Source organism: Tachypleus tridentatus, chromosome 2 (assembly GCF_004210375.1).
Source record: "Tachypleus tridentatus isolate NWPU-2018 chromosome 2, ASM421037v1, whole genome shotgun sequence".
Lineage (NCBI taxonomy): Eukaryota > Metazoa > Arthropoda > Merostomata > Xiphosura > Limulidae > Tachypleus > Tachypleus tridentatus.
The window spans coordinates 51,358,223-51,430,311 of record NC_134826.1 but is presented as its reverse complement, the minus strand read 5'-3'; the positions used below and the strand labels follow the sequence as shown (position 1 = coordinate 51,430,311).

General features: G+C 35.1%; 3 protein-coding genes and 1 long non-coding RNA gene across 8 annotated transcripts in view; 1 reads left to right on the top strand and 3 right to left on the bottom strand.

Moving 5' to 3' along the window:
- Nucleotides 1–944, bottom strand: part of LOC143245496 (uncharacterized) — a 10,047-nt gene extending 9,103 nt beyond the window's left edge. Inside the window, exon 1 of the mRNA XM_076491857.1 lies at nucleotides 815–944. Within this exon, the coding sequence (XP_076347972.1) occupies nucleotides 815–944 (130 nt within the window). The remainder of the gene's footprint in view (nucleotides 1–814) is intronic.
- A 13,494-nt stretch (nucleotides 945–14,438) lies between these two features.
- On the bottom strand, nucleotides 14,439–42,398 carry yl (Putative vitellogenin receptor yl). Of its 3 annotated transcripts, none has more exons than XM_076487454.1 (35): nucleotides 42,242–42,398; nucleotides 39,455–39,574; nucleotides 38,705–38,836; nucleotides 34,523–34,636; nucleotides 33,502–33,642; nucleotides 33,206–33,325; nucleotides 32,556–32,681; nucleotides 31,047–31,268; nucleotides 30,618–30,789; nucleotides 30,064–30,265; nucleotides 29,598–29,793; nucleotides 28,766–28,885; nucleotides 28,304–28,517; nucleotides 27,413–27,598; nucleotides 26,871–27,068; nucleotides 26,062–26,276; nucleotides 25,367–25,495; nucleotides 24,417–24,539; nucleotides 23,756–23,869; nucleotides 23,420–23,653; nucleotides 22,343–22,462; nucleotides 21,828–21,953; nucleotides 21,358–21,525; nucleotides 21,097–21,204; nucleotides 20,541–20,660; nucleotides 20,160–20,285; nucleotides 19,608–19,768; nucleotides 18,645–18,868; nucleotides 17,949–18,158; nucleotides 17,459–17,655; nucleotides 16,835–16,957; nucleotides 16,500–16,623; nucleotides 15,905–16,060; nucleotides 15,173–15,365; nucleotides 14,439–14,724 (listed from the first exon to the last, which is right to left on the bottom strand). In XM_076487454.1, the coding sequence occupies exons 1-35, from the start codon at nucleotides 42,336–42,338 to the stop codon at nucleotides 14,551–14,553; spliced, it is 5,505 nt and encodes a 1,834-aa protein (XP_076343569.1). In that variant the 5' UTR covers nucleotides 42,339–42,398; the 3' UTR covers nucleotides 14,439–14,550. The 3 variants fall into 3 exon arrangements, with proteins under 3 accessions (XP_076343569.1, XP_076343570.1, XP_076343571.1); XM_076487455.1 differs by having other exon boundaries at nucleotides 33,206–33,322; XM_076487456.1 differs by having other exon boundaries at nucleotides 39,467–39,574.
- LOC143243792 (uncharacterized) lies at nucleotides 16,891–17,640 on the top strand. The gene is made up of 2 exons (XR_013024761.1): nucleotides 16,891–17,029; nucleotides 17,477–17,640. It is a non-coding gene; the product is annotated as an uncharacterized LOC143243792 (long non-coding RNA).
- Nucleotides 42,399–46,122: 3,724 nt separating the features above from the next.
- On the bottom strand, nucleotides 46,123–68,789 carry LOC143243789 (uncharacterized). 3 transcript variants are annotated; one of them, XM_076487452.1, is made up of 4 exons: nucleotides 65,930–68,781; nucleotides 61,612–61,771; nucleotides 54,928–55,134; nucleotides 46,123–52,233 (listed from the first exon to the last, which is right to left on the bottom strand). In XM_076487452.1, exons 1-3 carry the CDS (start codon nucleotides 68,252–68,254, stop codon nucleotides 54,929–54,931), a joined length of 2,691 nt encoding a protein of 896 aa, XP_076343567.1. In that variant the 5' UTR covers nucleotides 68,255–68,781; the 3' UTR covers nucleotides 46,123–52,233; nucleotide 54,928. The 3 variants fall into 3 exon arrangements, with proteins under 3 accessions (XP_076343567.1, XP_076343566.1, XP_076343568.1); XM_076487451.1 differs by having other exon boundaries at nucleotides 46,123–55,134; XM_076487453.1 differs by lacking the exons at nucleotides 46,123–52,233; nucleotides 61,612–61,771 and having other exon boundaries at nucleotides 54,886–55,134; nucleotides 65,930–68,789.
- Between the last annotated feature and the right edge of the window lie 3,300 nt (nucleotides 68,790–72,089).

The window sequence follows — 72,089 nt, the reverse complement described above, 5'->3', positions numbered from 1 at the left end:
ATCATTACGTAATGTTTTACAGTAAATGGTGAAACTGAGAAATGCCAAACACGGCCTTTGATAATAATTGTTGTTGTTTTTTACTTGCTAATTAATTAATTTTTCTAATTGACTATTGAAACCAATTGATTTTCTCCACGCCACACAGATACTGAGACACGTTGGTTCTAATAGCTTTACACATGAAGAGCCAGACGTAGCCTGATAATCACATTGTCGGGCTACAGTTAGGAAGAAGATACATGGTTCTTACCGCGATATACACTGAACACTCTTCGTAAGTGCAGCTGGGGACTGTATAATGGTTACTATGTAGCTTTAAGTTTCGTTAAACGGTTACTATGTGACTGTGCGTTTTGATAAACGGTTCAAATCCGCCCAGTAGACGTCTGTTGGTGTTCACTAACTGTATTTATTCTGTTTCTAATTTGAAATGACCATGCTCGAACTCTGACCTGAATTCGTACGTATCATTTCAGTAACCACTTACATCAAACAAGCGTCCAACACTCTTATAAATATATAACTATTAACATTAGATAGCTATCCAACACCCCCATATAAACAACTCTTCAAGAATTATTAACAGAAAACAACATCCAATACTCTTGCACAGACGTACGATAAGAAACGAACCGATATTTGATAGAACACCTTACGTCGACTAAAGAGTTCACCTGACATTAAATATCTATATGAAAGGTCGGTACAAAATCTTTTTCAAATCAATGTTAGGCTGACCAAACTTTAATAAAGAATTCATAGTTTTGCTTAGTTACTTTTTTGTAACACTAGATGGCACGACAATTCTTACCTTTCAACTGGAGCAAATAAGATTCACGCAGCACCTGTAACAACGTTCGTTTGTAACTGAAAGACCAGCGGATCGTCTTTTTATAATGGGCCGTTAGGGGCGACTGACCGTTACGTACGTGAACTAACATTTACGGAAAACCACAGCACAGACAGGCTTTCATTCGTGTGGAAGCTGTCGGCGGTTAACCAATCATCAAACAGTTTCAACTTCTTAATAGAAATATTTAGAAAAGCTTCAGTTAAAACAGAAAAATATACAGCACGCAAGCGCGGTTCACGCTTTCCTCGTTTACGACCTCAAATCTTGAACTCTACGTTGCACGTGCCTGATCGCATAGTTTGGTCACAAGTAACAATAAACCTAAAGATTTAGGTTGATGATGAAACTGTATTGTTTTGATCTTATTAACAAGAAAACCGACTGTTTCATGTATGCATTTTCCACACTACAACACTATAGATGGCATATATGTTCCGTCATAATTCAGGCCCTATGTCCAGATTGCATGTTTTTTTTTCAGAATATATCCCGTTTCTCTTTTCAGTCATTTACTTGGAGGAAAATATAACACTTTTTTTTTTAATGACAGTTTTATTTGTTTGTTTTAGTGCAAAACCACACATTACGCTATCTGTATTCTGTCCACTACGGAGGATCGAACTCTGGGTTTGAGTGTTGAAATCTACCGAGTACAACATGCCGGTTGATTTTCCATATAGCTAGTGAAATGTATGGAATCGACTGATAATCCACGCTAACGCAGTAAAACTTGAATAAATGTGTTTTTTGGTTTTAAATTAATTGTATTATTTATATCACACGTAAGAGCTATTTCAACGTCAAATTATTTCCATGCGAGTTTTGAGTAAAATATTTCACGCTTGTTTCGTTTGTTTTATTAGTCTGAAGTTTAGCTGTGAGTATATGATTACTTTTTGAGTCGCGACATGAATTCGTACGGCCAACCGTAAGAGGAGTGATTTGTTGTTATATTGTTTAAAGTTAATTACAAAGCTACACAATGCTATTCTCACCAGGGTCATCAAAACCCGGTTTCTACCGTTCTAAGTGCGCAGAACATATCACTTTGTCACTAGGGGACAAGAGATTTGAAAGATCGCCTAGAAAATAATGGAAAGAGATGCTATAAATACCCTCATCAAGGTATTTAATTATAAAATAATTCAATGTAATGAATATATCGATAAGTTTGTCTATTCATATGTATATTTATATTTACGTTACGTGGTTTCTTTGTTTGCGCAAACCTACACAATGGTTTGTTTGTTTGTTTGTTTTTGAATTTCGCACAAAGCAACTCGAGGGCTAACTGTGCTAGCCGTCCCTAATTTAGCAGTGTAAGACTAGAGGGAAGGAAGGCAGCTAGTCATCACCACCCACCGCCAACTCTTGGGCTACTCTTTTACCAACGAATAGTGGGATTGACTGTCACATTATAATGCCCACACGGCTGGGATGGCGAGCATGTTTGGCGCGACGGGGATGCGAACCCGCGACCCTACACAATGGACTACCCGTGCTTTATCCACTGCGACGGATCGAACCCTGGATTTTAACGTTGTAAATCTGTACTTAGTTATTAGTTCCACACAACAGTGCGACTCTGTAAATAACACAGAGAACTAACTAAGACACCGTGAATAACACACTTTCGAAAGTGGATTCAGTTTCTCACACCAGTGGCTTAGTGGTAAGTAAGTGGGCTTATAACGCTATACGGCTTTAGATTCTTGCGGAGGAGTTAGCATAGCTAGCCCATTGCACAGCTTAGTGCTTTAAAACAAAAGAAACCAAGTCCACTTTTGGAACCAAGTTTAACATTTGTAAAAGTTCAGAGTGTTGCAGGTTGGTGGTGGTTCCAATTGACAATTCAGTTGGTTTACTTGTTGCTGATATCACCATATTCGTACGTTCTAAAGTAGTTATTGGAAAGCTATAAAAACGTTTTGGAGTTAATAAGTGAATCGATTTTAAACAGAATCGGTCTTTTTTCAGTCTCGTACAGTTTGTTGTTGTTTTTTAAACCACTGTTTCTTAGTTTTAAATACATTCATCACATATTCAGCTGCAAGAGGCGGGAAAAAATTCGGTTTCAAAAGGTTTTTTTACTGAACGAAGTAGAAATAGAGAAAATTATTATATGGAAATTTTAGAGAGGGAATACATGTATAGGTACATCCAAAATCCAAAACAAACAAATCACTCTATCATGATGACCAGAAGGCAGATAACCCATGTGTAGCATTAAGACGACATCCGAAACAGTCTTTTAAAGATCATCAAAATGTGATTAAAAAAAGACCACATCGGGCTATCTGCTCTGTCCACTGAGGGGAATCGAACCACCGATTTTAGCACTGTAAATCCGTAGACTTACCACTGTCCCAGCGGGGAAAATTTAAGGAAGGAGTTCAGCTAAATTATTACCCCTGGTGGTTAAACCTATAACTAGTTTTGGTGCATTATTATTATTAATATATAACATTATGGATAACGTCTGTTTGAAAGAAATACTTTACCGTGAACGCGAATTTCAAAAAATCATATCTGGATCTAATTTGTTTATTTGTCGTTGTTTATTTTTTCTATATTTAGAGAATGTTACAGTCGATATATTAAATTGTTAAGAAAACAAATTGATTTTAAACTGAGTAAAATCCCTTGAAAATAATTCATCCAACAAAGCAATCGAACTTGAAGAAATATAGGGTATTCACATTTGTCAAAAGCCTAGCTTTAACTTCTGTTTTGTTGTTCTTTTTGTTTTTTTTAATATAGAACGGGAACAATTTCTTCAGTAGCACATTCACTGAATGATAATGAAAAGTAGGCCAAACAGCTTTTTACAGGCCTTCAGTTAAGTTTTTTTTAACAGATTCATGAAGCGAGGACTCCAGTTTTGATGTCATGTAGATTAATATTACTCGTAAGTAATCAACGTATTTTGTAAATACGAATGGAAGTTTTCTGTTTGTTTTGTTTTTGAATTTCGCGCAAAACTGCACGAGGAGCTATCTGTACTAGCCGTCCCTAATTTAGCAGTGTAAGACTAGAGGGAAGGCAGCTAGTCATCACCACCCACCGCCAACTCTTGGGCTACTCTTTTACCAACGAATAGTGGAATTGACCGTTACATTACAACGCCCCCACGGCTGAAAGGGAGAGCATGTTTGGTGTGACGGGGATTCGAACCCGCAACCCTTGGTTTGCGAGTCGAATGCATTAACCACCTGGCCAAGCCAGGGCCTATCACATGCTGACTACAACTTTTGATTGTGTTGTTGTTGTTTTATGTCGATTCATTGTACTGTGATCTCTACTTGCAACTAAACACTTAACATTTGTTCCTGTTTATATTGTGCGTAAATCTGAATTTATTTTACTTTTATGACGTCTGGCAACCCTAGGTGTTTTAGTCTCCAACTTTTGGAAACTTCATTTGGTTATTTTACAAACAGGACAAATAGTTTCTGTATGCTTCCTCTTGCTTTTCATGGGGGTAATTTTCCTAATTTTGATGCAGACCCTCCGCTTCCTACGCCACTGATTTAATAACCCTCCGAGGGGTACTATATAACTTTCTCCGGTTCATTAAATCTCAGGTGGTTAAGGCACTCGACTCGTAATCCGAGGGTCGCGGGTTCAAATCCTTATCAGACCAAACATGCTCGTCCTTTCAGCCGTGTTGGCGTTATAATGTTACGTTCAATCCCACTATTCGTTGGTAAAAGAGTAGTCCAAGAGTTGGCGGTAGGTGGTGATGACTAGCTGCCTTCCCTCTAGTCTTTCACTGTTAAATTAGGGACGGCTAGCGCAGATAGCCCTCGTGTAGCTTTGCGCGAAATTCAAAACAAACCAAATCTTCAAGAACTTGCCCTGATTCGAGGGGGGTGGTGCTCTTCCCCCATGTTCTATCTGAGTCTGATTACACCAAAAATTACAGTACCCCGAAAAACTTAAAACTTTAGAGGTATCCAAACGATGATCTTAGAAACCAAAAATCTAAAAAAAAAAAAAAAAAAAATGTCGATATGAACGTTTAAATAAACACTGGTGTTGAAAATTCAAGTATGTATTGGATTATTTATCTAATAAACTTCACCTAATTTCTTTGCAATAATTTTTTCATGATGAAAACCACAAAAGAAGAAACATTTAAGTTCTTGTGTGAAAGACACGCTCAGTTCTTTCTATTTTGAAAAGTCGTTGAAATTCGTCGGCAAAGAGACGACGTCACCAAATAAGTATTTCAAGTTCATGGACACAAAACAGGTTTTAGTTTCGGTTCTCAAGTCTCACACGTTCTTTCTTTAATTTATTAATCTTACAAGGTTTCGCACGAGGAAAATAAATGACTTTTTTCTCTCGTGCTTTGAATGGGTTCAATTCCTAAATCTGCCAAGTTTTATTTAATTATTTTCTTGTAGTAATAACTTGTCTGTATTATGACTGTCTTTTCTTTCATTCTTATTTTGAAGATCAAAGTGTATCGCATAGATGACAAAAACCTTCTGTTCCCTTACTTTAATTATGCTTAGATATTATATATATAGAACTTGTTTGTTAGAGTTACTGACACGGTTTCACCTTGTTAAATCATCACAAACTGTGCAGCATTAATTATGGACAGGTTTCAGTTAGCTACAGATTTTCATATTTACGTATGAGTTTCCATAGGTTTTCAGTTACCAATAACATATAAATCACAAGATGATTAGGTGAAACGGAAGAGAAAGAAAAATCACAGAGGGGGTAAATGAAATGTCGCTGAAGATGTAACGAATATGTTGTTGTTTTGAATTAAGCACAAAACTACACATTGTATTTTATAAATAATGTGGTGTTTGTCAGTGTAGTTTTTACATAGTATAGACCTCAGTTTTGTGCCTGGTTTTTGAATAAATTTGGTATTAACTGGAATGTCATATATTAAATTAACTGGAATGCCACGACTTCTATATTGGAGAAACAAGTAGAAAAATGGAAACCAGATTAAAAGAACATAAAAAGTCACCTTCACACGTTTTCGAACACTGCAAGTCAAAGAAACACAACATAACCATAGAAAACACTCAAATACTAAATAAAGTTTGTTTGTTTGTTTGGGAATTTCGCACAAAGCTACTCGAGGACTATCTGTGCTAGCCGTCCCTCATTTAGCAGTGTAAGACTAGAGGGAAGGCAGCTAGTCATCACCACCCACCGCCAACTCTTGGGCTACTCTTTTACCAACGAATAGTGGGATTGACCGTCACATTATACACCCCCACGGCTGGGAGGGCGAGCATGTTTTAGCGCGACGCGGGCGCGGACCCGCGACCCTCGGATTACGAGTCGCACGCCTTACGCGCTTGGCCATGCCAGGCCACTAAATAAAGAAACAAACATAAACAAACGCAAAATTAAAGAAGCCTTACTTATACAACAACTTAAACCCAAAATAAACCAATATAAAGGAACGCCTTTATACCTATATTAATATAATAAAATAAATACAATTATATATTCAAACATCTAATACCGCCCTCTACATTCCGACACTCAGTTACACAACCCCTTTCAAACATGTGGTCAGCTTCCGGTCAGTTACCTCTTTCTTTGTGAACCTGACGATGACCGAAGAAGGTCGAAACGTTGTTCGCTCTTCTATGTAAAATATTTTCTCAACCCAAACGAGCCGTTTTTGCATATAAATATACAAAAGATAGCCTACGGCATTTCTCACTCTCATAATACATAGCTTATACTAACCACCGTTACAACCCATCCACCTGTGTACCAGAGTATAACCCACAACCCAGGGGAGAGGTGACATAGTATGAAATCTTAGATGAAAAGTTGTATTTAATTATTTATTAAATTTTCGATAATATATAAGTGCTGCTAATTCACATGTAACTTCGTTCCTCTTGTAAGCACACATCGGTAAACACCAATTCGGTTTAAACTAAACCTTAGAGACGAAAATCCGATATTCTTGGTTTGGTTTCTTTTGAATTTCGCGCAAAGCTACACGAGGGCTATTTGCGCTTGGCGTCCCTAATTTAGCGGTGTCAGACAGCTAGTCTTCACTAACCACTGTCAACTCGTGAGCTATTCTTTTACCAACGAATAGTGGATTAACCGTTACATTATAATTCTGCCACGGCTGAAAGGGCGAGTATGTTTGGTGTAACGGGGATTCGAACTCGCGAAATACGAGTCGAGTGCCTTAACCTCCTGGCCATGCCAGGCCTAATAATATTATAAGAACCCATGTCTGAAAGCAAAGAACACATTATGTGAAACACAACGTCTACTACTAAATCCAGCCCCGAAAAGACCTTTCCCCAAATATTAAGTTTCATCCGACTAGACTCGGCATGGCCAAGCGTGTTAAGGCGTGCGACTCGTAATCTGAGGGTCGCGGGTTCACATCCCCGTCGCGCCAAACATGCTCGCCCTTTCAGCCGTGAGGGCGTTATAATGTCACGGTCAATCCCACTATTCGTTGGTAAAAGAGTAGCCCAAGAGTTGGCGATGGGTGGTGATGACTAGCTACCTTCCCTCTGGTCTTACACTGCTAAATTAGGGACGGCTAGCACAGATAGCCCTCGAGTAGCTTTGTACGAAATTAAAAACAAACAAAAAACAATTCATCCGACTGGCTAAGATGTGATATACATAGTAACGGCCTATGTAACATAAGTTATGACGTGAACCAGACCAAGCAAGTTATTATATTGTCAGAATGTATTCACGTAATTCACAATCCAAATATTTCGTGTAAGAATCAACAACACAACATTTTTTTAACAACACCTACTTATTATTATTATAATCTTTTAATTAACATTACTTACGTTAAAAGACTATTGACAATCAATTTAAATGTTTGTTTCTTCATGGACAGTTTAATCGCCCCATCGGTCGAAGAAGGTCAGTGTCGGATTCCAAAATTAGTTCAGCTCGTGACCTACTTTATTTACTGCCATTGGCCCAATTTTTCCTCATACGAAAAAAATGTATAGACTTCTGTCTCTAAGATACGTTTTCTTAAATATAGACGACAAACTATAATACGTTCACATCGAGAGACAAACGTTATTTTCACATAATCTTCCTTGTGCGTGGGGGTAGGGGGATTAATGAACCTGTTCAAGGACAACGTAACATTTCCGAAAGATGACGCTTCACTAAAGTATCTTAACTACGTAAACAAATTAGTTTAAGTGCGGGTACACTGTTTTCTGATCCGATTAGCAGTTTATTTGTTTTTGTAATCTTCTGATGTGGTCACTTTGGGGAATCGAATTTTGCGTTGTAAGTCTGTGGACTTACTGCTGTCCCAAAGTGGACACTTTTTCTCTAGACTTCAAGTTTTGCTCACCGTTCCATTACTAGTATAACATTACTCGTTCTGTTTTGTACACCGTTTCGTTACTGGTATAAAATTAATCATTCTGTTTTGTACACCGTTTCGTTACTGTTATAACATTAATTGTTCTGTTTTGTACGCCGTTTCGTTACTGCTATAACATTAATTGTTCTGTTTTGTACGCCGTTTCGTTACTGGTATAACATTACTCGTTGTTTTGTTCGCTGTTTCGTTACTGTTATAACATTACTCGTTCTGTTTTGTTCGCCGTTTCGTTACTGTTATAACATTACTCGTTCTGTTTTGTTCGCCGTTTCGTTACTGTTATAACATTAATCGTTCTGTTTTGTACACCGTTGCGTTACTGCTATAACATTAATCATTCTGTTTTGTAGACTGTTTTTGTCTTACGTGTAAAACATTAAATGCGAGATATTCGTACAGCACTATGGGTTGACAAGAATTTATATTATTAGCTTGTGCAAGAATTTTTCATTTCTCATTGAACGTTCAAGAAGCATTATCAAAGTCCGGAAAAGGTTTGTCTCATTGTTTTGAATTTTTGTGCTCGCCGTTCCTAATTTAACAGTGTAAGACTAGAGGGTTTGTGTCATCACCACCAACGCTTGGGCTACTCTTTTACCAACGAATTGACCGTCATATTATAACGCCCCAACGGATGAAAGTACAAGCATGTTTAGTATGACGCAGATTCGAACCCGCGACCCTCGGATTAGGAGTCGAGTGCCTTAACCACCTGGCCACGCCGGGCCAGGAAAAGGTTTGAAAATAGGAAATCACTCATTTACACTTTTAGATAATTAAGATTGTAAGGCCGTAGATAAAAGAGGCAAAACACATTTGAGCTAAACGTTTTAGTAATGTAAGATTAATAACATATTGCAGTTTAAATCACATTATATATATGGTTGGGCTTTTTCTTTTTACAAATGTATAAATTAGAGTTAAGGTTTTTTTATTTTGTTAAAAGCAACTGTTTCTTTTTTGTTCTTTTTTATTACACTTTAGTCCCATCGATTTACGAGTCGGCCGGAACTTTTCAGCCGCGGCTGAATGGCTCATAGAGATGCTCTCATATTTTTTGTTTTCAATAACAAATTTTTTGTTATTTGTTAGATTTGAGATCTAATTACTGTTTTGGACTCACAAAACTAAACCCTTTTCATTGATTATTTGAACACGTCCAGCACCTCATAGATTAATTTACTCTAATCCGAACTGAAATAATTTCAGCTTGAGGATGAGCTGCTGACGATTCTGATGAGCAACAAAACCAAACAAGATGTACGTGCTCCCCACCCTTGGGATTGCTGGCGTACAAAAATATAGTTAATAAAAAGTTAATTTGCCCTAATCCCGCCTTAAAATAATTTCAAGTGCCGCAGTCATTGACGATTTCCTTTATATTTTATTGTAAACCAGGAATTTCTACAGCCAAATGATTAGATCGATGAGTAACCATCTAGGATGAAGATGTTCGGTATTGGAATTCGAACTCACTACCCTTAGTGTGCGAATCGAGCCTCACAAACATTGACCAATCCCAATGCGTTTATTTCTTCTTTTATTTTTCAATTGCATTAAAATATTAATAGTAAGTAGTAACCACCATGCCTACAACACCGGCTGCAGACATGAGATTAGTAGTATGTGGGGCAATCTGCAGGTCCGGTGTTAGCGAGGGGTAGACCCCACCTGAAAATGGAGCAGCTGCCCAGGGGGGTCGGCGGTGGGATATTCTATAGCTCACTAGAAATGCTTAGTGCTTAACAAGAAACAAAAATGATAAAAAAAAAACATTATGATTCTACTGACTCCGATTCCTGGGCTAGCTCTTGACGCCCCTGCTCCTGAAATGCCGTCTATTTATTTAATTTTTTTAGCCGCATCATATGTCTCATTGTCAGCAATAATAAAGTTGAGAGTTGGTACTGCTGATTTGCCTTGCAAGCAGTTGTTTAGCGTGTGTTTAGATTACGCAGCCTAACTCGCCAGTTCGTTTATCTTCTGATTGTAACAAACTATTTCTGTTGACTGTGTTCCATATTTTGAGGATAGTTTTATTACATAAACAACTGGTTTGGCTGACCTCGTTTTGTTACATTTTCAGATATCTGAGTGTTTTAAAGAATCTTGTACTCCAAGAAATATGAAAGTCAATTTTTCAGTTCGAGAACGTGCACATGCACAAAGACAAACGTTTCGACACGCAAACTATCATCTGTGTGTTGTTAAACGAAGAGTTACACCGTGGGCTGTTTATGCTATGGCCACAACAGGTATCGAAGCTTGGTTTTGTCGTTTTTTTTTTTTTTTTTTGTAAGTCGTTCAGAATGTGAATTACCCAACATGTGTCATAAAAATACGTAAACTCAGTGTTACGTACATAAATGTCCAGGCTTAACTGCATCTGTTTCAAAGTCCTTCTTGTTGAAGAAACACATTAAATCACTTGTCATTAGTTCTGTTATCTGTGGAAACTGGAACCATCTTAGAGTCAGTGATAGCTTATTGAAGTTATATCCATTTAAGCTCGTTTCATTACGCATCAATATCAAATTACTCATAATTTTCGATAATTAGTTTTATTTATCTGACAGATTCTCTTTAAGTATTTATTTTCATTACAATTTAACCTTACAATAAATGTTTAATACTATGAATATATACATATATTTAATTTAATTGAAGACTCAGACACGAGGTGGCACTGTATGTAGAGATTATTAGACGTTTGATATTTCAACAAATCACTAGAACTTTACAATACTATACATTTCTGTCCATTTTTTCTGCTGTTTTTTTATTACGTGATAACTCAAAAAAAAACAAAACAATAATGTTAAACAATTACACTGAGGTGACATGGTTTCAAACGAAGTATTTGCTTTTATAAGTAGTATTAATAACCAATAAGAATTTTTTAAAATAATAATTCTAGTGTAAACGATGTTATCGCTACCCGATGAATCTAGTTTTTCTTATAAAAATTTACTGTTCTTTCAACGAGTTTACATACAGGATGAATTGGGAATTATCAGTAGTAACAGATAAATTATTAATATTTGAGTTTAAAACTAGTTGTATTTAAAACTTGGTTATAAATACAGCCTTCCCATGTCTATTAAAACACTGCATTAATATAACAAGCAATGAAAAACTTTCTGAAAAGATAACTAAGTGTAGGGATAGTTAATATCAGTCCTTCGAAAACAATGGAAATAACATAGTAGGGATACCTAAACAATATCCAGGCAAGAATGAACACAACTATTCAATCATAGTCGAGTTTAATTTGTTTCGTTTTTATCTGTTAATATTATACTACATTGTTTATCTGTACTAATATTTAAGGATGATACGAGTGTCATCCCTGCTACCTTGTTTAAATCATTTTTGAACGATTGATATGTTATTCCTACATTTAGTAGTTCTCCCCAATTATTTGCGTAATTCCAAATTATATTACATGATGAAAACGAAAAGTTGCAATATTCGTTAAAAGATAAGAGGGCGCCCAAATATTTAATTTTTCTGACATTTCAAAAATCTATTTGAACAAAACGTAAGACTAGTTTCTCAAAATTATAATTTGTACGTCTTCTCACATATATTGACAAATTTAAAAAAAATTAAGCCAACTGCATAAAACATTACGAGGAAAAAAACCACATCATATTCGAAGCACTACGTGGCAACGATTCGAATAATGGTCTCACGTATTGGTGCAAATCCTGTCAAATTATCACCAAAAAAGTTTAACGAGATTTTGTGCAAAACGTTTCACTATCGAGTAAGTTTAATCTTTCGTTTCTAGTTCAGACATTACGCCGATACAGTGTTTCTCCGATAATAAGACCTACCCATAAAATAAGATTTAGTGTGATTTTTGGGGATAGTTTTAATATAAGCCCTACCCTTAAAATAAGCCCTAGTTAAGAGTGGCAGGAAGAGGAAAGAAATAAAAAAAATAATTTATTAATTAGTTTAATAGTTAGTTAGTTTCTTTAAGTATTAATCAGTTAGTTTAATAGCTTAATAATAGTTTATTTTAAATGGTTAGTTTAATAGTTTTACTTTGTAACTTCATTTTTTTAATATATCAAAATAAGACATCCCCCGAAAATAAGCCCTAGTGTCATATTTTGGAGTGAAAATTAATATAAGCCCTGTCTTATTTTCGGAGAAACACGGTAGATGGTAAAACAATAAGCAGCCTGTATTTTGGCGCTAAAAAGAGACATACTAAAAGAAAAAAGTTTTTATTGTAGTCATTTCTTGGTTATTTTAGGCAATGATTTTTATCCCCCCCCCCATTCAAAACAAGAGGTTGTTACTATTACAAACAATTCAATAACAATTTTCCTGGTATAATTCAGGGTTCATTACAACCACGTACAAGTGAAAAACAAAAACAATTTTCACAACCACTAAACCAACTTCAAATAATAAAAAGTGCTAGATTTTCGTCACTTAGTGGAACCTGAAAAGTTAATTGTTTAGAGAATTCTGAACACCGACGATTAATAGAACACATTACACGCTCTTCCGACGAACAAAAAATAACTAGGTGAAATAAAACATGTAATAGTTTAATCCTCTATTACCCATCGTGATGTGCAGGCAAAACAAGTCTGCCCGTTGCTCAAGAAATGCAAGATGAGTTAGGCTTATAGTTGACTGCACTTCCATGAGTTAGGCTTATAGTTGACTGCACTTCCAGATGCCCAAATGAACCTTTGAAATTTTATCGTTTCTCCAATTGAAGAGTTACGTCTAGCTAAAGCAAGCATTTATAAAAACTTGCCAGTACATATCTAAACATTTGTGCAAAATATTAAGAAAGTTGGTGTACGGAATAAAATATGTCATTTGCTGAGAGGAATTTCTGCTAAGTTTACTATACCAAAATTGTTTGGACGATTGCGGTTGAAAATTTTGTAGAAAATCTTCTGCGTTAAAGGCTTACCAAGTTTCATGTATTTACTTAGTTCCCTCAAACGATATTTCTTTCGATATAAATCAGAAATCCGAAGTTAAAAACATAATACAAAGGCGAAACCGATTATTGCGAGTAGAAACATTTTCAACAGGAAATAGAACTCTAGATAAGTAGAACGTGCAAAACTAAACAACAATGACTAAGATACTTTATTGATTCTCGGTAAAAGTCAGTTAGAAATGATACAAGTGTAACGTGTCAAATTTATAACAAATTTAATATAGGTGGCGGACTGATAAACCAAAGAGTCTGAACTTGAGGACCAAACGAATTTGCAAGAGATTGCCATAATATTGAACTGATGAAATGAGCAGTTCAAGGACACGACTTGTAGATCAGGCCCGACATTTTACCTACTAAAACCAAATTACACTCATTGCAAGGTCAACCAAGTTTTAAATACATTTAAATGAAGTTTTCTTTAAAAAATAACTAACCTAAGAAAGATTGAAATATTTCTGTAGTGTTTGTTTTTAATTTCGCACAAAGCTACTCGAGGGCTATCTGTGCTAGCCGCCCCTAATTTAGCAGTGTAAGACTAGAGGGAAGACAGCTAGGCATCACCACCCACCGCCAACTCTTGGGCTACTCTTACCAACGAATAGTGGGATTGACCGTCACCTATAACGCTCTCACGGCTAAAAGGGGTGCGACCGGGATTCGAACCCGCGATCCTCAGATTACGAGTCGAAACCCTTAACCCACTTGGCCACTGTCGGATACGAGATCCGTAGCGTCATTGTACGCCACTGTCAGATACGAGATCTTGTAAAGAAATTTGCAGCAAGTAAAATTTCAAAACCAAAGACAAAGTCAAATGTCGAGTATGAAAGAAACTTCTTGAATGAAGTTCAAACCGTGTGAAAGTTACTTCATTGCATTTTAATAGTTTAACCTTTAACAGAACTACTATAAAAACTAACTGAAACAATATCCATTTTCTAATTAATAGATATTGGAAGCCTTAGTTTGGTCAGATTTCATGATATTGACTTCACCTTTGATTTTCAAACTTGAGTAATTTAAGCTTTTTAAAAACAGACAAGCCATATTTCCAAATAAATGGCTAAATGAACCTTTAAAAAACAAAACTGAAGTCAAGGTCCAAGATATCTACCAGATAAGGTAAAACTTTAGTCAGTTTGTACTGAAAGAGTGATAGAAGGCCATTGTGTCAGTGAAAATTACATCTTCCTACATTGAGATATCCAATACACGAGTCATAGTACAAAGCCATGGATTTATTTAAACAAGTGTTATATATACATTAGATACAACAGTCTAAACAGAACAGTTACTCACAAAAATCAAAAGTAAAGATAGTTGTACATTTCACAATTTTTTGAAAAAATAAATTAGTCTGTCTCCCTTCCTTCGACTATTCAGAGATGCTTGGTCTACACAACTGCCCTCTCGTGGCTGACAGTCACTACCAAAGGCAGAATCTTGAGACTCTCTTGATGGCCATCGACGGAATTCACCATCTTGTGGTAAAAGAACGTGTTCCTTTGTTTGAAAGGAAAAGCAAGTTAAGTTTGTCACTTAAACAAAAAACAATTTGAATTTAGTTTACATTACTACTGAACACTTCATTTAAAGTTAGGGTGTTATGAATAAGATAAGTTACAGTATTTAATTTATTCAATAAAAGACTTCTAAAATGTCTGAGAGAAGGAAGAACGCATTTTCAAAACTTAACTGGTACATTTTATAGCATGCTTTAACTATTAGTGTATAGCTACTTCACCTTAAAACATTAAGGATTTTGAGTTTTTAAGTAAAGACAAATTGTAATATGGTAATTTCTTTAGTACCATGATTTAACGGGCAAGTTTAAAATAAGCTAGTTAAAGCATAAAACATTGTTTTCATTAAGCTCTAGTTGTGTAGATTTATAATTTAGTTAATTACTCAAGGCGAAAGATCGAATTCCTACAAATAGTTTAGTACTTACTACATTATGCAAATCATTGAAACCTCTGTTGCCAAAGCATGAAGTTTCTCTGTAGGCACCCTGTTTTCCCAGCATGTACTCATCAACTCCTTCATTTTCACCATCCAGTACCAACTGTCCCGAGTTTCTTAGGCCAAACATTGGATTTTTGAAGCCAACAGCAACATTATGGCCAAGTACCCGTAGATTCTTACTGCAAGTACATATAGATAAATATGGTATTAGGAGTATTAACAAACCTTGAATAATCGTGTTAATTGCACTAAGATTTGAGGACAACCATATGAAATTAAGATTTATCGAGATTGAAGTTCATAATTCGTTTAGTTCAGTTGGCTCTCTTATACAAAGAAGTTTGTTGTAATTATAAAAAAAAACCAAAAAACTCAGTTTATAATAAAGTTCTTGCTTTGCATCTGTTAAAGAATGTTGGACTTCATACCAAGACATGGACATCTGGAATTGTCCAGATTAGAAGCACAAGTCAGTTAAATAAAAAAAAAAAAAAAAATACTAGACAATCATTAAAATAAGCACTTTGATTATAACATGGAATCAAAATGCTGAAGGTAGTAGCTTCAAGCTTTCTTTAAAAAGAAAGCAAAGGTTAAGCTTAATGTTTGATCTAAAACAAAAAAGTTACCTGTTGAAAAAATTCAACAATTTATCTTAAACAGGTAGAAAGAAAATCAAGTTAATTTTACTAGAAGTGATGAGAGAAGTTAATCTTACTTGTGTTTGTAACACAGTAGAACTGAGAGGGCAAGAATGAACGCTATAAAGAAGAGCCCGAGGACAACTCCAGCCACCCAACTGTAATCTTTGTTTCCAACCCTTGAAGGTTGTTGGGAATGTTCACACCGAGAACCATGGAACGATGTTGGACATCTATTGAAAATAGTATTTGTTTAAACAATTGTGTTTTCCTCTCCCCCACAAGACATACCTAGTAGTTAACACTAGGTTATTAATCTAGTCCCTTGTAGATTAGAGTTTAGGAAGTACAATAGTATTCCAACCACAGCATGTTGATTACATCCATTAGATACTACCCATCCCACTTTTGTCCAATCTAAAACTCTTGAGTTCAGCTTTAAGTATTAGCATGGAAGCTCAACTATCTATACATAAACCATTTTAGTTGAATTAAAAAAAACAAGTTTCTCAAAACAGGTTAACTGTTGTAGTTAAGTATTTTTTTTTTTTTTTATTATAGTAACAATTTGTTTATGCTTTTTAGCAAGAAAACCTTAGTCATTGTACAAAGTATGAATTGTTTTGTAAACATAATACGAGCTCCAGTAGGTGTGGTGGTAATGATTCCTACCTGCACTTTGGTTCATTTTTTATAGGAATGCATTCTCCACCATTAAAACAATATGAAGGTTTACAAATAGTGGCACTAGGTTGCTCTGTTGGCAAAGGTTGTGTTGGTGTTTCCATCTCTGTAACTATAATGAAGAAACAAGAGTCCATAAGAAACTTAATAGTATTAGAGAAGAGTATAAAAATCAATAAAGTTTTGTATGTTTATGATGAGAACAAAATTTTAGTTTAACACAAAATCAGGAACAAATTAAAGTTTGATTTCAGTTAAAATATGCAATGAAGAGGTTTGAAATATACTACAATATATGGAGGAAAGAAGAAAGTTAAACACACATGTTGGTAAACAAGAACTTGAGTCATTTGCCAGGTTGAATCCAGACATACAGTGGCATGTATAACTACCAGGAACAAGTAAACATAGTTGCTGGCATGATGCTCCATTACATGGATTGGGACCTGAAATAAAAAGTTTAATAGAAGAGATGGGCCTTCATAATTGGAACACAAATAAAAAACATCACATGAATGGTAATTACAATATATTTAACTTTGATATTAAAGTAAAGTAATGTTAGCTACATAAAAATCTTAAAGTTCATTCATGTGTTCATTCCACAAAAGCTTTGCAGGAAGATTTTAATGACTAAGTCTGAAGTTTGACAAAGGTTTTGTTTTTTTTAAATGAAATTCAGAATATTAAAGCCAATTACTTACTATTTGTTAAGTGAATTAAGTTTAAAAATGGTGTCAAAGTATATGGTAAAATGTAGTACTAGAAATAAAACTAATTTGGTATAAAAAAAGTTTAATTGTCATGGTTTGTTTTAACCATGATAGTGGTCAGGAATAAAAAAAAAAAATTCACTAAGAGACTAAGTTTTGATGTTAAAATGGGAGTTAGTTGTAGTATTAGTACATCAATATATAGTACAAAAGGTGTATAATACATGTGTTGACCTTCTGGCTGTCTGACAGAGTGGACCACAGTCATAATTTCTGCTTTAACATCTCCTCGATGAACCAGGAACTTTGATTGTCCAGTGAACTTGTTACACCGGAGGATGGTGTCTGTACCCCAGTCTGTCCAGAAGAGATAGTCTTCAAACAAGGCAATACTGAACGGATAGTGTACACCTTCCTGGATAACAGTGTGCCTACATACAGTATTTGTAGGAAGTGTTTGAATAGTTATTGGATTGAGAAGTTCTTTCATGTCCCACTATTGTACTAATATAATTAACAGTTCAATAAAGTTCATGTACATAAAAGCAAAGTATTTCTTCAAATTTGAGAAGACACTAAAACACTAAACATTACTTATAAAAGTTGTCCAGTTAAGTCTGAAACAGTACTTTAGAACAAGTAGGTTTAGTTAAGTAATTATAAACAAATATCTACTTTTCATATTGTAGATCTGCTACAAGACTAGCAATTAAAGTTACTGAACCTGTTCTTTCCATTAAAATCTGAGGCCTCAATTGTATTCATTTTTACATCAGCCCAGAAGAGTTGCTTGAGAACATGGTCAATTGTTAAAGAAACAGGCCAGTGAACTTTGGTCACAAGTACAAAAGTTTCGGACCCATCCATGTTGCCCCGAGATATTATTCCAGAACCACTTTCAGCCAGAGAGCTTGAAATACTCCAAAACATCAACCTAGAATATTTAGGAAGGTTTGAAAGGTATTCTGAAGATAATTTAAACATCTTCAGTTAGTGTTATCAAAAGAAGTAACCAAATATTAAAAGCTATTGGAGAAAAAAGTACTTCTTGCAATAGTTACAATTGCAGCACATTTTAATAAACAGCAAGTGAAATTATTGCTGTAATTCTTACACAAGTCTATTGCTTCTATAGTGTAGCTATAGAAAGTGAAAAATTTCACAATGCAAAAATTTTACTTTCTAACCTCACTTCAGGTATCTTGTATTTAATTATCCTATCCTGGTGCCACATAGTTTAATATTGTTCCCTTGTTAGAAAGATAGGATAATTAAATACAAGATACCTGAAGCGAGGTTAGAAAGTAAATAGTTATAATGCTATAAACCTTAAAATAACATCAAAAAAAGTTAGCTTTAAAGATTAGGACAGTTATACTTGAGAGGTCAATGAAAGTTAGAAGTTAAACAAATACTTCACCCATCTAGTGGAGATAAGGTGAAACTGCTCAGATGGAAAACTTTGGTGTCAAGTAACTCTGTACAAAACATCCCTGTTTCAGTACATACTCCAATTTTACCATTTCCATTAGTAAAATAGAGGTTTCTACCAATCCAGTCATAACAAAGAAGGTTTAGCTGATGTAATTCTTTCACAAGGACAATAGAATCTCCACTGCTGGAAGAAAAGCTACCAATAATGCCCTGTAATAATGAAAGAACAAACATTAAGTCCATAAACGTTCATTTGAGAAAAAAAAACTACAGTCAGCTTTGGAGATAGGACCAAAGCTAAGTACATTTTGTGGTAGTGTACATAATGCAAATAATTTCAGTTTTGTAATTTAAAAACTTAAAATTCATTAAGGTTATTAGAAGAAACCATACAATTTAACTATAGCTTATAGGATGGCTCCAAGTTTCTCTTCAAGTGAAAAACTTGGATTATGGCTTTACAACGTTGCCCCCATCTAGTTGTAATGAAAGTTGACTAAACCCAGTTTAAAATTTTAAATGCTATCTAAATAAAGAGACGTTAAATAGGGAAGCTTTGAGATTTAAAAGTACCAATTAGGTGTAATTTACTTAGATGTGCACCCTCCAACTTGAACTATTTTGGTATATTTGTAATGCCAAAGTCTCAGATTAATTGACATTAATCCTGTCTTAAAAGCTTAGTGTTAAAACATTGAGGATTTGTTTTTTAATTATTCATTAAAAACAGATTCGTATAAAAATAAGAATCCAAAACTTAGACAAAGATAAGTTATATTTGCACTACTATCTGAAGCTTTCAGAATATTCAGTACAATGAAATGTTGCATTCTAGTTTCAGTATAAAATTGTTTTACTTCCACAAAGATAAATTTAATCTGCTTTTTATTCAATAAATATTAATGGATGTTTGTTTAAAAGTGCAGGAAAATATTCCCAAGTAACTTACCTCTTTCCACTCTGACCAGTAGATTAGTTGGTCTTTGAAGTTATAGTCCAGACCATGCAAGTCAGCTATATTCTTTTGAAATACCAGGAAATTGGACATTCCTCTCAAAGTTAAGGCTCTGATCTCATTGGGCAAAATGTACAGAAGATCTGGTATACCACCTAGTGAGTTATATTTAGATTAGATTATTTGATGAATCCAAAGTATAAATTAAGCCATTAATGCATACAGTATCAATACCCAATTAAAGTTGGTCTTTAAAAGACCAGAATTTTGCAAGACAGTTTGAATTACTGCAAAGGTAAAAGGCAAATTTAAAAGAAATGTTAAAATTAAAAAATCAAGGTAACATATGCAAAAGGAGGTATGGGTTAGCACAGTAATAAGAACTTTTACAGTATATTCCAATGTGTTAGTACTGAACTAGTGGCTGACTGTTTTAAAGAGAGTAGCTATTTAGAAGATGTAGCTATACCCTATGGTAAGTCAGCAACCAGGGTAATAACAGCAACGGTTACTTAGAGGACTGATAACATAACATAATAGACATACCTTTAGCTTTACAGTACTGGTGGTCTGTACCAAGGATGTAGCCTGATGCACATGAACACTTGAAGCCACCTTTGGTGTTATTACAGAAGTGACTGCAGTGTCCTTTGATGGTACACTCATCAATATCTATTGAAATAAAGTAGAATAATCATTATAGATTAAACCTCATACTACAAGATCACTTGATCTTAAAAGTATTTTAAAGCAAGGAAGTAGAGTTTACTTCATATTTTGAAGTGCATTATAACCAAGTTAATTAACACTTTGAAATACACTTAAGTTAACAAGGAGATTGTAAGGAATTGCCTAAGGTACATAAATTATTCCTTAGATTCTTAATGGACTTTGGAATTGCTTGTTTTGAAGAGTTTTAGAAGATACCATCACAGCTGTGCAGGTCTTTCATTAGAGCATATCCCTTTCTGCAGGAACACAGAGCTCCCTTTGGAGTGTGTTGACAAATGTGGGCACAACCTCCATTGTTTGTGCTACATGATGATCCTGGAATTATAGGAAGAACAGTTTAGGGTTTGTTGTTAATTACAAAAAGATTTCTAGCTTGTAAGCCAATATTTCAGAGAAAGTTGGTTTTTAAAGTTCAATTCCACAGTTGTCATTGAAATTGATTTGAAGTGAGCCATACAATAAAAAAAGTAATGTTTTGCATGAAACAAGTACAATTTTAAATATAGAAATAGGTTTTCCAATTCATGCAGTACAAGAGCAATTGAAGTACTTTTATAGTATTCATGTACTATCACTGTTAAAGTACTCTTGTTCAGTAGAGTACTATTGAATGAGGTTATCTTGTGTGTTGATAGTTTGATGAATTTCTCCTGGTGCAAAAAGAAATATATTTTGCATTAATTATTTCCAAAACTAATGAAAAACTGGAATTGGTTGTGATTAAGTAGAATAAAAAAAAAAAAAAACTTACCACACTGCTCATGTTCATCTGAATAGTCCAAGCAATCTGGTTTACGATCACAGACGAGACTCCAGGAAATGCATTCACCAGATTTGCACATAAAGTCTTTGCATACTTCTAGAATTCAAAGTATTTGAAAAATAAAGTAAACAAAAAGCTTTTCCAAGTACTGCTACTACCCAAATGTTAGGACTTTAACATGCAGATTAAAGTAATATTGTAGTTAGACTAACTTAAATAAGTAGTAAGAATATCAGAACATATCCACACCTTGGACAACTGGTGTTGCAATCTTTACAACTTTAGTGTTGTGGCACTTTGGAAGGGTTTCATCCTCTTTATTACCACAATCATCTTCACCATCACACAACCAGGCATCAGGAATACAGTTTCTCTTTGTTGGACAATAGAACTCCCAACTATCACACTGTCTCACAGCTATCAAAAACATTTAAATATCAGGTCAATACAGAGTATATAAAAAGCAAAATGTTAAAGAAAAAACTGATAGTGAGTAATTTGGTTCTCTTCACAATCCTAAAAACCAAGCTAGAAATTTAAAATTGGGAAGTTATGTAATTACAAATAGAAGTGGGTGAAAAAAGTAAGATTTTGATTTGGTAAAGTATTGTAAATAAAAACTTAAATTGGAGTACAAGTTTAACTGAATGTATTGATCTAATAGATAAAGTTAAAAATCAGAACAATTTGAATAGAACACAAGCTAGTGTTGAACTTACTACAGTTCACTTCATCACTCCCATCAGGACAATCTTTGAGGCCATCACAGATTTCATGGTTATAGATACAGGGACCATTTTCACAATTTATCATGCCATCAGGACAAATAGTGATAACGTTGTAATCTAAAAATGAATTTAGAAATTAAATTCAAAATATTGTTTTGTATAGAAGCACATGAAATAGTAGCTCTTGGAGAATTGGGGGGGGGGACATTGTTCAGGTTTTCCCAATACAAATATGTTTATTTGGTGTAGTATACTTTAATTTGCATGTTACTGGTAACAAGTTATTCATGTTAGGATTTTATTCTTCCTAAAAGGAGGAATAACTAAAGAAAATAAAAACGTATAGAAGTAGCACAAGATATCTTGATATCAAGGACCCAACTATGTAGATGAGCTTACAGTCAAAAACTTTCATGAAGAAGGTTTAATATTTACTTTAATACCATTTCCTCATTGAAGTTTAGAAAAAGTAAATTATTAATTATTCTAAATATTTTTATACTAACCACAGTCTACTTCATCAGATCCATCCTGACAGTCGTCCCTTTGATCACACACAAGTCTTAAATCAATGCAGATGTTATTGTTGCAGTGAAAGTCACTGGATTTACAAGATGGGCTTGTTGCTAAGCAAGTGTTTAAAAGTAATATTAGAGATTACATATAAAAATACCAGGTGGCCTTTGGTGACAAAAATTACAATGTTAAATGCTTAACTGAAAAACTTCCATAAAGTTGTGTCTGTTCCACATTGTGGAGAATTGAGATTGTTGGCCACCTTTCACACAGTAAAACAATCTAGTCACTTAAGTTTAGAATTCTCCATCAGAAACTTAAAATATTCTGTACAAGTTTACCAAGGAACCTTAAGTAGTGGTTTTGGTCAACAATTTTCAGTTTGGTTGACTCTTGAAGTTTTAAAATATTGTTTCTAGACCTCATAATTTTGAGGAAAGAATTGTTAAATCACACAGCTCTACAAATTTAGGGGATCAAAACAATATTGTAGTTGTTTTGTAAAGAGTTAGCCATGCAGAAGCACTAAGTTTATAAAACATTAGTTACCTTTCTTGAAACCAGCCATGAAAACATTGAAGTTGGTTGCAAATGGGAGTTTAGCATCTTAAACAGTACACAAGATTGTTTATTCAATGAGTAACCATGGTAAATTTAAAGTTTTAGCTTCATGTCTCAAACATAATGTACTACTGTTTACAGGTAATTTGGGTTTAAGTTCCAAACAAAAGGTTTTTTGTGAGCCCCTAAATTTAGTCTAAACGAAACCTTTAAAAAAGAAGTTAGACTTTTCCCATAATTAATGTTCTGGACAAAAAACTACAAAGAAGCAAGACCAGCTATTAGACTGGTTTAATAGCCAGCCACTGCTTGAGTAAATACTAAAGCTAAATTTCAAACTTAGTTTGACAGCAAAAACAAAAGTGCTATTACAACATATTTACCAAGTACATGTTAATAAATTCTGGGAAGAAAGCATTAATTCCTTTTCTTACATCAAAAACATGTCATGAAAACATGTAGTCAGATTGAGAGAACTACAAGGTTAGTTATAAAGAGATGCATACTACAGTTCTCATCAGAGCCATCTGAACAGTCAGGTTCTTCATCACATTTCCAAGACATAGGTATACACTGGCCAGAAGAGCATCTGAATTCAGTGTCTGTGCACTTTTTAACTTCACAGTTACTTTCATCATGGCCAAGGGCACAATCCTTTTCTCCATCACAAAGCCATACCATAGAAATACACTGACCCTCTCCACAGTCAAACTGGTTTGGCCCACAAGTCTTAACATTGGCTAAAGAAATGTAAAACGAGAAAGTAAGATGTTTTGTACTATGTATTCCAAAATACTGATAAAGTAAATAAGATTAGTTTGAAAAATATTACAAGAGCTCACAACAGTTCTGTTCATCAGATCCATCTCCACAATCATCTGTCAAATCACACACCCAGGAAGGTACAATACATAGGCCATTGTTACATCTGAAGTTGTCATTGGGACAGCTATTGTCTATATAAAAAGAAAGACACCTTTAGCAAACCCAATAGTTTCAGTGTAGAAAAACAGCATTAATATATTTGAAATGAAGTGCTAATAAGGCAGTTCTTTCAGTTACTTCCTTGTAGACTGAGAAACTAATAAAATAAAAGAGATTAGCACTTTAGAATCAATAAAACAAATTCTGTTGTGCAAATAACCAACCCCACAAAGTGGGACAAATTTTTTGGATTGATTTTGATAACTACAGATACTACAATGAGCAGAAAATCATGAACCAAAGTCAGTTACATTAAATAACTAAATTTAGTAGTTCAATACATAAAATACTGTAGATCTATTATCAATATAACAACTTATGAAATAGAAGGTCTGGTATAAACCAGTGGAGCAATTGTCTTCTCTGGCCTTAATACTTAAAGGTCTAGATGCTCTAATCTTATCATAAGGTTACTTTAAATAGTAAAACAAGTACAAGTAAAAACACCCCTTAGCAACCCATTTGTTATCAGAAAACAAGTTTAGTAGACAAGTAGGTTCTGTTAGTAGAGCAACTTACCACAGCCCTTTTCATCAGATTCATCTGGGCAGTCAAACCTTCCATCACACTTCCAGATTTCTGGTATACACACAGTAGCATTAGCACATGAAACTTCACTTTTCTTACATCCTTTGATCTCTTCTGTAAAGTAGTTGTAAATTTTACAAGCATGTAGGTTATAGGAACCTTAATTTGAAAGTTTCCACACAAATACAGTACTTGTACTCTTCAAATTGTAGGATAAGGAACTAGGAGTTATACATTTCATATTCTGCTTGAATCTCATTCAAGCAAATAGGATATACTACATACCTCCTAAATTTTAAAAGATTAGGAAAGGCTATATTTACATTCACATTTATGTCTACAACATCTTTGATACATACAAAGTCCAAATCAGTTCTACATTAAGAACCCAAGTTGTTTAATACCAGCAAACAGAATATATTTAGACATCACTAAGTATTTGTGCCTACACAGGTTTCACAAATTTAAGATAAAATAGACAAAACTCAGAGCTAAAATAATGCAAGTTATATTGGTAATAAAGGACTTGAACAGTACACAAAAACCATGTTAGACCTTGCTAATTCTATTTTAAAAAAGTACTTATTTAGAAGCAAATTTTAAGGCTGTACAAAACCATATTTCAAGGTAGTTGCAAGTTAGCTAGTATTTGTATAGATTTAAAAGTTAACTACCCATGATGTTTCAGAGACCTACTTTGAGAACCACTAGCTTATATTAGTGAACATAGATTAGGCATGGTGTTGCCAACTGAACATGTTAAATGAAGTTGGTGTAAGGAGATATTAACTAGTTGATTTCGCAAAAGTTTATAGAAAACAGGTAAAGTTTTAGGAACTGGGCTGTAAAACATTATCCAAAAAAAATACATAATTAAGTTCAAGGTGTTGAAATAGAGAAGTAAATTAAAAATTTAATTAATCTGAAAAAGATGTGCAAACCTTCACATGTTTTTCCATTATCATCAAGTGCATATCCAATGGAACACCCACATGTGTGACCAACCGAGTTAACAAGGCACAGGTGGTTACATTTTCCATTATCCACCTCACATCCTGCTCCAGTTAGGACTGGGAAAAAAAAAAAAAAAAGTTTACTAACAAGTATCAGCTTACTTAAGTTTGATTAGTTATAATCAATGAAATAAGAAAGGTAAAATGTACAATTTTAAAAAGGAATTAATACTGGGCAGCTTAAAATCTGAAGGAATCTAAATTTATACAAGACTAAAAGTTAAGAAAAAACTTTAGTGTAGATTCACTCAGTAAAATACCAAGAAAGATAATTCAGCACCCGAAGTGCATTCGTGAAGCAACACCAGCAAAGTTTGACACCATTATTGCTACCCACCTTGCTGAGATTTCAGCAAAGCAAACCAAATTGAAAGCTATAGTTTGAGAAGCCAGTTCCCACTATTCAAAGGTTCAGTGCTGGTACAAGAAATAATCTTGTCATGTTTAAGAACAAGGTAGAGTAATTATGAACTTTAAATACTGAAAATATGGCAGGAATAAATATTTCTTATAAAAAAGGATAAATATTAGCAAGATAAAGCTTATTCTTAAGAGGAATAAAGGACTTTAGAATCTAGACTAGATTACTTAAAAACAAGTCCTAGATAATGGTATTCACACACCTGCAGATATGTTTAGCATATGGACATAGTATAGCTTCCTCATTGCTGATGTGTTGTTTAGTGAAGTTGGTAGATGTACTGAGAAAATCTTTCGTTCTGGGTCGCTGTAGTGAAAGAACTGCAGTGCATGGTGTTCTACATCCATCCAATATATGCCATTTTCTCCCACTGCCACCGAACTCAGATGTCCTAGCCCCATCTTTATGATTTGTTGCCTTAAGTAATAAAAAGCAATTAATAGAAACTGAGAAACACTTCAACCCAAATGTTTGAATGAAATCTACTGCAAATCAGATAAGTTAGTAAATATATTACAAGTCTTAGAATACAAGTAGTAGAGATTCAATTCAAATTTTGCTGTACATTGTTACAGCACTAATACACAAGTAGCTAATTGTGTAGAGTGCATACTAGTTATTTTTTAGATCTTCAAGCCTTGAAGAGTGCAATTGTAAGTCTTAATGTTAAAGTTCCATTCTCAATGCAGTTGGTTGAGTACTGAGACCACATCTTTACCAATAATTTAGTTGGTAATATTTCTAAACCCAAATTAATAGTTCTATAGCTGTTAGAAGATGCTCAAAAGAAACTTTGAATCCCCATTTTGCCAGCAAGAGGGTCTATTGTACAACTAAATATTCCTTTATAGTATGTTTATAGAGAGGTTTGCCATTTTGTCCACTAGGCCATAACCAAGTACCAACTCTTGATAATTGAATATTTTAGTGGAACTACTATTTAAGATTAAAATGTAGTAATATTAAAAAGTTACAATTTCCAAAGTAGTATCTATAACAAGAGACACTTACTGTTGTTTGTGTTCAACCTTTATGGATGATAACAGCCCCTTCTTAGAATCTGCCCACACAAGTTTTTCATTCCATCTGTCTATGGCCAGTGACACTGGTATTCCAAGGTGTTTAGAAACAACCAACTTCCTGTTGTTCCCATCCATATCAAATTGGACTATTGCAGGTTGTATTCCCAGAAGAGCTACAAATAACACCCTGAAGAAATAACAAATGTCTATCTTTAAAAGAAATTTAAGAGTTACCTGAATTTTAGCCTTAAGGAATTATTGCAATATTAAAAAAATAATAATAATAAATTTACTTAATATTTACCCTAAATTACATTTATACCATCATCTTTAGTCCTGAAGGAAGCTGTATAAAATGTATGATCAGTTATAATTGAATTAGTTTAAATGTAGAATTACAGCCTCCAATTGAGTTTCAAAGAAGGCTGAAGTTACCAAAGTAAAAATGACTAAATCTTAAGAATCACTTAAGCATGAATAATTCTAAAGAAAGTTAAATGATTAAACCTCATTTAGAGTAGATATACATACCCCTTTTCAGGATAAAGGGCAATATGAATTGGCCTTGAAAGGTTTGAGGCCAGAATGGCTCTATGGTAGCCCTTGCTAGTGATAACCTCAAGTGTTCCTTTTTCAGCATCAACCCAATAGATGTTCTGACCAATCCAATCAAAGTCTAAACCTTCTACTGTCTGTAGGTGGGTGTCTACTAGTAGTCTTGATTTGCAAAAATTTAAAATATTTGTAAATAAGGCTACTATCATTATAAAAATATCTAAATACATCATAAGGTTACACATGTAAAAATAACTTGTACAGTAATATTTAGAAAATGTACTTAAATTTAAAGATGTCAGTACTATATAGTTTTGAACAATTAGTTGTGTTGGAATCAGAAAGTGATGTATGTAGACATTTTATTACACAAGTAATTTGATGCAGATTAACATAACTAAGTTAATCTTCAAAGTAACTAATAGAATTAAACACAATCAGTCAATTTACTAGTTAGAGTACCAAGCTTTCAAAACAGATTAAGTCAGTTAAATTAGAAGTTTAAGTAGTATTAACTTTACAGTTTGGAAAAAACATACAACCTCATACAGAATGAGGATTACTTTTCTGGGTACGTTTATTGAATAAGTTATGCAACTGTAGTGGTTACCATTGAAATAAATTAATTTGTAAGGAAGTTATTTTCTTAAAGTAACCATTTCTTACAATAGTAGAATCAAGTCATTTCTACTAATTCTTAGAATTGGTTCAGATAGCAATTAAGAGAAGTTGAATTAATATTTAAAGCAGAAATTACCATTTATGCAGACAGTTTTAGTGGTGTTTAGTTAATTTTATCAAACAAGTATTCCAAGTACAGTCAGATTAGGATGTTAGGTGTTCAAATGCACATGTAATGAACCTTACCTGGTTTTGAAGTCAGACATGTTAAATGCCAGGATGATTTTCTTATGGATGTCACTAAGGTACACAACTGCATGATGCCAGTCATATGCAAGGTCACCCACATCCTGAAGATGAGTGACAGGCAACTTTTTGATAACATCATGACCAATGCTTTCTTCATTAAACTGAAGTACATTATTGTACTCGGATATCAAAATAAAGTCAGATAAGTTTGCTGAAAAATGTAGAAGCAATATATTAGTTTTGCAAGGTAAAAAGCCAGTTTAGATGCCATGCAAGTTAAAGTCAATTACTTTAAAATACAAAAAGATACTTTACACATCTACCTTACAAGAGATGTGAATTGAGCTTAAAATAAGGATTAAGCTTTATTATATTCATTAGTTTTTACACATTTAAGATTGTGTTATTATATCTGCAGATAAAACATGGTGAAATTAAAATTTCTAAAGTCAAACTTACAGAGACAAGTCTTTTCATCAGTGTCCAGTAAATAACCTGGTGGACATACACATCGATGTTTACCTTCAGTTCCAACTAAGCACAGATGACTACATGCTCTGATCCAACAAGGATTTGGTGCTTGTGGGGAGGTATGGAAAAAGACATTTTCTAATTTGATTTTTATTAAAACAAATAGGTACACCATAAGAGCTAGAATACCAGTACTGTACTGGTCAACATGAGATATTTGAGGTTTCTTTAAAGAAATACATTGAAAAAAAGTGTTAGTAGCCACTTTAAAAGTAAAACTAAACAAATAGTAGGTATAAATCATACAGGATTATGTTGGCTAGAAGTAAATATCTACACAATCCATTTTTTGGTTCTCATACCATTACTAATGATTGCAAGGACATTAGGGATTTGTCAATATCCCCCCCCTTCTTTACAAGGGAAGAATTCATTGTTATTCTGTAAACCCTTAAAAAACTATGGTAAACATTACACCTATGTATGCATGATTAGTTTTAATGTTCCCATCACTATCAATTGATAAATTTTAAGGCTTTGTTTACATTGTGAGTTTTATTTAATTCTTATAGACATGTTTGTGTGTTGACTGGATGATCCTTAATAATCAAAATTGATCAGTTATTTCCATCCCTAATCTCAACCTCTTATTGTAAGTGTTTTTTGTTTGTTTGTTGTTGTTTTTTTTTTTTTTATATTACAACAGGTTGAATATAAGTATTAGAACCTATTACTCTTAAGTAGAACTTTAGAAACTTAATAAGCTATATTAAAAAGGGTACCAACTGAGCACTTTAGCTGCAAGTTAAAGTAAACTAACCTATCTCACTCAAAATAGGATGGTAAATATGAATCCCTAGTAGATGGTTGCGATGTTCACGGAATATCAGCTGCTGTTCCTTTCCTGTAAATTTATTACAGGACTCCAAGGAGAAGGAGGACCAATCACTCCAATACAGCAAGTCTTCAAATACAGCCAAAGAAAAGGGGTGGAAAACACCATCTTGAAGAATTATCTAAGGACAGCAGTTTAGAAAGTTTAGTATTAAAACTAAATGCAGTCACCACTCACAAGAGGCAAGACAGTAGCTTAGTTTTAGAAAGATGTAGGTTCACAGAAATCAGTTTTAAATAAAAATTTAAAACATAGAATTTAGAAGAGAAATGGGCTTTGAGAGGCAAATTGAAAGTTTTAGCAACATTACAATACTGCTATTTCAGAAAGTTATGTTTTGAAGTTTATTCAATGATAGCAAGTGTAAATTACATATACAAATAATTTGTACCTTTCTCTGTTTTCCATCTAGTGTTAGATATTCAATTTTGTTTAATTTTGCATCAGCCCAGTAGAGCCACCCTAGAGTATAGTCAATGGTCAACCCATTAGGCCAAATGATATCTGTATCCACAAGAAGTGTCTTGTCAGATCCATCCATACCACTTCTGATAATTGCTGGTTTTCTTCCCCAGTCTGTCCAGTACATTAATCTGAAGATACAGGAGCATTTGAGACAGCATTTCATTGGTACATTTAATTTTAAGGTTAGTTTTAATTTCACACAATGCTACACAAGAGCTATTTGTACTAGTCATCCCTAATTCAGTAGGGTAAGACTAACCAACTTTTGGGCTAATGTTTTATTAACCAATGAATAGTGAGGTTGGCTTACATAATGCCTATATGGCTGAAAGGGCAAGTATGTAGGGTGTAACTAGTCTTCAAACCTGCAATCCTCAGATTACAAGTAGAGTGTACTTAAGACCTGACCATGTCTAATAAATTAAACTTTTATAAAATCACAGTATTAAGAATTTTACAGAAATAGTTAATTTAGTTTACCCTCGAGGAGGATCCAAAACAAGAGATCGAGGCTTATCCAATTTTTCCAAGAAAAGTACATGGCACACCGAGCCATCAGTTTTACAAACAATTATTTTCTTTAGCTCTGCATCTGTTATGTAAAGATTTCTTGCTAGCCAATCAAATGCTATGTCCTCAGGAGTAGCAAATCCTGAAATTGAAGAATCAAAGTATTTAAAAATGTCGAGACAAAGTTGAAGTTTAGAAAATTAAGTTTACAGTGGATAGCAGAAGTATGGAAACTTAAATACTAAAACTATTAATATCCAAGTCCACAAAACATATTTTATGATAGGACTTAAGTGTTACATTTATTCTTGCCAAATTACATTTTTCATTTAGACTAATAAACACTTTACAGATAACTTCCAAAAAGGAACATTTAGTTAATAGCATGCAGTAGCTTACCATTTGTTACGACAGGATGGAAATTTGAGCCATCCAGTAATGAGGAATATACACCTGTAGCTTCTGTGTTAATATCAACCCAGTACACTCTTCCTTCCAATTCATCAAACGTTAGTCCAACAGCACTAGCCAAGGATTTGTGTACAGGAAAGAAACGCTGAGAGTTTAGCCATAAACCTCTGATTCCTTGGACATTTGAGAAGATGAGTAATGGTTCTGGTCCTGTAAAAAGAAAGATAAATAGGTTAACAAAAATAGGTTATGCATTTTAAAGCTTATTTGAAGTAATGCACATTGCTTACTTTAAGTGTAAAAACAAGTTGTCTGGAACTGTTTAGGAAGTATAGATTTAAGGAACTTTGTTTCACCACAAATTTTTTTATTAATATATAGAATATCTTAATGTTCAGTATAGTATGGGGGGGGGTATGTATTATTACTAGCAATATGCATGTTTAATACGAGGTCTGTTCAAAAAAAATACGCGGACTAACGTCATAAAACAAAATGTACTTTATTTAGAAGTCACAGGTCTGGGACCCCTTCAAAGTACTCTCCTCCCGAACGCACACTTATCCCAACGGTGTTTCCACTTGTTGAAACAGTCCTGGTACGCTTCTTTTGTAATGTCCTCCAGCTCCTTCGTCGCATTTGCCGTAATCTCGGGAATCGTTTAAAATCTTCTTCCTTTCAAGGGTCTTTTGAGTTTGGGGAACAAGAAAAAAATCACAAGGAGCAAGGTCAGGTGAGTAGGGGTGGGGGTGGGGGGAAGAACAGTGATCGAGTGTTTGGCCAAAAACTCACGAGTTCTGAGAGCTGAATTCCACAGCAACGCGGTGCATCTTCAATTTTTCGATCAAAATCTCGTAACAAGATCCAACTGATATCCCACACTCTTCAGCAAGCTCCCCGACAGTCAGACATCGATTTGCCCACACCAGGGTGTTGATTTTGTCGACGTGTGGGTCGTCAGTTGACGTGGAAGGACGTCCAGGACGCTCATCATCTTCAATGGACTGTCGACCATCCTTAAAACGTTCATGTTACTTGAAACATGCCGTACGATTCATAGCAACATCACCATAAGCCGTGTTAAGCATAGCAAAAGTTTCAGTCGCAGATTTTCCAAGTTTATCACAAAATGTCACAGCAAGTCATTGCTCCTTCAGGTCATTCATTCTGAAATCCGCCAAACGAAAAAATCGCACTCATTTAAAACCGCGTAGCTAATACACAAATGAAGATATCTGCAATCGGGGAAATGGCGTCGTAATCAGCTGATCTGTGCGAACCTAGCGACACAAAACGGATTCCCCTGGAACCAACTGGAGCTGCTCAATTCAAACAGTCCGCGTATTTTTTGAACAGCCCTCGTATACACAATGCAACTGTTGTGTTTAATAGTTACATTTTCCAGATGTACAGTGCACATTCTGTATGCAGTTTAATAGTTTAATTTCATAAAGTGGAGAATAAACATTATAGAAAAGACAAAACAAATGACTTCACCATCTGCTTTACAAGAGTTGTTGACCACAGTGTATCCTTTCTGACAAAGACAGTAGTATCCACCAACAGTGTTTTCACAATACTGGCTACAATATCTGTGTTCAGAATTCTCACATTCATTTACATCTGGAAGTAAGATACATTAAATAAATATTGTGCTGAAATATGGCAAGTTATTTTAAATAGACTTGAATCAAAAGGGATATTGAAAAATTAAGATATGCCACAAATGTTTAATAATACAGTACTAAAGTATATAGGTGTATTTTTAACTTTCTATATTTTAACAAATTTAATTTCAAGAGTAACCCCTGCTATCCCTTCCCAATACCACATTTCATTTATGAACTGATAAATCAAACAGGGGGAAGGACAGAGGTAAGTGCTTCAAGCATTTGATCTAGAAGTGTTACCTTTAAGTGGCAAAGACTTGCAAAGTAGGAAAACTTGCCATTAAAGCACTAAATGAGGAGTATATCCTAAAATGGTACATTTTATTAATAGTGGTTAAGGAGACCAGTGCAGATGACAGGAGAGTGTCAGTTTTCAACAGTCATTGTTAGGATTCTAATGGGATCACAGTAGCTCCAATACTGGGAATAAAAAAGAAAAATTCATGCATTAAGTATCATGCAGTCTTCAGGCTTTACCTTCACAAGTGATCCCATTAATGTTAAGCTGATATCCATCTGGACAAGTGCACTCATGACCTTCAGGAATTTTCTGGCAGCCATGAGAACAGTTGGAATTTTGGCATTCATTGGTATCTACTGAAATACAAATACCAGAAAGTAAATACATTTTAAATAAATGGCATACTTAAACATTAGAGTTAAGCCAACTACTGTAAGCATTAATTTAGCTAGCCATTTTAAATGGATATTAAAAAGATAAAATGTCAATGTTGTATCTATCATAAAAAAAAACAAAAAAAAACGATATTTACCACAGTGTCCTCCTTCATCTTCACCACCAACACAATTTATCTTGTCATCACAAACTTGTTTCAAGTCTATGCAGTTGCCAGAGTTACACAAGAACTTTCCATGTTCTTTTGTACACAGGATGTCTGTTGTACTTGTATAATCTGTACCATAATAGTAAATAAGTAAAACCATAAAAGAGCTTTTAGTAAAAAAGTTAAAACTAGTTCCTTTAAAAGGAAAAGGAACTTAAGCTAGATATTCAATGAATTTTGTTACATTAATGTTGCAAATCAGAAGTTTAGTTTAAGTCTGTTAAGAAGGGTAGTTAGGTCAGTTATGGAGATAACTGGATTAAAAAGGGGAACTTTCTATTGAAGAAAGTTCAGGTGAAATGTTATACCTACAAGTTTCAAATGCTTTACTAACTTTCGGCATTTTAAAAAGATGCTATTTGGCATAAATGTTTATTTCATTATATTGATTAGTAGTTGCCCATCGTGTAGTTGTTTGGCATATAAAAATATGGTACATGCTTAAGATAGAACTGAAGACAGTATCACTAGTAATTACATACTAAAGCTCAGATTGTGCATGCTAATTACTGAAGTAGGCTTCAGATTTATTGCACACTAATGGTGCATTGTCCTTAGCTGATGGTTACTTTAATACTTCCAAATGCATGCCTTTAAAACAGGCTTATATGTAAAATGTTTGAAGTGTAGAGGGATTTCAGTTTGAAATCAAGAACTAACCCAACAATGGATCAATGAATGCTAATTTCAACTGAAGATGGGTGCAATTATCACATTGCAAAATTCTTTAGCATTTGCATGATACAGAGAATGCTAAATATAAGCAATTATTTAAACATCTTATTTTTGATATACCTCAAAAGCCACAAGTGAAAGATTTAACAGTACCAGTTAAGTTTGTAGATTAAACAATATGTTTAAAACTTTACACCACTTAAGTTAGAACTAATACAAGTTGCATTTTTCATATCAAATATTTCTACACAAGGTTACTGCATAGTTAACTTACTGCAATTTTGCTCATCTGATCCATCTTTACAATCTTGTGATCCATCACAGTGCCATCTATGAGGAATACATTGATGGTTTTTACACTGGTAGCCATCACAGTTGGATATTTGGTCTATTCAAGGATAAAAACACTTAAATTGTAATTGTTATTTACAGTATATTATTTAAGACTAGAACAAAGTAGAATGCACAATAATATTTGTATACAAAAATTTTTCATTATCTTTTAGTAATTCACTTTGCTATTATCTTATGGCAATAGAAATAGAACCGTCTTTAATTCAGACTGAGAAGAAGAAGAAAAAACAAAAAACTTTTCAGAATATTTTAATTTTAATGAACAAGTTCATTAAATTCTGAATGCAGTTCCTAATTGAATATTTAGCAAAATATTATTCACAGCATTAAATTGAAAAAAGGTTTGAATAATGCAAGTTTAGTTATGTTCCAAGAGCACTTAAAGAGTTGTAGTACTTCAGTACACAAGTTACATTGTAATGTATTTGGTTAGAAATTAGTCATTCACTAAAAATCAGCTCTAAACAGACTTATTGTATTGAATAAAAGTTAGTTTCAAACTTTTCCTTTAATTTGTAGTAATAAGTTTATTCGCGTTTACTTAGTTAAGTCAATATCTAGCCTTGAAGTGCTAAGAATCATTTTCAAAAGATCTATATTAGATATAAGTGGGAGTTCTTTTCGTGCAACAAGACAAATACCCTTTGTGTGGAGCTTTAAGAAAGTTTGGAAACAAAATACGGGAAATATTCTCCAATGTTGTATAGACACTCGAAATATTTTTTTTGAACACAAAATACAAAGAACTACATGACTTACAAAAACAAAAAATGAACCTAGACCATCAATTGGCATGCTGCATTAAACCAGAGATTTACAGACTTATACAACGAAACATAAACCAAATCAATACTAAGAACGACAGACAAAAAGATCTGCCACAACAAAAAACTAGGAAAACTAAGATGCAAACAGAAAAGACACCAAAACGACAAACCGTTGACTAACCTCATAATTAACAGATCCGACCAACAACTAAACACAGACGAGATACATCTACGAGATACATCTACTTAACAAAGGATTCAACTTCGCAATAGCACCTAGGTACATTCCAACCATAGAAATCAAAACTTGTTTAGAAGACCTAGCCAGGAGACTTGTGATACTTTCTACAGAGAACAAAAACAAGGAAACAACCAACAGAAAGACGGTAACTTAAATAATTTTAGTGACATCCAACAGCTAAACTTCCTAGGTAAAATTACAAATTTATATTTTCCAGAAACACCTAAAAACAACATCTTAAACGATTTTTTTCAAAGTATTTTCTCACAAAACCATCATCAACATAATTTCACAAAACAGAAAACTAAAACACAACCTTACAAAAAGAGACATTAATTCCATTAAAAACCTAAAACAAGACAAACAAAAAATTCTAAAAGTAAAGGTAACGCTATAGTCATAATGAACACGAATGAATACATCCTAAAAATTAATAACATCCTATCAGACACGAACAAATTTAAACCAATACACACAAATCCAACAAAGACACACGAGACGCAACTGAACAAATTACTACTACAAATGAAAAAAGCCAACAATTTCACAAACACTTTATTCCTACCTACGTAAAACCGACTCACGCACACCGCAAATATACGGCATCCCCAAACCTCATAAACCAGATTGTTCATTACGACCAATAATGTCCACATATGAATCGTTTAATTACAATCTTTGTAAATACATAGTATTGGGCATTGTCCAAATATGCAACATCAGCCAGCTCATTCATCAAATACTCTTAATTTCAAGTCTAATCTAAAACCAACTTAATCATAAAGCCTTAATGGCCAGTTTCAATGTTATATCCCTCTTCACAGAAGTTCCAACCACTGAAGCCTGCAAGATAGCCTTAGAACTCTATATCCGAGACCCTAACCCAACTATAGAAATTCCCAGTAACCAGTTAGCAACCCTCATAGAATTCACCACGATAAAGACAAACTTCATGTTCAATAACCAAAACTATATACAAACAAATGGCCTAAGCATGGGCAACCCAGTATCACCAGTTCTAGCCAATATTTTTTTTTTTTTATGACACAAGTTGAAACACAAGCAATTAACACAGCATTACATCCACCACTATACTGGTACGGATATGCAGACGACACGATTGCGGAATTCACATCTACAGAACACACACGTAATGTTTTCAGTCACATTAACTCTATACATCAACATTAACTTCACATGTGAACAGGAAGAAAGCAATCAAACATCATTTATTAACCTCAAAATTACAAGAACCGACACAATTCAAAACAGAAATCCACCGAAAAATCACCCATACTGGACAAAACATTCCTTGGGACTCAGCACATGAAACAAAACAAAAATTCAACATAAGAAACCAAATAAACACAGCCATAAAACTATACCCACCAGATAAAATTAACGATGAATTAGACAAAATAAAACAATACTTCATCAACATCAATAAGTTTCCCCCACAAACCGTAGAAAACATTATACGCACACACCTAGACAGAAAGCAAAATCAACCAATTAAAGTAAATATATCTCACGAATAAAAAAAAATTAAAAAAATCACGAAACCATATACTGCTGTATACCATATATTCCTGACATCAGCAAACAAATAACCAACATTTGGCAAAAATTAGTAACAAAATATGACATTCCAGTTAATACCAAATTTATTCAAAAACCAGGCACAAAACTGAGGTCTGTAAAAACTACACTGACGAACACCACACCAACATTATTTACAAAACAATGTGATAACTGCCACGACTTCTATATTGGAGAAACAAGTAGAAAAGTGGAAACCAGATTCAAAGAACATAAAAAGTCACCTTCACACGTTTTCGAACACTGCAAGTCAAATAAACACAATTTAACCATAGAAAACACTCAAATACTAAATAAAGGAACAAACATAAACAAACGCAAAATTAAAGAAGCCTTACTTATACAACAACTTAAATCCAAAATAAACCAATATAAAGGAACGCCTTTATACCTATATTAATATAATAAAATAAATAAAATTATATATTCAAACATCTAATACTGCCCTCTACATTCCGACACTCAGTTACACAACCCCTTTCAAACATGTGGTCAGCTTCCGGTCAGTTAAGTCTTTCTTTGTGAACCTGACGATGACCGAAGAAGGTCGAAACGTTGTTCGCTCTTCTATGTAAAATATTTTCTCAACCCAAACGAGCCGTTTTTGCATATAAAATTTCTCAACAAGTGGGTTTCTCGACATCACTGAAGTCGAATTAGTGTTCTGTATCAATACATTAAGCCTATTACAAGTTGACACTAAGATTTTCCAGAGCGAAATTTAGTACTGAAGAGTACAAATTTGCTCTCAGCAAGTGTTCCAACTTGTAGCGGATATTAAACAGATAACCATCGATATTTGAAAATAACGTAAGTGTTTTCGTCCAAGCGCCACACTACCAGGATGTGGTGACGAAACAAAATAGAAATACAAAAACTCCAAAGTAGAAACATACGTTGCATTTTAGTGATGGTGTGAAATTGAGAATTATTTTGTTTATATGACTCCGTTGAATTAATTCGTAAAATATGATAGTTTATTTATAATTGTTATTTTCAAAAATACTTTGAAAGTAACTAGTAATGTCAATTAACCCCATCGATTCAACTTAATTACGATTAATCAGAACCAGGTTGAATATATTAGGTACTAAATCTGTATAGCCTTTTACAATTTCCCGTCTACCCATTGCGCACCATTCAGTTTATTACAAATTCAACTTTAAGATAAAGAGCATGTGGGGAGGGGCTTATTTTAATAAAAATAAGAGTGAAGTATTTTAATTATAGGTTCCATTTATACAAGACACTACAATACACAAGTTGTTCAACGCCCTCTAAAGGTTAAAATTATTTATAGGTAGGTAAACGAAACTGACTATAAACGTCTCCGATTCACAAAATTAAACACGTTTGCTCTTTTAATTACAAGACATTCATTAATATTGAATATAAATCTACTTTTATTCGCAAGTTTAGAAGTAGGAGGAACAACTTCAAGACGCATTTTTTTTTGTGAACGAGATTTAGACGCAACATTTCACGGCTCACTCACCACAGTTTTGTTCATCAGTGCCATCTATACAGTCATCTTCTCCATCACACTGCCAAACTTCAGAGATACATTTTCCGCTACTTAAACACTGGATCTCAGTATCTGTACAAATTTCTTCAGAACTTGATAAGCCTAAAATTGAACGAGAACAAGTCTTAACTGATAGAAATTAAATTAAAACTACGAATGGGAACACGCGGAATATTTTACCCTTAAGTAAAAGGTACCCTAACATTGATATTCCCTAAATGGGACATTAAACGCTTTTCAATCCGATGCAGCAATCTATAAGTATAGTAGGAATTTGCATTTAAACTAATGATTTAGGTAGAGAGATTCATATGATTCTATCAAGAAAGATCGAAGTACCAAAGATTATAGGGGTACAAGAAAACTGGTACCAAGGGTCAATAGTTATGAGAAATAAAGTTAACGTTTGTTAAGTTTGTTGAAATTGTGCATTTCAATAATTCTATTTTCTGCGACATTTTGTCCCATTAAAGACTAAAAGGGAAAAAAATGACCATAATTAATTTTGACAAGAATATAGGTTTAGAATAGCGTGCGCACATGCACGGAATTAATAAGACAAGTATGAAGGATTTTAGAAGTATTAAAAATCACATGCATATACACACGACCCCTAAAATAGTGGGCTATTTAAACATCAACAGTAGTATTCAAGTTGTTATTACCAAATAATGTAGCTATTATAATAAAAATCACAATAATTTAAAAAGACAAGTTCACCGCTTAAATCACCACAGTTTAATTCGTCCTGGCCGTTTCCACAATCATTTTCACCATCACAAACCCAGAATTCTGCTAAACATCTCCCGTTTCCGCACTCGAACCAAGTTTTAGGGCAGTCTAAAGTTAAAAAGTAATCAGCATTCATAATAGGAACATACTAAGACTAATAGAAATTCCACACTTCAGGATATTAGAAAAACTCTCAAAACTAGTTTACTTAATGCTAGTAACCAGTTTAGATTTAGTTTTGTTTATTGCAGTATTAAAAGAATTAAAACAAGAATTCCATATTGAGACACTCGCAGACTTTGCGAGTGGGTGGTGAAAAGTTTAGGTCACGATATGCCAGAATTATGACTGGAGACGAAAGTTCGTTCACAGCAACCGTTACTATTTATTTTGTACTTTCACGTGTATCGTTTAGTCAGTTTCAGTAACAGACTTACTATTTCTTTACTGATGGAGTATCATCCACGATATTTTCTACACAAGTGTAGAAGTTAGAATGCTTGACTCACGCTGAAAAATAAATTAAAGTATTGTGTGTTTTTTAACGAGTTTCGTTTTGTTTGCTAACTGCTGAGCCACAGGGTTTTGAATTTCGCACAAAGCTACTCGATCGGTTTGGGCTATCTGTGCTAGTCCGTAATTTAGGCGTCCCTAATTTAGCAGTGTAAGACTAAACTAGGGAAGGCAGCTAGGCATCACCACCCACCGCCAACTCTTGGGGTACTCTTTTACCAACGAATAGTGGGATTGACCGTCACATTATAACGCCCCCACGGCTGAAAGGGCGAGCATGTTTGGCGCGACGCGGATGCGAACCCGCGACCCTCAGATACGAGTCGCACGCCTTAACGAGCTTGACCATGCCGGCCCCAAGAGATTTTCAAATACACACGGGTGATAAACACTTCAAAAAGAAGCCAATTTTACTATTGCTCAACTACGAGTAGTAAATTAGAAACGATACAGACCGAAGTATTGAAAGTTTGTTCTATATACTAGACTAATTAGTTTAAATTTTTTGTTTCGAGCGGGTAAGGGGGAGGTTAAGGTTTACTTGTTACTGTACAAAGAATTGGTTGTATTACGTATAGACCAATTTCACTTTGGTATGGCATGTGGAGGGCAAAGATATGCAATGGACCGTTTGTGCCGTATCATTCATCGATATCGAAAACCACTATTTAGCGGTAAATAGTCTTCAGACTTGTCGAGTCACTATCACCCTCCTTCATATCTTTCGCGTCAGCAAGTAATTTTACTACAGGTTTTTTTTTTTTACGTGTCACACAACTGAATATTTAAACAGCAAGATAAATTTGAGAAATGAGTCAGCTGTACTCTGTAACATTAATAATTAACCCACTTTACACTGACGTAATACACTAACATTGACCCTATTCCAACTGGAACGTGGCAACAAGTTTGGCGAGGTTCATGTATTCTAAATCGAGGTGTTAGTTTTAGGAATAATACTACCATAAATTATAATTTTGTAAACGGATTTAATATAATAGAATTAGGAAATTTAACATTGAAAGCGGTATTTCGCGAGCATTCCAACTCTGAACAATGAATATTTACAAAAGTAAATATTTGTCATCGTCTGCAAGTTTACTCCGCCAGGAGGAGTTATTGTAGCATGTACCAGAGAAAAAAAAAAAAAGTTGAAAAGTGTTGTGGTTTTCCAAAATAGTGTCACTATTTGATGTCGGGAATTTAACAGTGTAAGGAATAATTCCCAATACCAAATCACTTAATACAACAAATAATCTGTTAAACTTTAAAATTATTGAAGGCAAACATTTAGTCAGAATGTTTGTTCTCCTCTCTCCCCAAAGATGGAACTTTGGAACTACAAGGAGAGCTGGTGTTCTGAGAGTAGGTCACCATAACCATCAACAAGTGGCGATTTTATCGATGTTTACGTAAGGAATCGACACAGGTTTTCAGTTTTTACGTAATATATTAAAAGATATGATACGAATAGAAGAACATTAGTGGTTTTACCTTATAGAACAAGTCGCTGGTACTGTTGAATACCAGAAATTAACTTAAGACTTCAGACATTTTAAAACAGACGGTACTTTAAAGAGTTATATTGTTTATTACTTATTAGAGAGCAACTAGAAATGGTGTAGGAGGATAGAAATTAAGCCTTACAGGTGGGGTTTGATAACATGTTAAGATCCGAATTTAAGTTTGTTGTTATTATTTTGTTTTTAATTAAGTCTTGCCCGTTACTTTACCCATACAGTCATCTAAACGTAGTTGGAAAGCGAATTGAAAGAAAGTTAAGTTCGCCTACAGTGTGTTACATAAACAATATTTCAAATTTTATTACTGCAGATTTTCTGGACAACATGGTTCAAGAATATCTTTATTTTAATTAACCAAAAAACGTTTAACGGGAATGTTTAATTGCGTCAAGTAACTTAACCCTAACAGCACTCTTGTAAACACGACAGTATTCTACTAAATAAAAGTGTGCTTTAAGTAACTCAAACGATTAATTGTCATAGGATCTTTTCACCTCGGAGATCGTGTGAATGTTTAGGGTAGAAAAAGTAGTTTAAGTCCGTAGGAGTTAAATTTAAAAAGTTAATAGGAGTAAATCACTCCACCTTTTTATCGAAGGAACAACTTAAATACTCCCTAAACTAGAACGAAAGGTTCGTTGTACTTGAGGAATTATAAAAAAAAACAAAAAACATTATCCTTCAAATAGCATTCCCCCAAACACATACACACTTAAAAATTTGAAAAACACCTGCTTACCAGCCGTCGAAGTCCGTAATATAATAGTGGTAATAAGCCACAACATAAACATTTTTATTATTAAATACTTAGTATTAACAAACTTAAATAAAATCATAATAAGATTTAGTAGTACCACATGATACAGACAGACTACACAGTCATACTACCTCAAAGCCGATTCTTTTATAGGTTTTACTCATTCCTAGATGTCGCCTCGCTGATTAAAGAATAATGTTTTTTAGGGAGGGCTAAATGCTCGAAATCTTCATTAAATAATTAAAACGAAATTAATGGATTATGAAGAGGAATCAGGATGATTTTGACGTGTAGCTTCAAGAAATAATATATGTGTATTTCTAGAGTGAAATTTGCTCCTTACTTTATTGAAGAATACATACTTGATACTTCCATTAAACTATTTTCATAATTTCCAAGTCCCTCCTTGCTTTATATCCATACCTTTTACACATGAATACAATATAGTCTAAAGCACAGGTCATAAATTATAAAGCAGAGGGTGCTGTAAACAGTATTGTTATTTTGCAAACAACAATAATCAATTTTAATGTGTTCTTACTTTCCATTTTGATAGCGAGATAGAGTTTTAAGATAAAAATTATCAACCTCATTGGATCGAAGGGCTGTTTATTAAACAAAATCATATTTAATCAATCTTTTAAAGTGCTCGTACGTTTGGATAAAAACAATAAGGCCGTATTAGTTGTGACTTCTACATCGGTGGGACAGCGGCAAATGTACATATTTACAAAGCTAAAATATCAATAATCCGTGATGACGAGAAACCCACTTACAGAGATAAATATATATGTAAAAACGACTGGTATGGGTTGAAAAAAATTTTTATGTAGAGGAGCGAACAGCGTTTTGACCTTCTTCGGTCATCGTCAGAAGATTAAGAAAGTCAAAACGTTGTTCGTTCCTCTACATAACAGCGGTATGTCTCCGGATTTACAACGCTAAAATTAGGAGTTCGATTCCCCTCGGTGGGCTCAGCAGATAGCCCGATGTGGCTTTGCTATAAGAAAACAAATAATCCTCTACATAAAACTGTAGTGAAATATAAAAAGTTAATAATTATACTAAGGTGACTTAGTAACTCAATATTTCTATTATTCTTGGACAACATCTGACAACTCGTCAAACCTAATAGGTGAGGGTATATTTAACAATTCTCGTAGTCTGAAAGAATCAATTTGTTTGTTTGTTTTTAATTTCGCGCAAAGCTACACAAGGACTATCTGCACTAACCGTCCCTAATTTAGCAGTGTAAGACTAGAGGGAATGCAGCTAGTCATCACCCCCCCCCGCCAACTCTTTTACGAAAGAATAATGGGATTGATAGTCACATTATAATGCCCCCACGGCTGATAGGGCGAGTATGTTTGATGTAACCCTCAGATTACGAGTCGAGTGCCTTAACCACTTGGCCCTGCCAGGGCCTATCATAATTGAAACATCGTTTAAAAAAACTTCTTGAATGCCCTCCAGTAGCTCAGCGGTATGTCTGTGGACTTACGACGCTAAAAATCGGGTTTCGATACCCCTGATGGGCAGAGCACAGATAGCTCATTGTGTAGCTTTGTGCTTAATTCAAAACAACAACTTCTTGAATATTTATAAAAATTAGTGTGTTTTTCTTGTAGCAAAGCCACATCAGGCTCTCTGCTGAGCCCATCGAGGGGAATCGAACCCCTTATTTTAGCGTTATAAATCCATAGACTTACCGCTGTACTAGCGAGGGGGCTATAAAATTAGAGAACTGTTTGTGGTAGACTTCATGTGATTACCGCATTCAAGTCATATAGTTATCATCTTAAACGCAGTATACATCTTATGCTAGGCCTGGCACGGCCAGATGGGTTAAGGCGTTCCACTCGTAATCCGAGGGTCGCGGGTTCGAATCCCAATTACACCAAACATGTTCGCCCTTTCAGCTGTGTAGCCGTTATAATGTTTCGATCAATCCACTATTCGTTGGTAAAAAAGTAGGCCAAGAGTTGGCGGTGGGTGCTGATGACTAGCTGCCTTCCTTCTGTCTTACACTGCTAAATTAGGAACGGCTAGCACAGATAGCCCTTGAGTAGCTTTGCGCGAAATTAAAAAAACAAACACTAAACAATAAAGGAGTTCCAACTGAATTATGGAAGAATCCAACAAAACTGTTACTCTGGCGAGTGTCCATACGAGTAATATTTCTTGTCTTTGTTGATTTCTGAAATAACCAAAACTTTATGTATATTTTTACTACCTGAAATAAACATTAGTAACTAAATCGATTTAAGTTTTCATACTAGCTTTCGTTTGTTTCCCTATTAAATCAAAATTTTGTTAGGAGTTTGAAGAAATGGAAGTCAGTATTCACTTGCATACAAGAATATCTCAAAATATAACAGAAGTCAAACAAACCTAGAATTTGTTTTCAAGTGAAAAGAATCAGTATAGAAATACATTAAAAAATAAAATAAAAAGTTGATCTCCATTCCTAGAGAAACGTAGCTGAATTCAGATAAGTATTTTTTTTAATTAACAACGAAAACACATTCGATTGTATCTGCATTGAGAACGTAATAAAAGCTAACCATAAAAGTTGATGTTTATTTTTATTTTATGTATATCGTTTTATGTTGACCTTTAAACTGTTTATTGTGTTTAACATAAGGATGTACATACAAGTGATATAACGATGGAAAATCGTGACGTTTTCAAGGCAACATTATTCTGGAACCAATGTTTCTTTCGTAAAAATTGTCCAACTCATCAAGCCTACATTCCACCACATAATAATAGTAATATTCCAGTAACTTGAGTTGCTTGTCTTTATGAATTTTTCCTAGATTAAATGATTATTCGTATTGTTGCAAGCTACATTTGTAATGTTATAACTAGTTTGTTAGCTGGAGGTCGTTAATGGTGTAATATAACTTTAAGTTCAATTCAGTCCTAAGAATATCGAGAAAACGGATAGATTGTTTTGTTTCTTTGTTGTTGTTGTTTTTTTTTAATTTCGCCCAAATCTACGTGGGCTATTAGAGCTAGGCGCTCATAATTTACCAGTGTAAACTAGAGGGAAGGAAGCTAGTCATCACCACCCTCTTGGGTTACTTTTTACCAATCAATAGTGGGATTGATCGACACATAATAACGCCTCCACTGCTGAAAGGGTGAGCATGTTTAGTGTGACGGGACCCTGAACCGTCGAACGCCTTAACCACCTGGCCATACCAGGCCCGGGTAGATTACAAATATGGATCCAGGACAAGGTCTCACCTCCATAATTATTGGCTCTTGCTTGAAAACCAACTAACCTATTTATAAATACAGATTTCTGCAAAATTTGGTGTTACTTTGATAAAGCATAAGATATTTGTTTGTTTTTGAATTTCGTGCAAAGCTACTCGAGGGCTATCTGCGCTAGCCGTTCCTAATTTAGCAGTGTAAGACGAGAGGGAAGGTGGTTAGTCATCACCACCCACCGCCAATTCTTGGGCTACTCTTTTACCAACGAATAGTGGGATTGAACGTAACATTATAACGTCTCCACGGCTGAAAGGGCGAGCATGTTTGGTGTGATGGGGATTTGAACCCGCGACCCTCGGATTACGAGTCGAGTGCCTTAACCACCTGGCCAAATTAATTAATAGATAAATAAAAAAGTGATCGCGCTTCAAATAATACATTGAAAAACATCTAAAAATAATTAAATATTCCAAACGTTAAAGTTAATGCGCTTCATTTGAAAGTAATATTTTAAATTTGTAATATTACTTATTTAACTCTAAAATAAAAGGATGTTATTTTTATTTACAGTTTCTTCGTTGACAAAATATGTTTGGTGAAAGAAATATTAAATAATTCATAGACAACGAGAGTTTCCATATTGAACATTTTGTGATTTTATTTCCTTTTACATGTAATTACAATTATTTATACATCCTTCCATGTACAACCTATAGGTTGCATTTTAGTTACACTTCTCATCCTTCCATATACAACCTATAGGTTGCATTTTAGTTACACTTCTCTCTTATAGAGCTGTATCTTTAATATGATCCAATGTTCAAAAATATCATTACTGTCGTGACGATAAAGCTGTGATAAAACGTAGCCCAATAAACAAGATTGTGGTAAAGTTATGATACAAACCTGGTCCAATAATCAGAAAGGCTATTATGATCATGGTGGCAAAATTCTGGTAAAGCCTAATTCAATGACCAGAATGGTGGTAAAGTTGTGATAGAAACTGGTCCAATAATACGAACGAAGGTAAAGCTGTGACAGAATTTGGCCCAGCAACAAGAACAAAGATAAAGTTGTGATAGAAGATGGTCCAATAACCAGTAAAATAATTAGATTCGTGAATGTAAAAGTTTGATAAAACCTAGTCTATATTTATATCTCCGTCACTTTTAATGAGTTAAACTAATTTATAAAGCGCACGAGTGACTTCTAAAAAAATAATAAATTATTTTTATTTGGTATAGTTATTGCAATATAACTTCTAACTAATCTCACCAATTATTATTATTTATTTTTTTTGTCAAGAGGAATATTTGAACATTTTTGAAGAAAACTCTATTTTAATAAACAATAATAATATTTAAGTTCTTAAAATGATGTTCACATATTGCACAAATGTTCTGGTGTTGTCCAGTAGCATAACTTTAAGCCTATGGTTTTATAAGGTGATGGGCACAGCAAAAATAGCCCACTGTGTAGCTCTGCACTGAACTATAAACGAGCAAGATTTTTCTGGCATCATTACACACCAATTTTTTAACAGACAATAAAATATATAAATCTTATTACCTGTGTTATTTTGATATGATATTCGATAGCCAGTCATTCTTGAGCTCGATACTTTGTAAATAAATATTATCTTAAGTTATTACACTTTATGACAAATGTATGTTTGTTTGTGTTTTGAACCACAAGCGATCAATTCAGCCTTACACCCACCACTATACTGGTACAGATATGTTGATGATACAATTGTTGGATTCACATCTACAGAACACACACCTAGTTTTTTTCAGTCATGTTGATACACCACAACATTAAGTTCACTTGTGAACAGGAAAAAAACTAACCAAATAGCATTTCTTAACCTCAAGATCACTAGAACTGATATACAATTCAAAACAGAAATCCACAGAAAAATCACCCATACTGGATTATGCATTTCCGGGCCTTAGCACATGAAACAAAACAAAAACTCAACATATTAAGAAACCAAATAAACACACCCACAAAACTATTCTCACCTGATAAAATTAACCATGAAATCAACAAAATAAAACAACAGTTCTTCAACATTCTGAGGTACATTTTTAATTCAAGTGGGTTTCTTGTCATCAACTATTTTAAACTTTGTTTGTTTTTTTAATTTCGCGCAAAGCTACACGAGGACTATCTGCGCTAGCCGTCCCTAATTTAGCAATGTAGCAGCTAATCATCACCACCCACCGCCAACTCTTGGGCTACTCTTTTACCAATGAATAATGGGATTGACCATCACATATAACGCCCCCACGGCTGAAAGGGCGAGCATGTTTGGTGCGGTTGGGATTCAAACCCGTGACCTTAAGTTTACGAGTCGAATACTTTAGCCCACCTAACCATGCCGGGCCACTTATGACAAATGTAAGGTCAACTGTTAATGTAAGTCAAACATCTAATTCCTCGTGTCGACTAATTATTCGGAAATATTCTTGAATGTTGTCATTAATGTGTTTTAAAAAATGTAAATCAAATTATAATTCGTACTGTTTCAGGTCGTATTCTTTATTTGTGTAAATAATTAATTTAAAAAATGAATACACAATACATTGCAAAATTTCCTACTGCCAGACAATGTATATTAGATCCTAAGTTATCGTAACCAAGACAAACAAAAAATTCCGATTACTGAGTGAATTTTAGAAAATCTAAATCAGGATAACCTCTTCTAATCAAATATTCGTCACGTAATAAAACTGATGAAAATATGTGACGTAACCGTACTCAACTGTCTTCTCTTCCTTCTTCTGGCCCCCCGCTAGTCCAGCAGTATGTCTTCGGATTTACAAGCGCTAAAATCAGGGGTTCGATTCCCCTCGGTGGGTTGAGCAGATAGCCCTTTGTGGCTTTGTTATACGAAACACACACACACACACTCCTTCTTCTGGGGGTCGTCTTAACAGTTCACACGTATTACCATAACGTAATTTAATTACTGCCAGGTATTAACTCGATTCGAAATAACTTTTTTCAGCAATTCTCTATGTCGTCTGGAATGATATGTGAAACAGTATTCAGTCTTGTCTTAAAAGCGAATTGTATTGTGGATAAAGATATACATCACTCAGAGCTTAGAGTGGTACAACGTTACCATGAGCGCCCTCTAACATGTCCTTTGCACAACTATTGCCAAATGACAATGCCTTTGGAATTAAAGACCTCAAATTGCATATATATACCTCAAATAGTGTTCTTAGAAGCTCATTTATAAATATTATAACGAGTGTTACTTGGAAAATGATAATTATATTTATTTTAAATAGCTCATAATATTAACTACTAAGTCTACTTTTATTACTGTATTAGAAACAAACTTTTTTGTCTGTGGAAGCCAATGTCGCTAATTTTAAGTCTGAAGGCCATTTTTATCATGACTTCACACATGTCAAGTACATGTAGTCAGTATATAACAAATGGAAAGGTAATCGACATAAGAACTTATTTTACTGATACAACTGTGTAATAAAGTTCAAAGTCAAGACGAAGAATAATCTATGGAAAATACGTACTTCAGCTACTTGGTGCTCGAAATAAAAATATACAGGATGAGACAAAACTTACTTTACGGTTGGAACTATGTGGTTGGTTTTTTGTAACTCAGCAGCATTTGTTTTTGTTTGTTTTCTTTAATTTTGCGCAAAGCTACACGAGGGCTATCTGCGCTAGTCGTTCCTAATTTTACAGCGTAAGACTAGAGGAAAGGCAGCTAGTCATCGCTACCCACCGCCAACTCTTGAGCTACTCTTTCACCAACGAATAATGGGATTGACCGTCACATTACAACGCTCCACTGCAGAAAATGCGAGCATGTTTTGTGCGACGGGGATTCGCTGAGCAATAAATTTCTTTATTTGATTTAGACCAAACCAATTGGGCTATATGCTCTATCCATAAAGGGGAATCGAAGCCCGGATGTTAGCGTTATAGGTCTGTAAACCTATCGCTGCTTTACTGGAGGACCCCTATGACACAGCGATATGTTCGTGGATTTATGCCGCTAGAAACTGGGTTTCGCTTCCAGAAGTGTGCATAGCACACATAGCACATGGATTTGCGCTTAACAACAAATAAAAACTATATAGTTGGTAAAATTGGTATTAAGCCCGGCATGGCGAGATGGTTCAGGCACTCGACTCGTAATCTGAGGGTCGAGAGTTCAAATTCCTCTCGCATCAAACATGTTCGCCTTTTCAGCCGTGGGGGCGTTATAATGTTACAATTAATCCCACTATTCGTTGGTAAAAGAGTAGTCCAACAGTTGGCAGTGGGTGGTGATGACTAGCTCCTTTCTCTCTAGTGTTACACTGTTAAATTAGAGACGGCTAGCGCAGATAGCCCTCCTGCAGGTTTGCGCGAAATTCAAAAACAAGCAAACAAAACAAAAATTGGTATTATACAGTCGGTACTGAATACAGTGGTGGATACAGGATTTTTGGTGGTGGTGGGGGTATGATCGACTAAGTAACAACCCGACCCCAAGTTAACTTTTCCTTGTTACTGCAACGTAAATTTCATGGAATAAACTTAGAAACAAAAAGAAACATTTATGACTATGAACACTCATTTATTGATTTTATTCTAAAATATCAAGTTACAAGTAATCGTACAGGACTATACTGAATCACACAACATGTGACAATGAACTTTCATATATTCCAAAATAACATGTTACAATTAAACATACAGCAAAAATATTCTAATTGAGATGATCAGTACTTTATATTTCTGATTTCCCATTAACCTACACAATTTTGGTATGACCAGTGGGGGGATACATCCCCCCCTGTGTATCCATCCCTGACTGAATAAGGTGTTGCTAGGACAACATAAATCAATTTAATCTTGTTTTTAAATTATTTTTAGAGTAAGACTTCACAAATTAAGCTGTTATTTAAATTAAACGGCTGTATAGCCACTATTTTGTCTCATCCTGTAGCAATCGTTCTAAAGATAATAACGCAGACACAAAGTCAAATACACCCTTCAAAATTTCGAAACAAATCGTAAAGAAAAAGCAGTGAACACCCGTGTACAATTAGAAGTCCCCTTGCAGGTACAGCGGTAAGTCTACAGATTTACCACTTTAAAATCAGGGGTTCGATTCCCCTGGGTGGACTCTGCAGATATATAAGAAAGCACATTATTACACATTAGCAAGTTTTCAAAAATGAATTACATGGGAAAATTCACGCGCTGAATGAAAATAAAACTTTCACATCTGAACAGTAAAACAAGTAAAAAAACTCAAACACATTAAATAATTTGACGATTCCTTATACCAAGGAAAGAACTACGCATATACGGCCACATAAAAAATAATAATAATTTATTTTGTCCAAAATGGTACTACAACAATCATTAGGCTCAATAACAGTACGATTTCTTAACTCGTTCAACTTTTCACCGTTCACAAGAAGACGAAAAATAAGGGTCATATCTAAACGTTTTAAACGACTCAATTACACAAATAATTATGATATACATTTTAACGAGACTTTTAATTATGTCATTGAAATTCTAAAATCTACTACACAATGAAAAAAAGTGTTTTATATTAAAGAAATACGCCCTCTGATATGATAGAATCCCTGTAGAAATTTAGCCTCATTTTTTTATTATGTATGTTCACATTCACATGCGTCGAGTGTGACTTGTGATTAGTCTGTCTAGCTACGAGTCGTTAAGGATGAAGTTCATGTAGCATTATGCTGTTTAAAACGCTCTGCACTTTCAGTTGTATAAGTGTTATAATCATAACAGTCAGTGTCATATTCGGTTTACAGTATAAGTTTAAAAAAAGGGCGAGTGGTGCTGACTGTTCTCTATGTTAGTGGTTTAATCCATGAGTCGTATTAATATGACATACACATTTTAAATACCAACATATTCTATTGATCAAGATTGTTGGTTGGTTGGTTTATTTTCGTTTGAATTTCGAGAAAAACAGCCATTAGCATGAGGGCTGTACAACCATTGATTATGTAAGCAATTACAATTAGTGGACAATTTCGGATTGTTTTTTTGTTTGGTTTGTTTTGAATTTCGCGCAAAGCTACACGATGGCTGTCTGCGCTAGTTGTCCTAATTTAGCAGTGTAAGACTAGAGGGAAAACAGCTGGACATCAACACCCACCGCCAACTCTTGGGCTACTCTTTTAACAACGAATAGTGCGATTGACCGTTACATTATAACGCCACCAAGGCTAAAAGGGCGAGCATGTTTGGTGTGACGAGGACTCAAACCCACGACCATCGGATTAGGAGTCAAGTGCCTTAACCACCTGGCATGCCGGGCCTGAAAAGAACTTTATGTGTGTATGTATGTATATATATATATATACACACACACACACACACACACTACAAATTTGTTTTGGCGATTGTTTGGAATTAAAGCACGGTGTCACACAATGGGTTATCTGTACTCTGCCTGCCACGATTATCGATTTGTTTTAGAATTAAGTACAAAGCCACACAATGGGTCATCTGTGCTGTGTCCGCCACCGGTATCGAAACATGATTTCTAGCGGTGTGAGTCCGAAACATACCGCTGTGTCAGTATGAGAGGAGACAAAGACATATTTGGTTACAACTTGACATTAAAAGAAACGTGATCCACCATTCTTCCACTGACTCCTTTTGATGGTTCTTTCTACACAATATGTCTTCCATAGATATTTTTATACAACGGCAAGAATATCCGAAACAAACACCTAGAACAACAATTATACGTTATTAATTACACAAATTATCACAAGGGGAGTTAATAATAGCGTCACACACACATATATATAATAGATATAAGGATTACGTTTTATTATTTTTAACTTTACTTAACGCAAACTGAACACATTTACTATGAGACATTTCCATCGGACGTTAATAAAATTACGATATATATATATATAACATTAAGAGTAAAAGGTCATGGTTTATTTTACGAAATCATTCGATTAACCCAGTTGTTAATGTTAGAGCTCTTAAAGCTCCTGTTAGGGGTCACGACCTTTCATCTTTGATTTTCTAGACAGAAAAATTAAATAAATTATTTTAATCAAGTAAAATAAACCTAAAATAAACAAATGCAAAATTTGTTCCTCAGTGCAGATTCGTCAAAGACATTTATATATTTTTTTTGTTTGTTTGTTTTGGAATTTCGCACAAAGCTACTCGAGGGCTATCTGTGCTAGCCGTCCCTAATTTAGCAGTGTAAGACTAGAGGGAAGGAAGCTAGTCATCACCACCCACCGCGAACTCTTGGGCTACTCTTTTACCAACGAATAGTGGGATTGACCGTCACATTATAACGCCCCCACGGCTGGGAGGGCGAGCATGTTTGGCGCGAGTCGGGCGCGAACCCGCGACCCTCAGATTACGAAGCACACGCCTTAACGCGCTAGGCCATGCCGGGCCCGTTATATATTTTAATATGCTCAGAGATTGTTTTATGTATGTATTAATATAATAAGGTGGAAAAATATACAAATTCAGATATGAAGAAATGGTTTAGATACGTAACATATATTCTATATCCAATTGCCCTGATAGTTGCACGTTATTTACTTAGTACTGTTGGTTAGATTTGTCTTAACAATATACATGTAAAAGTGTTTGGTATTATTTAATATAACACGAACTCTCCAAACACACGTGTAGCAACGTTCGGTTTATGAATGAGTATGGGGACCGGCATGGCCAGGTGGTCAGGACGCCTGTCTCGTAATCTGATGTCGCAGGTTCGAATCCGCATCACACCAAATATGCTCGCCCTTTCAGCCGTAAGGGCGTTATAATGTGACGGTCAATCCCACTATTCGTTGGTGAAAGAGTAGCCCAACAGTTAGCAGTGGATGCTGATGACTAGCTGCCTTCCCTCTAGTCTTACACTCCTAAGTTAGGGACGGCTAGGGCAGATAGCCCTCGTGTAGCTTTGCGCGAAATTCAAAACAAAACAAACCTCTTGTAGCTTTGCGTGAAATTCTTAAACAAACAAACGAATGAGTGTTCCAAGTTAGATTTAACTGGATTAGCGAACGAGTAGGATATTATGAAGCTGTAATAAGGAAATACTGAATTACAATCTTAAGATATAACTCGTGATTTTGTGTACATTTATAGAAACGATTGTTTTATATTCTTAGTTTATTATACGGATATAGAGTCAATTACCAGGAATCTCCTAAATTAGCTGAGTTTCGTGAGTTATTACTGGGATCAAGTCCCCAATTCTCCTAAGCCATTTCCGACAAAATTAATTTTAGTATATACAAGTTTAACACACTACAGCGATTTAGAAGAATCTTTGAAAATATCTGTAAGTTTATTTATTATTTCAATCACAAAATACTAACTGTACTATTTTTGTTGCATTATAAGTAAGTTTGCCAGTCTAATATGACATCGGAGTTTAGGCGTGAAGCGTTTTCATAACTTATACCTCTGTATTTTCCACATGCAAGCGAACATTGTAACCTATTGTTCCTTTAAATGCGTCATGTAGAAACACGATCACTTTTAGTTTACAACTGAATCTTAATATTGGAGGTGGAGTTATTGGAATATTTCATATCCTTGAGTAACAACAGCCATTATAAATCATTCTTATGTTTACAATTGTCACTCAGAAGGTTTGTTTGTTTGTTTGTTTTGAATTTCGTGCAAAGCTACACGAGGGTTATCTGCGCTAGCCATCCCTAATTTAACAGTGTAAGACTAGAGGGAAGGCAACTAGTCATCACCACCTATCGCCAACTCTTGGACTACTCTTTTACCAACGAAGAGTGGGATTGACCGAACATTATAACGCCTCCACAGCTGAAAGGGCGAGCATGTTTGGTGTGACCTGGGTTTCGAACCCGCGAACCTCGGATTACGAGTCGAACGCATTAACCCACCTGGCCATGCCGGGCCCACTCAGAAGGATTATGAATCGCTATTTATTTGTAGTGTTCTCAAGAAATTCCACATCAAAAGCAGTCATTTGTATGGTCAACATGGTGGCTAGCCTCAGAGTTCCGAAATATCGCTGGTGGTTCAGTTTCAAGTTGTGACATCTTTTGAAGGTACAATGGAATATATTGGTTTGGTTTGTTTTGAATTTCGCGCAAAGCTACTCGAGGGCTATCTGCGCTAGCCGTCTATAACTTAACAATGTCAGACTAGAGGGAAGGCAGCTAGTCATCACCACCCGCCACAGACTCTTGGGCTACTCTTTTTACCAACAAATAGTGAGATCTACCGTAACTTATAACACTCTGGCGGCTGAGAGGCGTGATGGGGACTCGAACTCTCCACCTTCAGATCACGAGTAAAGCGTCGTAGCCATCTGGCCATTCAATGTGATATGAAATTAATGGATAGATTGGTTTTATGAAAAAAAAACCGAAAATAATGAGATTGGATTTCACCTTAAAACAGAAGATCTGACGTCGACGAAGACATTGACCAAGATGAAACGTCATCGGCAAAAGCTGTTTTTAATCCATCGTCTACCGGAGTGGGTAATTGATCTTTTGGATTAGGGGTGGGCGGTAGTCGGTGATATGGGCGAGAAACTCCTAGCTGGAACTTATCACTCGTACTGATCGTGCTTGGTACGTAGCTGCTGAAAGTGTCTAAAAACGATACATAAAAAAAATAACATTTAAATATATTAACTACGAAGGGTTTAACAGAAAGTTTTACTTCGTGTTCAAGTAATTATTCCAGACTACCTATAAGCTAATAAAGGAGTTTAAAATCTAACAAACATTGAAACGAATCTTATGTTATACTAATCCCCCCTTACATTCAATTGAAGAACTCCAACAAGAAATGAAAAGATCAAATCATGATGAATTCTGTAAAAGTCAGTGCTACATGCTTTACTGATTGATTTCATATTGAATGTGGTTTTATCACTTCACCTAACTCTACAAGGAGTGAAGGCTTTTGAAAATGGTGCTGATTGTTTTCCTCTTGGAGACACAGATTTGTTGTCTTTCACTATTTATGTTGATATATAAAATGCCAGTTACGTGGATGACGTTATCACGTGTAACAGTGCGTGTTTCGATATACGTTTCTGAAGGGTAAAGTAATATCAAACCTAGCTAGCCATGACGTAATTATCAGATGGGGTACTTCAGTGGCGGAATTAAGGTTATGTGGGCCCAGGGGCTAATATTTTTTGTAGGCCCTACATTCCATGTAATTTAACATAGATTGAAATTATCAATGGGCCCACATTAAAACCATGGGCTCTGTAGCTAAGCCCCCTCTGTCTCCTACGTAAATACATCACTGGGGTACCTGACTTAGTTCCAGTGCAAAGTGGAACGAATCTAAAATAGTTTGTGCATTGGATGACGAGTGCCTGTTGTCTGGCCTCAGGGAACGTGCCAAGTTTTGTAACTATGAATGACTAAGGTGAAAAGAATGGGTCTCAGGAGATTGATTATTTTACAAATTTTAGGAAGAGCATATAAAGTATCAGAGTGAGCGTCTGTCGAATATAACGAAGCAGTAACGTTTTCAGAAATAACATGTTTTAATTTACTCTTTGGACTTTTTTTCCCCCACACTGATAAGGTGTGCTAAACTGTTAACGTAGAAGTTTGAACCGGATCTATTGGGTTGAGGAATAATTCGTGAGCGTTTTTTCAAGTTAAAATATATATTCATAAATGAAACGCTTTCGCAAAATATTTCATGTCATTTGGTAGATAATTTTTTGCTCTAATAGATGGTGTGTTTGATTTTCATATGTCTTTAGTTTTTGCTTTCATTTTCAGCTCATTAAATGGGATGTCAAGTGGACAAAATCGAGCATTTTCGACACCATCTGCTTTTTGCATTTAATTTCTTGCAATTTCGTTTAAAACAATGCATACTATATACCTAGGTATTACATGAAATAAAGTATCATAATAAATGTTTTGGGTGTAATGTGTTCATGCATTGAAGTATTGTATAGTCTTGCATGTAATGCTTGAATGAAATTATTTAAAAACGCTCACGAATTATTCCTCAACCTAATACTTTTTATGACTTCCTTTTTGTTCATTTTTTGTCACTATCTGCACCACTAGATAAAAATATTCATTCAGAAAAATGTCTTTCTAACTTTATCCATGTAGCACAAAATACGCACCGCTTGTGTTGAGGCTTCTTAAGAATTAAACAACAATAAAAAGACATTTGTATGAGCTGGAACGCACGTGACTTTTTAGGTTGAGGCCCAGAATTTACGATTGTGAAGTAACATTCTAGGTACGTTATGACTTCTCGTATGTTTATGTAATGCGTATCAGTTGCACCTGTACCAAAACATTTAATAACTATTTGTTCATATTTTAAGTACATGCGCTTTTTTAAATATCTCCTATACTTTGGTTTAATAATATGTTTATAACATTATTTTAACTATTTGTACTTATTCAAAAAAATTATTTGTAGAAAAAATATAGTGAAATGTGTGTAATTTATTACTATTTTAAAAATAATCGAACTACACGATAGATGGCAGTGGTTTTCAACAATACTATGAATAGGAACTTAACGCGCACGTGCTCCAGAAACGGCTGAAGCTGCTGAGTGACTATTGCCGATGTCATTTTCTGTTTCGTAATAATCAAAAATTCAAATAAAAGCTATTCATCATCATTGCTTGGTGTAACGTTTACGTAATACAGCGTAGTACATGTGGAAAATGTCATTAGTTGTTTGTCCTAGACGAATCATTACGTAATACAGTTTAGTACATGTGGAAAATGTCGGTAGTTGTTTGTCCTAGACGAATCATTACGTAACAAAGTTTAGTACATGTAGAAAATTTCGGTAGTTGTTTGTCCTAGACGAATCATTACGTAACACAATTTAGTACAAGTGGAACACGTCAGTAATTGTTTGTCCTTGAAAACCATAGAACAGGTAACGAACTTGCACTCAGTAACGTAACACTAGCAGGTTGGTGGTACACAGGGAACATCATACTGTGAAAAGATTAAAGTTACAAACTAGGCAGCATTTTAGTTACATATGTCTTACAACCGGACAGTTAGTTCAGTTACATATGTCTTAGAACTGGCTCCCCGCTAGTACAGCGGCATGTCTCCGGATTTACATTGCTAAAATTAGGAGTTCGATTTCCCTCGGTGTGGCTTTTCTATAAGAAAAAACACAGTCTTAGAACTGGTCAATTAAATTAGATTCCATATGTGTTACAACCCACAGATAGTTTAGTTACATATGTCTCAGAACTGGACAATTAGTTTAGTTCCATATGTGTTACAACCCACAGATAGTTTAGTTACACATGTCTTAGAACTCGACAATTAAATTAGTTACATATGTCTTACAACCGGACAGTAAGTTCAGTTACATATGTCTTACAACCGGGCAGTAAGTTTAGTTACATATGCCTTAGAACTGGACAATTAGTTTAGTTCCATATGTGTTACAACCGGACAGTCAGTTTAGTTACATATGTCTTAGAACTAGACAATTAGATTAGTTACATATATCTTACAACCGGACAATTAGATTAATTACGTATGTCTTACAATCGAAGTTAATTTACGATTTACAAACGAAGCGTTAGTTTAGTTGCATACAACTTAGCATCCAAATAACAGTTTTAACACACATACGTTACAACAGAAACAGTGGTATTGTTACATAAATATGTCCTTATTCCCTTCTCCACCTAAGAAAACAACTTGCAGTTTGTATACAATAAATTATACATATATATATATATACATCATGCGATTAAACAGTTCAATCCGTCACTAACTTATAACAACAGACAGTAAACTGGTGGTAATTCAGCATACGGTACTGTATGATTTAACATTTATCGGCGATTATTGCCTTGAATACATTGGGGCTAGGCGATATATAACTTGTCCTAAAAATACCACGTCAGCGACAACGTATCTTTAAAGTCATTCTTGTAGAATAGACAACGTATTTACTTGCGACAATAATTTCTATTTTGTATGTGTGCGGCTCTGGGTCGTCTATCAACTGTAGCTAATAGACACGTTGCTATGTGCAGAGCTGGTTTATTGACTGCCTTTTATGTGTCCAGTAGTTCAAAATTAAAACACACTTGGGATAAATCAAATGACGTCATTCAGGTTTGAAATTTCAAAATGTCTCTACCTAATACTGTATTATTTACTTCACTGTAGTGACTTTTAGAAGTTACTGTTCTTTGGTATCATGAAGTGACTTTTAGAAGTTATTGTTCTTTGGTATCATGAAGTGACTTTCAGAAGTTATTGTCCTTTGGTATTATGAAGTGGCTTTTAGAAGTTAATGTCCTTTGGTATCATGAAGTGGCTTTTAGAAGTTATTGTCCTTTGGTATCATGAAGTGGCTTTTAGAAGTTATTGTCCTTTGGTATCATGAAGTGACTTTTAGAAGTTATTGTCCTTTGGTATCATGAAGTGGCTTTTAGAAGTTAATGTCCTTTAGTATCATGAAGTGGCTTTTAGAAGTTATTGTCCTTTGGTATCATGAAGTGACTTTTAGAAGTTATTGTCCTTTGGTATCATGAAGTGGCTTTTAGAAGTTATTGTCCTTTGGTATCATGAAGTGACTTTTAGAAGTTATTGTCCTTTGGTATCATGAAGTGGCTTTTAGAAGTTAATGTCCTTTAGTATCATGAAGTGGCATTTAGAAGTTGATGTCGTTGGTATTATGAAGTAACATTTCGAACTTATTATCCGTCAGTCTACTAAACGTCATCTTACACTTTATTCAACTAAAATTTGACGTTTTTTTTCCTTTTATTTGTTTGTCTTTGCACCGACTGGACTGTTATTCTATATGTTGTCCCGTAGCAACTTAAATGCTTATCACATTACATAAATAAATATAACCATATTCAAACCCTTTTACATAAAACAACTATTCTCATAGTATCCAATCATCTAGGCTTTTTCTTTATGGTAATTCTGCCTTTTTTGGTTCTAGAATCGAACCCAGAACGTTTCCCATAAATAACAGTTTAGTGCTTCTCAATTTCCCCCCTCTTTCTAGAAACTACCCAACGACTACATTAGGAATGAAGTAAAAATCTGAACAAGTGTTAACTCTCAACGTCTATACTACAAAATGTAGTATCTACATTTTAATACGAACGTTGAATACTCTAATCCATTGGCTTAGTTAATTAGAAGTAATTATCATCAAATTATTTTCCAGTAAATAATTTTTCAAACATCAGATGCTCGTGCTTTATGACATCACAGTTGTCCTTTGTGATGATAAACTCAGTAGATCCTTTTACTCTTTTTTCCAACTGTGTTATCTTATCTTTAATAACAAACACATGAGCACTTTCTCTAACATCTACGATTATACAAAAAGTGTGATGTCCTGATTATTCGAACACAGAATTTATTTACTTCGAAAACTGTTGAAACAAACACCATATGTATCGCCATATGCACTACAAATAAACACATAAAACTTTCTTGTGATATTTCAATTTTGTGTTGTCTAAATATTTGTTTTAATGTCGAACAGATTCTAAGTAATAGCTCGCTTTGAATATCCCATTCACAGCGGCCTAAAACCGGACGTAACGTACAAACATACATATAAGTTAAGGAACTCATTGGCCCATTGGGCCGCCTCATACAGTAAGTTAAACTCTAAAACGTAAATAAAACATTCAAAGTTGGCCCTTATTACTGAAATACTCATCAAATATTCTCTTAAACTTTCTTAAATTAACTGCAGGTTTGAAGGTAACCCATTACAAAGGCCAACTACTCTGTAGGAAAAATGAAAATGTCTTAGATGAATATGATTCTCACTTTGTAAAAATTTATATATTTGTCCCCTAGTCCTACCATTATCATTACTAAGCACGACAAAAGATGGCGCATCAATACCATCAGACCCCTTCAAGACAAACCAGTTTAAGATATCCTAACCTATCCTTGTATGACATTTTCATACTTTGCATCTGATACCCACCAATTCCCTGAAGCGTGGATTAGTTTGTGAAAGGTGGAATGTAACACTTTACGTCTGACACCCACCAAATACCTAAAGGGTGGATTAGCTTATGATTGATAAATTTTTTGTTCGATAAATCCTTGATCTTTGTAAAAAATAGTATACTTAAAATACTAGTACTATTATGTAGAAATGAAAGACGGGAACATTGAGACAGAAGATGTGGACTATTTTTATTTTGTTATCTGCGTCTTTCTTAAATCTGTCTTAAAAGGATTGTTTGTTTTGAATTTCGCGCAAAGCTACACCAGGGCTATCTGCGCTAGCCGTCCCTAATTTATTAGTGTAAGACTAGAGGAAAGGCAGCTAGTCGTCACCACCCACCGCCAACTGTTAGACTACTCTTTTACCAACGAATAGTGGGATTGACCGTCACATGTTCGATGCGACGGGGATTCGAACCCAACGACCCTCATATTAGGAGTCACACGCCTTAACCCACATGGCCACGCCGAGCCCGAGAGAGAAGAAGAAATAACATATTACATATATAAGTAATACAGGCTGTTTCAAACGTTGGTACTAAACAGTGATTACTACAGGGATGGTGTTAATGATACGTTATGAAGAGATCGAAAATTACTCAATTATTCATTTTTCAGAGTAATACGGTAGTAATTAAACTATATAGCTACTTTTGCAACACCCGTACATAGCTATCTATTATTATATCAGCAATTGTGATAAGGTGGTTATATGAACTCTGTGGAATGTGTAGTGAGAGTGCTAGTTTGTTGGTTTTTTTGGACGTGGGTGGGTGCGTGGGGGTATGATATATCAATACTGATTACCCCTCCCTAAGTTATCGTATATTTCAACGTTTTGAAGGTTTAATTAACTGGACATCCACGCTAATGAAAATGACACGATTCATAGGCTAACTTCCATGAATACCAGCGTTTCGTCATGCTAACGAAAGTGGCACTGTTGATACGCTAACTTCTACGTGTGATAGCTAACCTTACGTTGTGTTTCGCGATATCCTCGTGAAAATGCGTGAGTAAACGAACGACTCGATAGCTCTCTCTTTTGTTATATGTAAAATATAATTTCTAATAAAATAACACAAAACTTACCTGTTTCACCATTAGCTAAGGTTGAAGTTAACTGCATGGCCGATTTTGTTGGAAGATTAGTTCCAGGAACATTTTCGTGTTCGTTTAACATTTGGGAAAGGAGAAATGTTTCAGAAGGATACGTGAATGTTGTAGGCTCTTCGTCAAACTGGATTTTCAACTAAGAATTACAAAAGAAAACACACACACAAAACCAAGAATAATGAACGTCATTCAAATGTTAAAATCCCACTTACCCATATTTCATTAAATTATATCTTTGTTCGGTATCTTTACAAATGTTTTAACATTAACTGTATATGTGAAGTGACTCAGCGACAAGTCTAAACACTTGTAACACTAATAGCCCATTGTGTAGTTTTGTGTTTGACTATAAGTAACTGTTTGTGTACTAGAACCAATACAAATATTTTAACTGGCTAAATGTTTGAAGACTATTTAGTTGTACGTACAATTGTATTATTATAAGTGTAAAAGTACACGAGGTTATGTAAATAAATTTAAACATATTGACCCAATATTTATTTCAAACAATAACTGATAAACACTTTTTTTTTTTTTAATTAAGCATAAAGCTACACTATACCTTTATCGAAACCGGTTTCTATTGTTGTAATTCAGCGGACATATCAGTGTCACTAGGGGCCTGACAAACGCAAAGTGGCTTCTTTTTTTTAAAGTTTGTATAAAGTTGTGCCCTTAAATAAGTTACTTCAAACTATGAGTTTCTAATTGTTATATATATCTATATATACCATTATTAAGTATTTTGTTATTAAGATTTTCAACTACATTTAAACAAAAAAACAATGGTGTATTCTTTACTTTCTCCCATGTATTCATCTAGTAACTGACACATGTTCTTTACCACTGTTTACTCATGGTTATACTTTATTACATGTAGGTAGAAAGATACCTGTGTCAATATTTCTGCTATTCTTGGACAACACTTGACAACTCGTCAAACCTAACACGTGAGGGTATATTTAACAATTCTCGTAGTCTGTTTGTTTGTTTTGGAATTTCGCACAAAGCTACTCGAGGGCTATCTGTGCTAGCCGTCCCTAATTTAGCAGTGTAAGACTAGAGGGAAGGCAGCTAGTCATCACCACCCACCGCCAACTCTTGGGCTACTCTTTTACCAACGAATAGTGGGATTGACCGTCACATTATACACCCCCACGGCTGGGAGGGCGAGCATGTTTAGCGCGACGCGGGTGCGAACCCGCGACCCTCGGATTACGAGTCGCACGCCTTACGCGCTAGGCCATGCCGGGCCTCCTCGTAGTCTGAAAGAACCAATTTGTTTCTTTGTTTTTTTAATTTCGCGCAAAGCTACACGAGGGCTATCTGCGCTAGCCGTGCCTAATTTAGCAGTGTCAGACTAAAGGGAAGGCAGGTAGTCGTCACCACCCACCGCTAACACTTGGACTATTCCTTTTAGCAAAGAATAGTGAGTGGGATTGACCGTGACATCATAACGCCCCCACAGCTCAGCTGAAAGAGCAAGCGTGTTTGGTGTGACCGGGATTTGAATCTGCGACCCTCAGATTACGAGTCAAGCGCCCTTACCACATGGCCATACTGGGCTCGGGAATCAGAGCGAGGGGCTCTAAAGTGTGGAGACAGCTTGAATACGGAGTGAAAGAAACTTTATAACACAAGCTTGTGAAAACGTTTGTCACAAAGTCTCTCAGTGTCCATTCAAGCCGTTTTCAAAGTTTATCTCCCCCCAGAAACAAATAAAAAGAAAAGAAAAAAGGGGATTCTCGTTATCAAATTTCAAGGGAGAAACGTTTGTCTCCCCGGTTTACAACGTGTCGTCATGTTGGGGGTCCACAGACAACGCACGCTGCAGAGTCTGAGAGAAAACCGGAATAAAAACATTCAGTCACCATGACCATGTCTTTTTTAAAGGCGTATAGCAACTTACTGAATAAAGTATTTTCAGTAATAACTTTATTGAGTTTTTCTAAGTGCTCTGAGCTGATCCACCAAGTACACTTATTATCTTTCGGTTTCTGTTGTGCCTACTTCGGGTATCGAAACTTGAACTTTAGGTCGTAAGCCTGCTGACTTGCCACTGTCCCAAAACGAGAGAAGGGATATAACACGTTATCTTGAGCCTCCTTTATCTATATACGAGTATTCACATAGCTGGTAACTTCTAAATAAATTCCCCTCCTTGACAAGGAGACATAACCATTTCCTCTATGTGTGCAGGCTCATTATGATAAATTTATGTCATAATAGACCACACCAAGCATCCTTTTGGGGTGAACGTGTTTTGTATTCAATATGAGGGAAACCTGTACACTGGATAAGTGAAGTGAAGAAATATGTCATTGGCCACTATTCAGTTGTTCACATTATACAGTCGCACAGAAGGTTGGTCCAGTTCAATCTGTAGGTTATTAGGTTATAAGTTATGGCTTATCCCTCTTTGGATAATTTATGTTCAGGGTTACCGGAAAGGTTTGTTTGTTTGTTTTGTGAATTTCGCGCAAAGCTACTCGAGGGCTATCTGCGCTAGCCGTCCCTAATTTAGCAGTGCAAGACTAGAGGGAAGGCAGCTAGTCATCATCACCCACCACCAATTCTTGGGATATTCTTTTAGCAACGAATAGTGGGATTGACCGTCACATTCTAATGCCCCCACGGCTGAAAGGGTGAGCATGTTTGGTGTGACGGGGATTCGAATTCGCGACCCTCGGATTACGAGTCGAGTGCCTTAACCATTATTATAACAGATTATACAGTGTTTAGAACATACGAGATTGTCTACAATATCCGTTAGAAATGTTCACGATGTTTTCCGGATATTTACGGCACAGACGGATAAAACAAATATATATATATATATATAAATATTTCAAGTGTTATCACTACTGAATCAACGTAAAACAAGTATTCAGTGAACAGATTTCTTCGAGTTGCACACTTTATTTATTTCTTTTCATATGTAATTTAATTATCACTTAGTCTTCAATGTCTTTCCAGAAAGATACGGACAATTTTGTATTACATGTCACACTATACTGACTAAAGCATTATTATTTTTTATATTCAGCCGCGGCATAGTGGCTCATAAATTATTCTAAGTTTTTTTTTTCCAAGTACAAACGTTTAGCTCATAACTCGGTTATTTATTGACCGATTTAAGGTCTAATTACAGCGTTGAACTCAGGAGGTCAAATTATTTCTATTGAAGTATTTAACCAAACCCAAGATCTCATAGATTAATTCATTCTAATCCTGCCTAAAAGAAGTTCAATTTCAGGGTAAGCTGGTGGAGGACCTGATGAGTAATAAAATAATCTGGTATATGCGCGCCCCACGCTTGGTATTGCTGGGGCACAAGAAAAATGAGAAGGAATAAGAGGTTTCATAGATCAACTTACTTTAATCCTGTCTAAAAAAATTTCAAGTACCGCAGCTATTGAGGATTCCCTCTTTCTGCCTAGTGTTATCTCTCGTTTTGTAATGTAAAAAAAAAACAAAAAAACTTGTTCGTTTCTCTGTGTACTTCAAACTGACTATGTTTCTTGTATTTCAACCGGTCTGATAAGTCTTGGTATTGCACGAAAAGCTTTATCGGCACCGGATGTGACAAATGTGATGTTGTTGACTCATTTCTAACATTCTTCTTTACTTTCATTCCTAAGTTCTTAAAATTTGTAATTTAACTGTAATTAATAAGGACAGTCGTGTGAAATTAACCAAAATGGTCTCAGCTTTTGTTTCTTCCAAAAAAAAAAAAATGTAATTTTACAGATGACAGCGTTTGTTTGTTTGAAGTTAAGCAGAAACAAACACAATGGGCTGTTTATGCTCTGCCTGCCACGGGTATTGAAACCTGGTTCCTGACGTTGTAAGTCTGCAGACACACTCTTCTTTCACTGTGGAGGCTAAAGTACAGTGCGCAGTGTTCTCAATACCACTACAGATCAGCACATACAATAATAACACTACAGATCAGCACATACAGTAATAACACTACAGATCAGCAGATACAATAATAATAATAACACTACAGATCAGCAGATACAATAATAATAATAACACTACAGATCAGCACATACAATAATAATAATAACACTACAGATCAGCAGATACAATAATAATAATAACACTACAGATCAGCAGATACAATAATAATAATAACACTACAGATCAGCAGATACAATAATAATAATAACACTACAGATCAGCACATACAATAATAATAATAACACTACAGATCAGCACATACAATAATAATAGTTAAATACTACTCACTCTAAATAAACCACAGTAAATCGTTGAAACGTATACCTACCTTTTTATTTTTAGTTACTAGGAAGGCACTCTTTCCAACTTTTGTATTTTCACCAATGAATACAAGTTCTGATGGAACAGGAAGGCCCTCACTTCTGGAATCGTAGTCCTCATCTTCGTGATCTGGACCCTCTCTCAACTCACTGACATCAGCGTTTGGTAAGCTGCTTTTTACAGTTAGTTTCTTTTTTCTAACAACCGAACCAGAAGATATACCAAAAGGTTTTGGTTGTAGAGATATATTGGCTTGCACATTCTTACCCCGAAAATCGAAAACTATGGTATTATTGGCTGGAGGAGGTTTCTGCCACAGAGGAACCTTGTTCCCTAAAAGTGTGCTGGGTCGTAGGATTTCTAATTCCTCAACGTCAATGGACTTTCCAACTTGTTGAAGGATTTCTCTTTCCTGAATATCACCGTTTTTTTCTTCTTCATGGTTTTGTGTAATATCTGGGGCTTTGGTCACGTCTGATGTTAAATTTTCAACTTTCACTTCTTCTGGAAGGCCATTGAATTCATCAATTTTGCCTTTATTTTCAACAACCAATGGACGATTTTCTTGTGGTTTGAGTGGCACTCTTGGCTGAGGTTTGGGCGTTGTATAGACATTTGACACTAAGAACTTGGTGTTTGAATTTGTTGTCATTGGGCTAGAAGCTGGAGGTTTGGAATATGGTAACAGGATTTGTTTACAGACAGGTGGCGGAGGAGGTCTTCTTGATTTTGATATGGTTCTTGGATCAGGCTTAGTTCGTGATTTCACATATGAATTGCTCTTTCCTCCAAATATCATAGTGGAACCATGAGATCGAATTCGTTCCAGAGCTTCACTAGAAATGATCTTTATATCATCTTCGGGCTCTTCACTTGATTTTATAAATGTAGGCAAAACAATAGTATCATTCTCTTTAGTATCTTCATTTATGAGTTTTTCGTCATCACAAGAAACTGATCGACTCCTTGTAAAAGTGCTTTTAGCTTTAAACTTTGTAGTGACGCCACTTGCAGACGACTCCAGCTTGACTAACCTAGTTCTAGACAAGCCACTTCTCTGACTATGTCTAGTAATATAAGCATTATTTGCTTGCTTCGTGACCGGTTTGACAACTAAATAATTTTGCATCTGTATTGTAGGTGAAGTGTTTAAGAGTACTGAACCGCCAGAGGGAGTGGTTTGCTTGACCTTTCGTGTTTTCACTGCTAGTGGTTTTCTTCTGAGTTTTGTTTGTTGCTGCGAATTTTTATTGGGTGTTTCGAAAACTAGTTTACAAGTACGTACAGTGTCACGTGACGGGCAGTCTTTGTGGTTTGGACCACCTGTAGAATTCCTTCTCTCTTCTCTAGGAACACTGGGCTTTACAGTGTGTTTGGGACGTTCCACGATTACTATACGTTCATTGATAAGCAATGAGTTAGGTAAATGTTCAGGAAGAGATGCAAGTCTTCTGAGGGCTGGTGACTTTTTATGGTTGTAGTTTCTTTGAATCGACAACCCTGTTTCACGAGATAAAGTAACTGTGCCTTTGGATATTTCGTTGATGGAAGAGTGACTTGTAAGTGTTTCAGATCTCTTATCTTCGTATAAACCGTCTTGACCTTCCTGGGCGTCAGAAGAGTGAACCAACTTCTGTGGAAGTTCACTGGAATCCACTTTGTTCGATGTTGTCTTCTTGTCCGGGTTTCCTTGTGTATAACTATCGCATGTTTCTCTAATGAACTTCGATTTCAGTTTGTTCACTATTCCAGGTCCCCACTCAAATTCTTTCTCTTCTGGAACTGAAGTGTGTGGGGAGCTAACAGAGGGAGCTTCGTAGCGAGTCCGTATGTTGGTTGGTTCCCTTGTTGACTTAACCTTACGAGCTTCTGCGTGGCCCATGTTAATCTTCGAGTCTGATATCCTAACGGAAGGTTTTAACTTTCGTGACAAGTGACTTCGATTAACTGTGTGTTTCACGTGTCTGGGTGACGAGTGTGAAGATTTTCTCGTTGAAACAACAACAGACGAACCTGAGTCTCCAACACTATCCTTTATCCGGCCGTCAGCAGTACAGGAATCGAAGCTAGGTGGTGGAGACTTCATCGACAGTGGCGGCGATATTGGCGAAGGTATAGACCACTTTCCTTTGATGTGAGCACTCTGGTATTCTACACTGGCATTTCCGCTATGAGAAACTACATGCCGCTGAAATGGCTTAAACGGTTCGCTGGTTGTAACCACACGACTTCTTTGGACGGCGTTCACCGGCCGATACAGTGTTTGCTTCCTTTTCAAATGTTCTTTGATCCATTCGGGCTGGTCATCTCTCTGATCAGTAGAGGTTAACATATTTATCCTCCTTATAAGTTTCGTTATCAACTCTCTTTCGTGCAGTCTTTATTTTCAACGTTTCGCTAAAGTTACCAGTTCAGTGTTAAATCCGCACAAAACCGGTGGACGAGTCGTCACATTAAAAATGAAGGAAATGCTGCCCCAGCAGTTATATTTATGAAGAAAAAAACACGTTCTGAGAATGGAATAACCAAAAGTAAACCTACTGCGTTTTACACTCCCACTGATTATTTAGTTTACTTGTCTTCAGTTAGCTTCCCTTTCAAAACGATACACCACGAGAGTATATATATATATATATATATATACACACACACACATATATATATATATACAGAATAGTCTATTTTTGAAAGTCGTAAAGTTGGGTATGTCGAAGCGTTAGCTCTAATCGACTTACTTTCAAAACAACTTCGTGTAACCTAACAACTTCAACCAAACAAATCACAATTTCCTGTGAGTTCACCTAATCACTCACGTCATTTTTATGAGCAAAGGTTAGTCTACCCTGACTTCTAGTCTTATCGTGTGATAAATAGTTGAATAACTACACTCGTTGGATCAAAGTCCGTGGCGAGGCGATGTTTCACAAGTTTTACTAATAAATTCAAAATTATCACAAGATTTTGCTAGAGTGCTACCATCTGTTGAGAATGCACGCAAATATTTTTTTTACTGTGTAAATTTTTAATATACTTCACTATCTCAAATTTTATAATATTCTACCTATGACTCAGCGGTATGTATGAAGGCTTATAACGCTAAAATTTGGGTTTTGATACCCGCGATAAGCAGAACACATATAGACCATTGGGTAGTTTTACACTTAACAAACAAACGTTTCTAGCATATAAGTTACTTAACACGCACTTATATGTAGGACTACATGTTTCAACTAACAGAGGATTAGCTTGTATGAGTACAACCCTGAACACATTCTTAAATTCACACCTGATAAGCTATACTAATGTGAATTACATTCATAACTTAATCCTGATAGAAAAACATCAATAACCTGGTCTCGAAAATCGAAACCACGTAATGAGTTTACTTTAACTTTCACATTCTAATTGTTTTTAAATACTACCTTTGTTAATACAATGATTTTTACCTTTGGTATTTGAGTTAATTTATAACTACTTGAAATAATTTAAACATCAGCAAAATATGGGTTCCCGAAAGTTCTGCAGAGAAGCTGAAAGTAAAGGGAAACAAAACCCACAAGTGTATAAAAAAACAACATATTGTATTCACATGACTGCTGAATGAATTTAAAAATTTCACGCAGGACAAAATCAGAACCAAGAATAAAAACGTTAATGATGAACAATTTGTATGGTTTTGAATTTCGCGCAAAGCTACACGAGGGCTCTCTGTGTAACTGTCCCTAATTTAGCAATGAAAGACTAGATGGAAGGCAGCTAGTTATCACAACTCACCGCTAACTCTTTGGCTACTCTTCTAGCAAAGGCCCAGTATGGCCAAGTGATTAAAGCACTCGACTCGTAACCTGAGAGTTGCGAGTTCGAATCCGCCTCACACCAAACATGCTCGCCCTTTCAGCCGTGTGGGCGTCATAACGTGACGGTCAATCCTACTATTCGTGGGTAAAAAAGTAGCCCAAGGGTTGACGGTGGGTGGTGATGACTAGCTGCCTTCCTTTTGGTCTTAAACTGCTAAATTAGGCACGGCTAGCGCAGACACCTCTCATGTAGCGTTGCGCAAAATTCAAAAACAAACAAACAAATTGATTCTTTCAGACGACGAGAATTGTTAAATATACCCTCACCTGTTAGGTTTGACGAGTTGTCTCTTGTTGTCCAAGAATAGTAGAGAATAGTAGAAATATTGACACAGGTATCTTTCTACTTACATCTAATAAAGTATAAAGTCTTACGCTGAAAAATTAGGGATGGCTAGCGCAGATAACCCTCGCGTATCTTTGTGCGAAATTCAAAAACAAACCAATCCACTTCTTTTTTCCCAGTAATAAAATAACGCGTTTCTTTGTTACTTGAAAATATAGTATCAAATATAAATGAAAACCCACACTAGCTAACTAGCGATAGCTGGTAGAGACATTCACCTTACAAATACTTATTTTATTTTGTCTTGCAAGTATGGCTGGTACTATTGCAAGTAACTATAAAAGCAATGTTTCTTAAACTTTTCAATACCAGCCAAGGCCTTGCTGTGTCTTTAGATTGTCGTGAACCACTAAAATACAACAAAAATACACTTACAATAAATATATGAATATTCTGTTTGCTCAGCTTTATGAAACTCCACTGACTGGTAAGATTGTTTTTACAGACAAGTGATGGTCAATGTACTAATCATTGGAAAACAGTGTAACTGCCAATTATTAGTCAGTTGTCAAAAATGTTAGTTTCAAACCCTGGTATAATTATTGCTTCATTTGAATTAAAGGCAGTGCAAGTATAATAGGACTTGAATATTATTTTGAAAAAAAAAACCTCCTAGCTTTACTGATAATGTTAAGAGGAATAATCCAAAAAGATAAAGGCCAATATGACTAAGAAAACTATCAAAAGGAAACTCAAAATTCTACAAGTTTACTGAGAGTAAAAATGTATAGTAGCTAAGCCTTTTTTATGATGAATTTAAACCAATTACTGAATAAAATAATAATTTATTATTCAATTTTTTAAACAAATTTCTGGATCCTTCATATGATGTTTGACTTCCAGATAAGAGAAGTAAATATACACAGATGTGTGTACATTTTGTATACTATTGCCATTACGTGCACTGAAGTGAATTAAAAATGTTTTTTGTTCATGAATAAACCTCACAAACACCAAGACACGATTCCCAGAAATGATAAAAGGCATTTTATTCCTTGCTTCTTATATATGTAACAGTAGGTACATTGGTATAGAAACTGAAAGGAAAAGGTATAAATGCTACACATTAATATCAAATATTTGTTAATTTAGGGGTCAGTGGGTGCTTCCAACAAGGAAACCAAAAATCATCAATTGGTGTGTTGCTAATCAACCTGCAGAAGAAAAGAAGAAGGCAATATTCTGGAGGGTGAGAAGATACAGGAGCAGCTTGAGACATTGGTCTGATTTGGAATAAATAGAATTAGCTTGGAAAATTAGCCTCGTTTAAAAGACACAGAAGCCGCTTAGCAAATTGGCCTGGTTTAAAAGACACAGAAGCAGCTTGGCAAATTAGCCAGGTTTAGAAAACACCAGAGAAGCTTGGGAAATTGGACTGATTTAGAAGACATTGGAGCAGCTTGGCAAACTGGCCTGGTTGGTATGGTTAATTTTGCATAAAGTATTATTCCAGTGTTGTGCACACTTTTTCTCTTAGGACTTTCAGTGAACTGGGCCGATTTTAAAACTTTGGCGTCTGTAACAGGAACATAAAATAGATACACTACAAGGGCAAAAGTATGTGAACATTCGACCAACTCACTCATATGTGCTTGTTGAACATCTCATTCGAAAACTATGGGCATTAATATAGAGTTGATCCCCCCTTTGCTGCTATAACAGCCTCCACTCTTCTGGGAAGGCTTTTCACTAGATTTTGGAACATGGCTGCAGGGATTTGGTCCTATTCAGCCACAACAGCATTAGTAAAGTCGCGCACTGATGTCAGGCGAAAAGGCCTGGCTCACATTTGGTGTTATAATTCATCCCAAAGGTTTTTCAGTGGGGTTGAAGTCAAGGCTCTGTGCAGGCCAGTCAAGTTCTTCCATGCCAGCCTCAGCAAATCATATCTTTAAGGACTTCACTTTGAGCATGGGGGCATCATCATGCTGAAATAAAAAAGGGTCTTCTCCAAACTGTTGTCA

Excerpts from the sequence above, each read along its gene's own strand:
- yl (XM_076487454.1), bottom strand. The coding sequence starts at position 42,338 with ATGATTTTATTTAAGTTTGTTAATACTAAGTATTTAATAATAAAAATG. Across the intron at positions 33,326-33,501 it reads AGATGAAGGAGGACACTGTG|TAGATACCAATGAATGCCAA; the intron begins GTAAATATCGTT and ends TTTGTATTTCAG. Across the intron at positions 15,366-15,904 it reads CTACTGTGTTACAAACACAA|TAAGAATCTACGGGTACTTG; the intron begins GTAAGATTAACT and ends ATGTACTTGCAG.
- LOC143243789 (XM_076487451.1), bottom strand. The coding sequence starts at position 68,254 with ATGTTAACCTCTACTGATCAGAGAGATGACCAGCCCGAATGGATCAAA. Across the intron at positions 61,772-65,929 it reads TAGTAACTAAAAATAAAAAG|TTGAAAATCCAGTTTGACGA; the intron begins GTAGGTATACGT and ends TGTAATTCTTAG. Across the intron at positions 55,135-61,611 it reads CTTAGCTAATGGTGAAACAG|ACACTTTCAGCAGCTACGTA; the intron begins GTAAGTTTTGTG and ends TATCGTTTTTAG.